At 49.9% G+C, this 71359-nt stretch overlaps 1 protein-coding gene across 1 annotated transcript; it reads left to right on the top strand.

Moving 5' to 3' along the window:
- Positions 1-11424: 11424 nt before the first annotated feature.
- On the top strand, positions 11425-58205 carry LOC147102008 (uncharacterized). Its single transcript, XM_085964140.1, has 4 exons — positions 11425-11540; positions 41494-41539; positions 53717-53802; positions 57344-58205. Exons 1-4 carry the CDS (start codon positions 11429-11431, stop codon positions 57538-57540), a joined length of 441 nt encoding a protein of 146 aa, XP_085820266.1. The 5' UTR covers positions 11425-11428; the 3' UTR covers positions 57541-58205.
- Positions 58206-71359: the final 13154 nt, after the last annotated feature.

Raw genomic sequence — 71359 nt, 5'->3', positions numbered from 1 at the left:
CATTCCTGCCATCCCAGGTATCAGCCTGGTGAATCTTCGCTGAACTCCTTCCATGGCAAGAACATCCTTCCTCAGATAAGGCGACCAAAACTGCACACAATACTCAAGGTGTGGTCTCACCAAGGCCCTGTACAACTGCAGCAAGACATCCTTGTTCCTGTACTCGAAACCTCTTGCTACGAAGGCCAACATATCATTTGCCTTCTTAACCGCCTGCTGCACCTGCATGCTTACCTTCAGCGACTGGTGCACAAGGACACCCAGGTCTTATAGCACTTCCCCTTCTCCCAATCTATTGCCATTCAGATAATAGTCTGTCTTCCTGTTTTTGCCACCAAAGTGGATAACCTCACCTTTATCCATGTTATATTGCATCTGCCATGCTTCTGCCCAATCACCCAACCTGTCCAAATCATCCTGTAGTTTCTCGGCATCCTCCTCACAGCACAAACGCCCACACAGTTTTGTGTCGTCTGCAAATTTGGAGATATTACATCTAGTTCCCTTGTCTAGATCATTAATATATATTGTGAATAGCTGGGGTCCAAGGACTGATCCCTGCGGTACCCCAACAATCACTGCCTGCCGCTCGGAAAAAGACCCATTTATTCCAACTCTTTCCTTTCTGTCTGCCAACCAGTTCCCTATCCAAATCAATACCTTGCCCCCAATCCCATGTGCCTTAACTTTACACGCTAATCTCTTATGCGGGACCTTATCGAAAGCCTTCTGAAAGTCCAAATACACCACATCCACTGGTTCTCCCTTATCTATTTTACCAGTTACATCCTCAAAAAATTCCAGTAGTTTAGTCAAGCACGATTTACCTTTTCTAAATCCATGTAGACTTTGTCCAATCCTCTCACTGTTTTCCAAGTGCTCTGCTATTACATCTTTTATAATGGACTCTAGCATTTTCCCCACTACCAATGTCAGGCTTACAGGTCTGTAATTCCCTATTTTCTCTCTACCACCTTTTTTGAATAGTGGAGTAACATTAGCTACCCTCCAATCCATGAAGATATATGAATGAAGAAATTCAGCTGAGGTGACAAATCCAACGTGTAAATAGTAGTAAATAGCCGAGAGAAGAGGGGCTAGATCTAAGTCTGTTATGATAGGCTACTTAATATTAATCCAGTATGGACCAGCTATCTATAGATGTTTAGAAGAAGCAACCCTGAGAACAGAGACTTCCCTTTTCCTTCTCTGTTAAATATGTAATGCTCAGTTGATTACTACTGAGGGAGTGTTGCACTGTCGGAGGGTCAATCCTGAGGAGCGCTGCGCTGTCGGAGGTTCAGTACTGAGGGAATGCTGCACTGTGGGAGGGGCAGACCTGAGGGAGCACTGCACTGTCGGAAGGTCAGCACTGAGGGAGCGTTGCACTGTCGGAGGGGCAGTACTGAGGGAGTGTCGGAGGGTCAGTACTGAGGGAGCGCTGCACTAAGGGAGTGTCAGTACTGAGGGAGCGCTGCACTGTTGGAGGGGCAGTACTGAGGGAGAGCTGCACTGTCGGAGGGACAGTGCTGAGGAAGCGCTGCACTGTCGGAGGGGCAGTACTGAGGAAGCGCCGCACTGTCGGAGGGGCAGTACTGATGGAGCGCTGCACTGTCGGAGGGTCAGTACTGAGGGAGCGCTGCACTGTCGGAGGGGCAGTACTGAGGGAGCGCTGCACTGTCGGAGGGTCAGCACTGAGGGAGCGCCGCACTGTCGGAGGGGCAGTACTGAGGGCGCGCTGCACTGTCGGAGGGTCAGTACTGAAGGAGTGCTGCACTGTCAGAGGATCATTACTGAGGGAGTGCTGCACTGTGGGAGGGTCAGTACTGAGAGAGCGTTGCACTGTCGGAGGGGCAGTACTGAGGAAGCGCCGCACTGTCGGAGGGGCAGTACTGAGGGAACGCCGCACTGTCGGAGGGGCAGTACTGAGGGAGCGCTGGACTGTAGGAGGGTCAGTGCTGAGGGAGTGTCGGAGGGTCAGTACTGAGGGAGCGCTGCACTGTTGGAGGGGCAGTACTGAGGGAGCGCCGCACTGTCAGAGGGGCAGTACTGAAGGAGCGCCGCACTGTCGGAGGATCATTACTGAGGGAGTGCTGCACTGTGGGAGGGTCAGTACTGAGAGAGCGTTGCACTGCCGGAGGGGCAGTACTGAGGGGGCGCCGAACTGTCAGAGGAGCAGTATGGAGGGAGCGCCGCACTGTCAGAGGGTCTGTACTGAGGGAGCGCTGCACTGTCGGAGGGGCAGTACTGAGGAAGCGCCGCACTGTCGGAGGGGCAGCAATGAGGGAGCGCTGCACTGTCGGAGGGGCAGTACTGAGGAAGCGCCGCACTGTCGGAGAGACAGTACTGAGGGGACGCCGCACTGTCGGAGGGGCAGTACTGAGGGAGCGCTGCACTGAGGGAGTGTCAGTACTGAGGGCGTGCTGCACTGTGGGAGGGTCAGTGCTGAGTGAGTGCTGGAGTGTCGAAGGGGCAATACTGAGGGAGCGCTGCACTGTGGGAGGGTCAGTACTGAGGAAGCGCCGCACTATCGGAGGGGCAGTACTGAGGGAGTGCCGCACTGTGAGAGGGGCGGTACTGAGGGAGCGCTGCACTGTGAGATGTGCCGTCATTTGGATGAGACATTAAATCAAGGCTCTGTCTGCTCTCTCGGGTGGATGTAAAAGATCCCATGGCTCTAATCAAAGATTAGTAGGGGAGTTAATTTATCCAGCAACCAACATCACCAACACAGATTTTCACATTTCTGTTTGTGGGAGCTTGCTGTGTGTAAATTGCCAGCCATGTTTCCCTACATTACAACAGTGATTACACTTCAAAGTCTTCTCTTTACCAGAGAAAAGCGATCCAGCTTTGAAAACTGTGACCGGTACAGCAATTGAACTGCGGCGACAAACAACAGTCATATTTATAGAGAAGTACTGCTTTGAGCACTCTATGCAAAATGTCCGGGTGCCAAATGGAGACTGTTCGGGCCAGATCTGTTGAATTCTATGAAAGCCCACCCTGCAGTCGGCTGACTGTGAACTTCCTGTTGTGGGTCATACTGCAATTAGAAAAGAGGAACCGTCTGTGATTACAGATGTGTGACATTGGGACTTTCCAAACACAATTCTCAGAGGGATGACTCAGGAAGCCCCCGCTGCGCTGTGCTGGCCTTTCCTCCCCCATCCACCACACGGCAACCAGGGCGGGGGAGGAAGACTGCGGCCCTGGATCCCTGGCATACTTCACTCCTGTCCACCCATCTTCCTGCTGCTTCCCGGGACCGCTATCGGAAAGGTAGTGGTAGTCCCAGGAAGTGGCATTAACTGCACTGAGCCCTGAGGTCTCCCTACTGGCAGGAGAATGCCCTGTCGCAGCCTGCTGTCTCTCCACGCTGGCTCCCAATGACCTTACTTGTAGACTTCGGCTTCTTCCGACCTCCTTTAACAGCCTGGTGCTGCTGCAGTGGTCCTACACCACAACAGCCAGGCAATGGCAGGCTCCCTCTTGGGAATCCACTGGGAGCCCACCATGCACATCAGATAACTCAGGGAATTGGGTTGAAGTTCCGGCAGTGTTGGGGCAGGGGAGGGCGGAAGTCCCATCCCACTGGAACATTGCCACTGGGAAGAGAATCCTTGCAATATATCATCAGTTAAATTGGCCAGCTATAGGATTGGCCCTCTAGTAATGATCCCACAGAGTGATCCCTGAATAATGTTGGCTAAGGGTATCAAGGCATATGGGGCTAAGGCAGTAAGTGGAGTGGAGGCACAGACCAGCTCTGAGTTACAGCCTCAAGGGGCTGAATGGCCTCCTCCTATTCCTTTGTTTCGATGTTCAACAGCCCCATTGTTTTCAGTGAAAAGCGGCCCAACCATGGCTAACAAAAGAAATTAAGGATAGTATTAGATCCAAAGAGGAGTCATATAAAGTTGCCAGAAAAAGTAGCAAGCCTGAGGATTGGGAGCAGTTTAGAGTTCAGCAAAAAAGGACCAAGAGATTGATTAAGAGGGGAAAAATAGAGTATGAGAGTAAATTTGCAAGGAACATAAAAGTGGATTGTAAAATCTTCTACAAGTATTTTATTAGTGAAGACAAATATAGGCCCCTTACAGTCAGAAACAGGAGAATTTATAATGGAGAACAAGAAATGGCAGAACAATTAAACAAATACTTTGGTTCTGTCTTCACGGAAGAGGACACAAATAATTTGCCACAAATGCTAGGGAACCAAGGGTCGAGTGAGAAGGAGGAATTAAAGGCAATTAGTATTAGTAAAAAAATAGCGCTGGAGAAATTAACGGGACTGAAAGCTGATAAATCCTCAGGGCCTGATAATCTGCATCCCAGATTACTAAAAGAGGTAGCCATGGAAATAGTGGATGCATTGGTTCTCATCTTCAAAAATTTTATAGATTATGGAACAGTTCCTGCAGATTGGATGGAGGGTGGCAAATGTAACCCCACTATTTAAAAAAGGAGGGAGAGAGAAAACAGGGAACTACAGATCAGTAGTAGGGAAAATGCTAGAGTCTGTTATAAAGGATGTGATAACAGGATTAGACAAAGTCAACATGGATTTATGAAAGGGAAATCACATTTGACAAACCTACTGGAGTTTTTGAGGATGTAACTGGTAGATTAGAGAAGGGAGAACCAGTTGATGTGGTGTATTTGGATTTTCAGAAGGCCTTAGATAAAGTCCCACATAAGAGTGCAAAATTAAAGCACATGGGATTGGGGGTAATATACTGGCATGGATTGAAAATTGGTTAACAGACAGGAACCAGAGAGTAGGAATAAATGGGTCTTTTTCGGGGTGGCAGGCGGTGACTAGTGGGGTACCGCAGGGGTCAGTGCTTGGGCCCCAGCTATTCACAATATATATCAATGATTTGGATGAGGGAACCAAATGTAATATTTCCAAGTTTGCTGATGACACGAAACTAGGTGGAATTGTGAGTTGTGAGGAGGATGCAAAGAGGCTTCAAGGCGATTTAGACAAGTTGGATGAGTGAGCAAATACATGGCAGATGGAGTATAACATGGATAAATGTGAAGTTATCCACTTCGGTAGGAAAAACAGAAAGGTAGAGTATTATTTAAATGGTTCTAGATTGGGAAATGTTGATGCACAGAGGGACCTGGGTGTCCTTGTACACCAGTCACTGAAAGCAAACATGCAGGTGCAGCAAGCAGTTAGGAAGGCAAATGGTATGTTGGCCTTCATTGCAAGAGGATTTGAATACAGGAGCAAGATGTCTTACTACAGTTATACAGGGCCTTGGTGAGACCACACCTGGAGTACTGTGTGCAGTTTTGGTCTCCTTACCTAAGAAAGGATATACTTGCCATAGAGGGAGTGCAGCGAAGGTTCACCAGACTGATTCCTGGGATGGCAGGACTGTCGTATGAGGAGAGATTGGGTTGACTAGGCCTGTATTCACTAGCGTTTAGAAGAATGAGAGGGGATCTCATTGAAATGTATAAAATTCTGACAGGGCTAGACAGACTGGATCCAGGGAGGATGTTTCCCCTGGCTGGGGGGGGTGTCTAGAACGAGGGGTCACAGTCTCAGGATACGGGGTAGGACATTTAGGACTGAGATGAAGAGAAATTTCTTCACTGAGGGTGGTGAACCTGTGGAATTCTCTACCACAGAAGGCTGTGGAGGCCAAGTCACTGAATATATTTAAGGAGATAAATAGATTTCTAGTCACAAAACGCATCAAGGGGTATGTGGAGAGAGCGGGAATATGGTATTGAGATAGAGGATCAGCCATGATGGTATTGAATGGCGGAGCAGGCTCAAAGGGCCGAATGGCCGACTCCTGCTCCTATTTTTCTATGTTTCTACCCCACCCCAAACTGGCCACAGCACCGAGTGGGGGGAGCAAAAAGAAAAGTGGTAGTGGTAGGGGACAGTATAGTTAGGGGGATAGACTCTGTCCTCTGCAGCCAAGAGCATGAGTCCCGAAGGCTGTGTTGCCAGGGTAAAGGACATCTCCTCTGGACTGGAGAAGAACTTAGAGTGGGAGGGGGAGGATCCAGTTGTCGTGGGCCATGTAGGTACCAACGACATAGGTAGGACAAAGAAAGAGGTTCTGTTGAGGGAGCATGAGCAGCTAGGGGCTAAATTAAAAAGCAGAACCACAAAGGTAATAATTTCTGGATTACTACCTGAGCCATGTGCAAATTAGCATAGGCTAAATAAGACCAGAGAGATGAATGAGTGGCTCAAAGATTGGTGTGGGAGAAATTGGTTTTGATTCTTGGGGCGCTGGCACCAGTACTGGGATAAGTGGGAGCTGTTCCATTGTGACGGGCTTCATTTGAACCATGCTGGGACCTGTGTCCTGGTGAATCGAATAACTAGGGCTATAGATAGAGCTTTAAACAAAATAGTGGGGGAGAGGGATACGCTGAGCGGAAATTAAAAAAGTCAAAGAAAAATGAGACGGCAAAAGTGCAGGGCAGCGATAGGGGTAATGATAACCAGAGTGTGACAGGAAGGGACAGAGCGTATACACACAAGAGTGCATCAGAAAGAGGGGTCAGAGTAGGGAAAAACGGTAAAAAGACAACATTAAAAGCTCTATATTTGAACGCACGCAGCATTCGTAACAAGATAGATGAGTTGACAGCACAAATAGAAATAAATGGGTGTGATCTGATAGCCATTACAGAGACGTGGTTGCAAGATGACCAAGGCTGGGAACTGAATATTCAGGGGTATTTGCCATTTCGTAAGGATAGGCAGAAAGAAAAAGGAGGTGGGGTAGCTCTGTGAATAAGGGACGAGATCAGTGCAGTAATGAGAAACGATATTGGCCTAGAAGATCAAGATGTAGAATCAGTTTGGGTGGAGATAAGAAATAATAGGGGTAAGAAGTCACTGGTGGGAGTGGTCTACAGGCCCCCAAATAGTAGCCACACTGTAGGACAGAGTATAAATCAAGAAATAATCGAGACTTGTAAGAAAGGTACGGCAATAATCATGGGAGATTTTAATCTTCATATTGATTGGACAAAGCAAATTGGCAAAGGTAGACTTGAGGAAGAGTTCTTAGAGTGTATACGAGATGGTTTCTTGGAACAATATGTTGTGGAACCAACCAGGGAGAAGACTATTTTAGATCTGGTAATGTGTAACGAGGCTGGATTAATTAATGATCTCGAAGTGAAGGATCCTCTTGGGAAGAGTGATCATAGCATGGTAGAATTTCAAATTCAGCTTGAGGGTGAGAAAGCTAGGTCTCAAACAAGTGTCCTGAACTTAAACAAAGGTAATTACAAAAGTATGAAGGCAGACTTGGTTAAAGTGGACTGGGAAAATATATTACAGGGTAAGACTGTAGAAAAGCAGTGGCAAACATTTAAGGAGATATTTCATAACTCTCAGCAAAGATATATTCCAGTGAGAAAGAAAGACTCTAAGAGAAGGATGAACCATCCGTGGTTAACTAAGGAAGTAAAGGATGGTATCAAATTGAAAACAAAAGCATATATGTTGCGAAGAATAGTGGAAGGCCAGAGGATTGGGAAGTTTTAAAAACCAGCAAAGGACGACTGAAAAAAGAGAGAAGATAGCTTATGAGAGTAAGCTAGCAAGAAATATAAAAACAAACAGTAAGAGCTTCTACAGGTATATAAAAAGGAAGAGAGTAGCTGAAGTAAACATTGGTCCCCTAGAGGATGAGTCTGTGGAACTAATAATGGGAAACAGGGAAATGGCGGAGACTTTGAACAAATATTTTGGATCGGTCTTCACGGTAGAAGACACTAAAAGCATCCCAATAATGGATAATCAAGGGGCTATTGGGGTGGGGGTTGGGGTGGGGGCTTAAAACAATCACTATCACTAGAGAGAAAGTACTAGGCAAACTAATGGGACTGAAGGTGGACAAGTCCCCTGGACCCGATGGCCTGCATCCTAGGGTCTGAAGAGGTGGCTGCAGAGATAGTGGCTGCATTGGTTGTAATCTTCCAAAATTCCCTGGATTCTGGAGAGATCCCAGCGGACTGGAAAACCGCACATGTAACGCCCCTATTTAAGAAAGGAGGGAGACAGAAAGCAGGCAACTATCGACCAGTTAGCCTAACATCTGTCATTGGGAAAATGCTGGAGTCCATCATTAAGGAAGTGGTAGCAGGACATTTAGAAAATCATAAGAGTCAGCATGGTTTTATGAAAGGAAAATCATGTTTGACTAATTTGCTGGAATTCTTTGAGGATGTAACGAGCAGGGTGGATAAAGGGGAACCAGTGGATGTGGTGTATTTGGATTTCCAGAAGGCATTCGATAAGGTGCCACGTAAAAGGTTACTACACAAGATAAGAGCTCACGGGGCTGGGGGTAATATATTAGCATGGATAGAGAATTGGCTAACTAACAGAAAACAGAGTCGGGATAAATGGGTTATTTTCAGGTTGGCAAACTGTAACTAGTGGGGTGCCACAGGGATCAGTGCTGAGGCCTCAACTATTTACAATCTACATTAATGACTTGGATGAAGGGACCGAGTGTATTGTAGCCAAATTTGCTGATGATACAAAGATAGGTGGGAAAGCAAGTTGTGTGGAGGATGCAAAGAATCTCCAAACGGATATAGATAGGCTCAGCGAGTGGGCAAAAATCTGGCAGATGGAGTATAATGTGGGAAAATGCGAGGTTATCCACTTTGGTAGGGAAAATAAAAAAGCAAATTATTATTTAAATGGGGAGAGATTACCAAATGCTGAGGTACAGAGTGATCTGGGGGTTCTTGTACATGAATCACAACAAGTTAGCATGCAGGTTTGGGCAACTAAATGCATACTTTGGGTCAGTCTTTACGAAGGAAGACACAAAAAACCTCCCTGGGATATCGGGAAAAATAGGGACATTGGCAAAGGAGGAACTGACGCAAATCAATATCTCTAAGGATATGGTGTTAAGGAAGCTAAAGGGATTGAAGGTGGACAAATCCCCAGGGCCTGATAACATGCATCCTAGGGTACTGAAGGAGGTGGCCCTAGAGATAGCGGATGCACTAAGGATGATTTTTCAGAATTCATTAGACTCGGGAACAGTGCCGATGGATTGGAGGGTAGCTAACGTTACCCCACTATTCAAAAAGGGGGGTAGGGAAAAAGCAGGTAATTACAGACCTGTAAGCCTTACATCAGTTGTGGGCAAAATGCTGGAGTCCATCATTAAGGATGAAATAGCGGAGCACTTAGCAAATGGGGACAGGATAGGACAGAGTCAACATGGATTTACAAAGGGTAAATCGTGCTTGACTAATCTATTGGAATTTTTTGAGGGAGTAACTGGTAGAATAGATGGGGGAGAGCCAGTAGATGTGGTGTACCTGGACTTCCAAAAGGCCTTCGATAAGGTCCCACATAAAAGATTAGCATGGAAAATTGAGGCTCATGGGATAAAGGGGAAAGTTTTGGCGTGGATAGGGAACTGGCTGTCAGATAGAAAACAGAGAGTTGGAATAAACGGCTCATTTTCTGAATGGCAGGCAGTAACAAGTGGGGTACCACAGGGATCTGTCCTGGGCCCCCAGCTGTTCACAATTTACATTAATGACCTGGATCAGGGAGTCGGATGCAGCATTTCCAAATTTGCAGACGACACTAAACTAGGAGGGGGGGTGGGCTCAGAGGAAGAGACCAGGAAGCTCCAGAGCGATTTGGACAGACTGGGCGATTGGGCGGATAAATGGCAGATGCACTATAATGTGGACAAGTGCGAAGTTATCCACCTTGGGTGCAGGAACGGGAGGGCAAATTATTATTTAAATGGCAATAGATTGGGAGAGGGGGAAGTACAGAGAGACCTGGGTGTTCTTGTACACCAGTCACTGAAGGCGAGCATGCAGGTGCAACAGGCGGTCAAGAAGGCAAACGGTATGCTGGCCTTCATAGCAAAAGGGTTAGAATACAGGAACAGGGATACCTTGCTGCAGCTGTACAGGGCACTGGTGAGACCACACCTCGAGTACTGTGTACAGTTTTGGTCGCCTCATCTGAGGAAGGATGTTCTTGCCATGGAGGGGGTGCAGCGGCGATTCACCAGGCTGATACCAGGAATGGCGGGAATGACCTATGAGGAGAGACTATGTAGTTTAGGGATGTACACACTGGAGTTTAGAAGATTGAGAGGGGACCTCATAGAAGTGTATAAAATTCTGACAGGTCTAGACAGACTGGATGCAGAAGGAATGTTTCCCTTGGCGGGTGAGAACAGAACTAGAGGACATAATTTAAGGATAAGGGCTAAACCATTTAGGACAGAGATGAGGGGGAATTTCTTCACTCAGAGAGTGGTGAACCTGTGGAACTCATTGCCACAGAGGGCAGTGTACGCCAGCTCATTAAATATATTTAAGAGGGAATTAGATATATTTCTACGGGCAAAAGGGGTTAAGGGTTACGGAGAGAAGGCGGGGACGGGATACTGAATTAAAGGATCAGCCATGATCTCATCGAATGGCGGAGCAGGCACGAAGGGCCGAATGGCCTACTCCTGCTCCTATCTTCTATGTATCTATGTATCTATGTAGGTACCGCAAGTAATTAGGATGGGAGTACTGCATACAGTTTTGGTCTCCGTATTTAAGGAAGGATATACTTGCATTGGAGGCAGTTCAGCGAAGGTTCACGAGGTTGATTCCGGAGATGAAGGGGTTGACATATGAAGAAAGGTTGAGCAGGTTGGGCCTATACTCATTGGAGTTTAGAAGAATGAGAGGGGATCTTATTGAAACATATAAGATTCTGAAGGGGCTTGACAGGGTAGATGCAGAGCGGATGTTTCCCCTCGTGGGGGAATCTAGAACTAGGGGGCACCATTTCAGAATAAGGGGGCACCCTTTTAAATCGGAAATGAGGACAAATTTCTTGTCTCAGAGGGTCGTGAATCTTTGGAATTCTCTTCCCCAGAGAGCTGTGGAGGCTGGGTCATTGAATATATTTAAGGTGCAGATAGACAGATTTTTGAACAATAAGGGAGTCGAGGGTTATGGGGAGCGGGCAGGGGAGTGGAGTTGAGGCCAAGATCAGATCAGCCATGATCTTATTGAATGGCGGAGCAGGCTCGAGGGGCCAAATGACCGACTCCTGCTCCTACGTCTTATGTTCTTATTTCTTATCCCCACCCCCACCCCTCCCCCACCCCACCCTATTCCAGTCCAGATTATCTGGACGTTATCACATTGCTGTTCATGGGAGCTTGCTGTGCGCAAATTAGCTGCTGCGTTTCCTACATTACAACAGTGACCACACTTCAAAAAGTACTTCATTGGCTGTAAAGCACTTTGAGACGTCCGGTGGTCATGAAAGGTGCTGTAGAAACGCAAGTCTTTCTTTCTTAAAGGAATTTCGATTCCATCAGGTAGTTCTGATTATTGACATGTCGTTCTGATTTGTTTCTTTCCAGATTCCACCATGGTTCCAATCCGTCGGTATTTCTGGCTGTTGCTGGGGATTGGGATATGCATTATAGATGCTGCTGTCGCCCTCATATTGTACCTGATCTGGAGGAGAATATTTAAAACAAGTACGTTTGCTTTTTAAAAATTATTTCAACATAAAAATCCGTTCCTCCTTCCCTCTGACATTCCTCTTTTCCCTTCATGTTACTGAGAGGGTGACCTGAATCAAATATAGTCACAAAATACTCTATTTTGCCACAGAGAATCTGAAAGCATTTCCAAGTTTTTAGTAAAATGTATCTGGTTTCAATTATTAACTTGCTGATGCCGAGATATGTGGCGATGTAAGCTGAACCTTTCATGAATCGCTTGATTCCAATGGTTTCATTGGCCCATACTTTTCTGTCAAAATAACGGCGAGGCTAGTGATGCTCGTTATTAATGCCCAAATGCTACAGCAACTTCAGGGGAGGGCAGATGCGTGGTTAAACGTGGAAACCCAAAAGTTGCTGTCCGAGGTGTGCCACTCCACCGTTAGCTTTGGGTAAAGGGCATCTCGCCGCCTGCCTCACCATTGACGTACGTTGAATGACGTGATGTCGCTGTATTTACACTGTCGACACAAACTAAACTCACCACAAAAAGTGAAGTCTTGGCCATTTCAGTCTAAGTACCCTTTTAACGACGTGATGAGTGTTAATTACTGCCAGTCAACCTCTCTGGCACTGAAAATGAACCATTACAAGTCTCTGGAGTGGAGTCCCATTTCTTCAAGTTTTAATTATTGTCGGAGATTTTAAAAGTAACATTTTAAATTTAAGTTTTTTTAAACTTTTCCTTTCTGTCTCTTTATTCTCTCTCTGAATCCATTCTTTCTTTCCCTCTTTATTTCTCTTTCTGTACCTGATTTGACCTTGAATTCACCCTCTCTGATTTGCCCTTCATCTCAGCCCTTGAACTGTTGATTTCACAATTAAGGAGATGCCCATGCAAAAAATTAAAAAACCTAAACATGCACGGGCAAGTCTAACTAAGGGCAGACGGCCAGAGGGGTGGTCCGCACCCCTGGGGTCTACCTGCCTTTTTCAGCCGCCACACTCCCAGCAAACCTGCGCACTTTACCAGCTTTCAACTGAAATGCTAACCCAACCTTCCCCTCCCACAGCAAATTATGGCCCAAGAATTCCTGAAGTTTCTCAACCTATTTTTATATTTATTTTAAGCCATGTGCCTTTATCAGCTGTGGCTCAGTGGGTAGCACCCTCAACTCTGAGTCAGAAGGTTGTGGGTTCAAGTCCCACTCTAGAGACTTGAGCACATAAATCTAGGCTGACACTCCAGTGCAGTACTGAGGGAGTGCGGCACTGTTGGGTGGGTAGTACTGAGGGAGTGCGGCACTGTCGGGGGGGTAGTACTGAGGGAGTGCGGCACTGTCGGGGGGGTAGTACTGAGGGAGTGCTGCACCGTTGGAGGGGCAGTACTGAGGGAGTGCGGCACTGTCGGGGGGGTAGTACTGAGGGAGTGCGGCACTGTCGGGGGGGTAGTACTGAGGGAGTGCTGCACCGTTGGAGGGGCAGTACTGAGGGAGTGCGGCACTGTTGGGGGGGTAGTACTGAGGGAGTGCGGCACTGTCGGGGGGGTAGTACTGAGGGAGTGCTGCACTGTCGGAGGGGCAGTACTGAGGGAGTGCGGCACTGTCGGAGGGGCAGTACTGAGGGAGTGCTGCACTGTCGGAGGGGCAGTACTGAGGGAGTGCGGCACTGTCGGAGGGGCAGTACTGAGGGAGTGCGGCACTGTCGGAGGGGCAGTACTGAGGGAGTGCGGCACTGTCGGAGGGGCAGTACTGAGGGAGTGCGGCACTGTCGGGGGGGCAGTACTGAGGGAGTGCTGCACTGTCGGGGGGGGTAGTACTGAGGGAGTGCTGCACTGTCGGAGGGGCAGTACTGAGGGAGTGCGGCACTGTCGGAGGGGCAGTACTGAGGGAGTGCGGCACTGTCGGAGGGGCAGTACTGAGGGAGTGCGGCACTGTCGGGGGGGCAGTACTGAGGGAGTGTTGCACTGTCGGGGGGGTAGTACTGAGGGAGTGCTGCACTGTTGTAGGGGCAGTACTGAGGGAGTGCGGCACTGTTGGAGGGGCAGTACTGAGGGAGTGCTGCACTGTTGGAGGGGCAGTACTGAGGGAGTGCTGCACTGTTGGAGGGGCAGTACTGAGGGAGTGCGGCACTGTTGGAGGGGCAGTACTGAGGGAGTGCTGCACTGTTGGAGGGGCAGTACTGAGAGAGTGCTGCACTGTTGGAGGGGCAGTACTGAGGGAGTGCTGCACTGTTGGAGGGGCAGTACTGAGGGAGTGCGGCACTGTTGGAGGGGCAGTACTGAGGGAGTGCTGCACTGTTGGAGGGGCAGTACTGAGGGAGTGCTGCACTGTTGGAGGGGCAGTACTGAGGGAGTGCGGCACTGTTGGAGGGGCAGTACTGAGGGAATGCGGCACTGTTGGAGGGGCAGTACTGAGGGAGTGCGGCACTGTCGGAGGGGCAGTACTGAGGGAGTGCGGCACTGTCGGAGGGGCAGTACTGAGGGACTGCGGCACTGTTGGAGGGGCAGTACTGAGGGAGTGCGGCACTGTTGGAGGGGCAGTACTGAGGGAGTGCGGCACTGTTGGAGGGGCAGTACTGAGGGAGTGCGGCACTGTTGGAGGGGCAGTACTGAGGGAGTGCGGCACTGTCGGGGGGGCAGTACTGAGGGAGTGCGGCACTGTTGGAGGGGCAGTACTGAGGGAGTGCGGCACTGTCAGAGGGGCAGTACTGAGGGAGTGCTGCACTGTTGGAGGGGCAGTACTGAGGGAGTGCGGCACTGTTGGAGGGGTAGTACTGAGGGAGTGCGGCACTGTTGGAGGGGGTAGTACTGAGGGAGTGCTGCACTGTCGGAGGGGCAGTACTGAGGGAGTGCGGCACTGTCGGAGGGGCAGTACTGAGGGAGTGCGGCACTGTTGGAGGGGCAGTACTGAGGGAGTGCGGCACTGTTGGGGGGGCAGTACTGAGGGAGTGCGGCACTGTTGGAGGGGCAGTACTGAGGGAGTGCTGCACTGTCGGAGGGGCAGTACTGAGGGAGTGCGGCACTGTCGGAGGGGCAGTACTGAGGGAGTGCGGCACTGTCGGAGGGGCAGTACTGAGGGAGTGCGGCACTGTCGGGGGGGCAGTACTGAGGGAGTGCGGCACTGTCGGAGGGGCAGTACTGAGGGAGTGCGGCACTGTTGGAGGGGCAGTACTGAGGGAGTGCGGCACTGTTGGAGGGGCAGTACTGAGGGAGTGCTGCACTGTTGGAGGGGCAGTACTGAGGGAGTGCTGCACTGTTGGAGGGGCAGTACTGAGGGAGTGCGGCACTGTTGGAGGGGCAGTACTGAGGGAGTGCGGCACTGTTGGAGGGGCAGTACTGAGGGAGTGCGGCACTGTTGGAGGGGCAGTACTGAGGGAGTGCGGCACTGTTGGAGCGGCAGCACTGAGGGAGAGCGGCACTGTTGGAGGGGCAGTACTGAGGGAGTGCAGCACTGTTGGAGGGGCAGTACTGAGGGAGTGCGGCACTGTCGGGGGGGCAGTACTGAGGGAGTGCGGCACTGTTGGAGGGGCAGTACTGAGGGAGTGCTGCACTGTCGGGGGGGGCAGTACTGAGGGAGTGCGGCACTGTCGGGGGGGCAGTACTGAGGGAGTGCTGCACTGTCGGGGGGGGCAGTACTGAGGGAGTGCGGCACTGTCGGGGGGGTAGTACTGAGGGAGTGCTGCACTGTTGGAGGGGCAGTACTGAGGGAGTGCGGCACTGTTGGAGGGGCAGTACTGAGGGAGTGCTGCACTGTTGGAGGGGCAGTACTGAGGGAGTGCTGCACTGTTGGAGGGGCAGTACTGAGGGAGTGCGGCACTGTTGGAGGGGCAGTACTGAGGGAGTGCTGCACTGTTGGAGGGGCAGTACTGAGGGAGTGCTGCACTGTTGGAGGGGCAGTACTGAGGGAGTGCTGCACTGTTGGAGGGGCAGTACTGAGGGAGTGCGGCACTGTTGGAGGGGCAGTACTGAGGGAGTGCTGCACTGTTGGAGGGGCAGTACTGAGGGAGTGCTGCACTGTTGGAGGGGCAGTACTGAGGGAGTGCGGCACTGTTGGAGGGGCAGTACTGAGGGAATGCGGCACTGTTGGAGGGGCAGTACTGAGGGAGTGCGGCACTGTCGGAGGGGCAGTACTGAGGGAGTGCGGCACTGTCGGAGGGGCAGTACTGAGGGAGTGCGGCACTGTTGGAGGGGCAGTACTGAGGGAGTGCGGCACTGTTGGAGGGGCAGTACTGAGGGAGTGCGGCACTGTTGGAGGGGCAGTACTGAGGGAGTGCGGCACTGTTGGAGGGGCAGTACTGAGGGAGTGCGGCACTGTCGGAGGGGCAGTACTGAGGGAGTGCGGCACTGTCCGGGGGGCAGTACTGAGGGAGTGCGGCACTGTTGGAGGGGCAGTACTGAGGGAGTGCGGCACTGTCAGAGGGGCAGTACTGAGGGAGTGCTGCACTGTTGGAGGGGCAGTACTGAGGGAGTGCGGCACTGTTGGAGGGGTAGTACTGAGGGAGTGCGGCACTGTTGAAGGGGGTAGTACTGAGGGAGTGCTGCACTGTCGGAGGGGCAGTACTGAGGGAGTGCGGCACTGTCGGAGGGGCAGTACTGAGGGAGTGCGGCACTGTTGGAGGGGCAGTACTGAGGGAGTGCGGCACTGTTGGGGGGGCAGTACTGAGGGAGTGCGGCACTGTTGGAGGGGCAGTACTGAGGGAGTGCTGCACTGTCGGAGGGGCAGTACTGAGGGAGTGCGGCACTGTCGGAGGGGCAGTACTGAGGGAGTGCGGCACTGTCGGAGGGCAGTACTGAGGGAGTGCGGCACTGTCGGGGGGGCAGTACTGAGGGAGTGCGGCACTGTTGGAGGGGCAGTACTGAGGGAGTGCGGCACTGTTGGAGGGGTAGTACTGAGGGAGTGCTGCACTGTTGGAGGGGCAGTACTGAGGGAGTGCGGCACTGTTGGAGGGGCAGTACTGAGGGAGTGCTGCACTGTTGGAGGGGCAGTACTGAGGGAGTGCTGCACTGTTGGAGGGGCAGTACTGAGGGAGTGCGGCACTGTTGGAGGGGCAGTACTGAGGGAGTGCGGCACTGTTGGAGGGGCAGTACTGAGGGAGTGCGGCACTGTTGGAGGGGCAGTACTGAGGGAGTGCGGCACTGTTGGAGGGGCAGCACTGAGGGAGAGCGGCACTGTTGGAGGGGCAGTACTGAGGGAGTGCAGCACTGTTGGAGGGGCAGTACTGAGGGAGTGCGGCACTGTCGGGGGGGGCAGTACTGAGGGAGCGCGGCACTGTTGGAGGGGCAGTACTGAGGGAGTGCTGCACTGTCGGGGGGGGCAGTACTGAGGGAGTGCGGCACTGTTGGAGGGGCAGTACTGAGGGAGTGCTGCACTGTTGGAGGGGCAGTACTGAGGGAGTGCTGCACTGTTGGAGGGGCAGTACTGAGGGAGTGCGGCACTGTTGGAGGGGCAGTACTGAGGGAGTGCGGCACTGTTGGAGGGGCAGTACTGAGGGAGTGCGGCACTGTTGGAGGGGCAGTACTGAGGGAGGACGGCACTATTGGAGGGGCAGTACTGAGGGAGTGCGGCACTGTTGGAGGGGCAGTACTGAGGGAGTGCGGCACTGTCGGGGGGACAGTACTGAGGGAGTGCGGCACTGTTGGAGGGGCAGTACTGAGGGAGTGCTGCACTGTCGGGGGGGGCAGTACTGAGGGAGTGCGGCACTGTTGGAGGGGCAGTACTGAGGGAGTGCTGCACTGTTGGAGGGGCAGTACTGAGGGAGTGCGGCACTGTTGGAGGGGCAGTACTGAGGGAGTGCGGCACTGTTGGAGGGGCAGTACTGAGGGAGTGCGGCACTGTCGGAGGGGCAGTACTGAGGGAGTGCGGCACTGTTGGAGGGGCAGTACTGAGGGAGTGCTGCACTGTCGGAGGGGCAGTACTGAGGGAGTGCGGCACTGTTGGAGGGGCAGTACTGAGGGAGTGCGGCACTGTTGGGGGGCAGTACTGAGGGAGTGCGGCACTGTTGGAGGGGCAGCACTGAGGGAGTGCTGCACTGTTGGAGGGGCAGTACTGAGGGAGTGCGGCACTGTTGTGGGGCAGTACTGAGGGAGTGCGGCACTGTTGGGGGGGCAGTACTGAGGGAGTGCTGCAGTGTAGGAGGGGCAGTACTGAGGGAGTGCGGCACTGTCGGAGGGGCAGTACTGAGGGAGTGCGGCACTGTTGGAGGGGCAGTACTGAGGGAGTGCTGCACTGTTGGAGGGGCAGTACTGAGGGAGTGCGGCACTGTCGGAGGGGCAGTACTGAGGGAGTGCTGCACTGTCGGGGGGGTAGTACTGAGGGAGTGCGGCACTGTCGAGGGGCAGTACTGAAGGAGTGCGGCACTGTCGGAGGGGTAGTACTGAGGGAGTGCTGCACTGTTGGAGGGGCAGTACTGAGGGAGTGCGGCACTATTGGAGGGGCAGTACTGAGGGAGTGCGGCACTGTTGGAGGGGCAGTACTGAGGGAGTGCGGCACTGTTGGAGGGGCAGTACTGAGGGAGTGCGGCACTGTCGAGGGGCCGCTCTGTCGGTGAGTAGTTTAACTGAGGCCCCTGTATTTATCCCATCATCAACACCTAAAAACAGATCACCTGATCATTTATTTCATTGCTGGTTGTGGGATCCTGCTGTGCACAAATTGGCTGCTGCATTTCCTACATTACAACAGTAACCACACTTCAAAAGTACTTCATTGGTTTTAAAGCACTTTGGGGCGCCCTGAGGTCCTGAAAGGTGCTATATAAATCCAGAGAGTCATGAGTCTTTGGAACTCTCTTCCTCAGAGGGCAGTAGAAGCAGAGTCTATAACATAAGAACATAAGAAATAGGGGCAGGAGGAGGCCACTCGGCCCTTCGAGCCTGCTCCGCCATTCAATGAGATCATGGCTGATCCTCTGCCTCAACTCCATTCACCAGCCCTATCGCCATATCCCTTGATGCCTTTACTAGTCAGAAATCTATCGAGTTCTGTTTTGAATATATCCAATGATTGAGCCTCCACAGCCCTCTGGGGTAGAGAATTCCAAAGATTCACCACCCTCTGTGTGAAGAAATTTCTTCTCATCTCAGTCCTGAATGGCCTGCCCTTTATCCTGAGGCTGTGGCCCCTGGTTCTAGATTCCCAGCCAAGGGAAACTTTCTCCCAGCATCCACCCTATCAAACCCTGTAATAATTTTGTATGCTTCAATGCTATCCCCTCTCATTCTTCTGAATTCAAGAGAATACAGGCCTAATTTACTCAATCTCTTCACGTACGACAGTCCCGCCATCCCAGGAATCAACCTCGTGAACCTTCGTTGCACTCCCTCTATGGCAAGTATATCCTTCCTTAGGTAAGGAGACCAAAATTGTACACAGTACTCCAGGTGTGGTCTCACCAAGTCCCTATATAATTGGAGTAAGACTTCTTTACTCCTGTACTCAAATCCTCTTGTAATGAAGGCCAGCATACCATTTGCCTTCCTAATGGCTTGCTGCACCTGCACATTCACTTTCAGTGACTCATGTACAAGGACACCCAGGTCCCTTTGAGCATTTGCATTCCCCAGTCTTTCACCATTTAGGAAATACTCTGCCTTTCTGTTTTTTCTACCAAAGTGGATAACTTCACATTTATCTACATTATATTCCATCTGCCATGTTCTCGCCAACTCACTAAGCCTGTCAAGATCCCCTTGAAACTTCTTCACATCCTCTTCACAACTGACACTGCCACCTAGCTTTGTATCATCAGCAGATTTGGAAATGTTACATTTAGTCCCCTCATCCAAATCATTGATATAGATTGTGAATAGCTGGGGCCCAAGCACCGATCCTTGCGGTACCCCACTTGTTGGATCCGTGGTTCAGTGGCTATGCTATTATTAAATAATCACACAGATGCTGTACATTAACAAATAACAGGTCTTTACTGGAGGAGGGTAGTCTCTAGACTGGGGGTACAGAGGCATGCGCAAAGCTTATATGCCGGTGTGGTCACTGCCAGTACTACAGTATACAGGAGCTGTAAAAGTAGTTCTGACTTAAAGGCACATACACTACAATTCCTCCCCTTTTAGATTAGTAATACCCCTAATATTCAAATAACAATTAACATTTCAACATGTACATTAAACAACAAAAGTCCATTTATAGATTCAGTCGTTGGGGCAGCTTCCTGACCCTTTCGGGATAGCGCCTTTCCAGAGGTTCTTGTTCTTGGTGCAGAGGCGATTCTGACCCCTTTTCATCAGGTTCCACTGCTACTGGGCCTGAAGTAGATGCTACCGGTATGTCGGGTTCATCCCCAGGTACTCGAGACATGGGGTTGACGTGTTCCTGTGACGCTAAGATCTGATCGACGTGGCATCTCACAATGTTCTCCCCGACATCCACTGTGTACATTAATGGCCCCTGCCTTGTACATATCGTTACGGGTTGCCACTTCTCTGTTCGATAGTCACGGGCCAAGACTGGTTGCCCTACATTGAAGCTCCTTGTCGGCTTCTCATTGATGTGCTGGAATTGTTTGTCCTCAACATTTCTTCGCACATTTGGTCTGAGCAAGTCCAGACGAGATCTCAACCTTCGGTTAAAGAACATCATGGCTGGGGTCTGGTTGGTAACTGCATGTGTCGCGTTTCGGTAGGCTAATAAGAAATTGTCCATCTTATGCTGTAGTGGAATTTCATCATCGCACATGGCCTTTATCGCCTTCTTAAAGGTTTGTACGAACCTCTCAGCCAATCCATTTGTGGCTGGATGATACGGGGCGGAGGTTCCTTTTCATGAATTTTTGGAACTCGTCGGACACAAACTGTGGTCCATTATCAGAGCAAATCTGCTCTGGCAAACGGTTTCTGGCAAATATGGTCCGTAGGACTGCAATCGTTTTCTCTGTAGTGGTTGAAGACATTTTTATCACCTCAGGCCACTTTGAATGAGCATCCACTGCTATTAAGAACATTGAGTCCATGAATGGACCAGCGAAATCAATATGCAGCCGTTGCCATGGAGAGGAGGGCCACTCCCATGGGTGTAGAGGGGCATGTGGTGGTGCATTTTGGACCTTCTGGCATCCTAAGCAGCTCTTAGTTAGGTCTTACAGAAACATGGCTGCAGGGTGACAATGCCTGGGAATTAAACATACCAGGTTATTTAACGATCAGGAAGGACAGGCAGGAAGGAAGGGGAGGTGGGGTGGCTATGTTAATAAAGGAAGGAATCACTGTAATACAGAGAAATGATATTGGGTCAAAAGATCAGGATAATGAAACAGTTTGGGTGGAGGTAAGGACTAATAAGGGGAAAAAAACACGAGTGGGCGTAGTCTATAGGCCTCCGAACAGTTGCAACTATGTTGGACGGAGTATCAATCAGGAAATAGTTGAGGCTTGTAATAAGGAAACATCTATAATTATGGGGGATTTTAACTATCATATTAATTGGACAAATCAAATTGGGCAGGGCTGCCTTGAGGATGTGTTCATTGAGTGTATTAGGGATGGGTTTCTTGAGCAGTATGTAACTGAACCGACCAGGGGGCAAGCAACCTTAGATCTGGTCCTGTGTAACGAGACAGGATTAATTAAAAATGTCCTAGTAAAGGACCCCCTTGGAATGAGTGACCATAACATGGTTGAATTCCATATTCAATTAGAGGGTGAGAAGGTTGGATCTCAAACAAGCATGCTAAGCTTGAATAAAGGAGACTATGAAGGTATGAGAGCGGAATTGAGTAGAGTGGATTGGGAAAATAGATTAAAGGGTAAGACGATACATGATCAGTGGTGTACATTTAAGGAGTTATTTTACAACTTCCAAAAAAATATATATTCCACTGAGAAGAAAAGGGTGTAAAAGAAAAGACAGCCATCCGTGGCTAAGTAAAGAAATTAAGGATAGTATTCAACTAAAAACAAGGGCATATAAGGTAGCCAAATCTAGTGGGAGGATAGAGGATTGGGAAAACTTTAAAAGACAGCAAAAAATAACAAAAAGATTGATTAAGAAAGGGAAGATAGATTATGAAAGTAAATTAGCAAAAAATATAAAAACAGATAGTAAGAGTTTTTATAGTTATATAAAAAGAAAAAGGGTGGCTAAAGTAAATGTTGGTCCCTTAGAGGATGAGACCGGGAAATTAATGGTGGGAAATATGGAGATGGCAAAAACACTGAATGAATATTTTGTATCAGTCTTTACAGTAGAAGACACTAAGAATATCCCAACACTGGACAAACAGGGGGCTATAGGGGGGGGAGGAGCTAAACACGATCAAAATCACTAAGGAAGTGGTACTCGGTATAATAATGGGACTCAAGGCGGATAAATCACCTGGACCTGATGGCTTACATCCTAGGGTCTTGAGGGAAGTGACGGTAGGGATTGTGGATGCATTGGTAATAATTTTCCAAAACTCCCTGTACTCAGCAAAGGTCCCAGCAGACTGGAAAACTGCTAATGTAACACCCTTATTTGAAAAGGGCAGTAGACAGAAGGCTGGAAACTATAGACCGGTTAGTCTAACATCTGTGGTAGGTAAAATTTTGGAGTCCATTATTAAGGAGACAGTAACAGGACATTTGGATAATCATCATTTAATAGGGCAAAGTCAGCATGGTTTTATGAAGGGGAAGTCATGTTTGACAAATTTGCTGGAGTTCTTTGAGGAAGTGACATATAGGGTGGATAAAGGGGAACCAGTGGACGTAGTGTATTTAGACTTCCAAAAGGCATTTGACAAGGTGCCACACAAAAGATTATTGCTTAAGATAAAAAATCACAGGATTGGGGGTAATATTCTGGCATGGATAGAGGATTGGCTATCTAACAGAAGGCAGAGAGTTGGGATAAATGGTTCATTCTCAGAATGGCAATCAGTAACTAGTGGTGTTCCGCAGGGGTCGGTGCTGGGTCCCCAACTCTTTACAATCTATATAAACGATTTGGAGGAGGGGACCGAGTGTAACATATCAAAGTTTGCAGATGATACTAAGATGGGAGGGAAAGTAGTGAGTGAGGAGGACACAAAAAACCTGCAAGGGGACATAGACAGGCTAAGTAAGTGGGCAGAGATTTGGCAGATGGAATACAATACTGGAAAGTGTGAGGTTATGCACTTTGGCAGGAAAAATCGTAGAGCAAATTATTATCTTAATGGCAAGAAACTGGAAAGTACTGAAGTACAAAGGGATCTGGGGGTCCTGGTGCACGAAACTCAAAAGGTTAGTATGCAGGTGCAGCAAGTGATTAAGAAGGCCAATGGAATGTTGGCTTTCATTGCTAGGGGGATAGAATATAAAAATAGGGAGGTATTGCTTCAGTTGTACAAGGTATTGGTGAGACCGCACCTGGAATACTGCATACAGTTTTGGTGTCCATACTTAAGAAAAGACATACTTGCTCTCGAGCCAGTACAAAGAAGGTTCACTCGGTTAATCCCGGGGATGAGGGGATGGACATATGAGGAGAGGTTGAGTAGATTGGGACTCTACTCATTGGAGTTCAGAAGAATGAGAGGCGATCTTATTGAAACATATAAGATTGTGAAGGGGTTGGATCGGGTGGATGCGGGGAGGATGTTCCCGATGATGGGTGAAACTAGAACTAGGGGGCATAGTCTTAGAATAAGGGGCTGCTCTTTCAAAACTGAGATGAGGAGGAACTACTTCACTCAGAGGGTGGTAGGTCCATGGAATATGCTGCCCCAAAAAGCTGTAGAAGCTACATCATTACATAAATTTAAAACAGAAATAGACAGTTTCCTTGAAGTAAAGGGAATTAAGGGTTACGGGGAGCAGGCAGGAATTTGGACATGAGTCTAGGTTCGGATCGGCCATGGCCCTGTGGGTAGCGGAGCGGGCCCAGGGGCGGTGTAGCCTGATCCTGCTCCTATTTCGTGTGTCTAATTCTGTTAGATTCAGGGGATGGTTCTGTGATAGTAGATTGGCGGTTAGGATCAGCTCAGCCATGATCTTATTAAATGGCGGAGCAGGCTCGAGGGGCCGATTGGCCTACTCCTGCTCCTATTTCTTATTTTCTTATGTTCTTATGTCTTCGATTTGTTGATCGATTCCCGGCCACCACACATAAGCCCTAGCAAGGCTTTTCATTTTCACTCCCCACAGATGACCTTCATGTAGCTCCTTTAGCACTCTCTCCCTTAACTTGGGTGGAATCACCACTCTGGATCCACAGATCACTGTCCCCTGGCATACTGACAGCTGTTCTCTTCTGGATGAGAATGCTGGCAACAGTGAGTCGCCATGTGTTGGCCATCCCCTCACCGTCAATTCATATACCCGTGACAGCGTCGGATCATTGCGGGTCTCCTTCTCTATATCCGCGTTTGTTACTGGCAATCGTTCAATTATTGACGAATAAAATATCTCGATAGGGTCCACTGCTGGTGCTTCCTCCACAGTAGGCAGTGGCAGGCGCGATAGCCCATCAGCGTTCCCATGCTGTTTCGTGCCTTTATATTCTATTTCATATGATTGATTCGCCCCTAGAAACAGGGACCATCTTTGTAACCGCTGTGCAGTCATCACTGGAACGCCCTTCTTAGGATTAAAGATGGAGACAAGTGGTTGGTGGTCAGTCAGCAAGGTGAACTTCTGCCCATGCAGATAGTGGTTGAATTTTTCTACTCCCCATACTAGGCTGAGGGCCTCCCTGTCAATCTGAGCGTAGTTGCGCTCGGCTGAGGTTAGTGACCGAGACGCAAAGGCTACTGGCCTCTCCAACCCGTCTGGGAATTTGTGCGACAGCACCGCTCCAATACCGTAGGGTGATGCATCACATGCCAAACGAATTGGTAGTGCTGGGTTGAAATGGGCCAACACCTCTTTTGATGTGATCAATTCTTTACACTTCTGGAAAGCTCGTCTACGTTCGTCATCCCACTTCCATGGTACCCCTGTTTGCAGTAGGGTGTTCAGCGGGTGTAATACCGTAGACAAATTTGGTAAGAACTTGTGGTAGTAGTTTACCAGCCCGAGGAACGACCTCAGTTGTGACACATTTTCCGGTGCTGGAGCCTTGACTACTGCCTCAATTTTGTCAGGGGACTTATGTAACCCCTCTTCATCGATGACGTGGCCACAATACGAGATCTGTTTCTGGGAAAACTCGCACTTGTGGCGATTAGCTCGTAGCCCATACTCCTTTAACCTGGTGAGCACCTTCTCCAAGTTGGCGAGGTGATCACCGTCATTTTCGCCCGTGACCAAGATGTCGTCCAAATAACACTGGGTCCCTGGAATCCCTTGCAGGACCTGATCCATAGCCCTTTGCCAGATAGCCGGAGCCGAGGCTACTCCAAACACCAGCTGGTTGTATTGATAGAGACCTTTATGAGTGTTGATCGTAAGGTAATGTTTCGAAGCTTCTTCTACCTTCATTTGCAAGTACGCCTGGGCTAGATCAATTTTGGTGAAGCGTTTACCTCCAGCTAGCGAGGCGAAAATATCCTCAATTCGTGGAAGCGGACATTGCACCGTGTGAGGGACTGGGTTCACTGTCACCTTAAAATCCCCACAGATGCGGACCTTCTTTGGTTCCCCAGGCGTATTACTCAACGACCTCTTCATTACAGGAATGATGGGTGTAGCCCACTCGCTCCAGTCCACTTTGGACAGTACTCCTGAACATTCCAACCCTTCCAGCTCTGCTTCAACAGCTGGTCTGATCGCATAAGGCACTGGTCTGGCCTTCAGAAACTTTGGGCTTGCATTTTCCTCTATTTTAATCGTTGTTGTTATTCCTTTTAGTGTTCCTAGTCCCTCCTGGAACACTTCTTTTGCGTCAGTTAGCATTTTTGACAGTCGTCCAGGTGTGACGTCGTCATCCTTTTTGGCCTCAACCTTCAGTGCCTGTATGGAATGCCAATCTAATTGTATCTTCCAGATCCATTCACGTCCTAGCAGTGGTGGTCCACCATTTGGCAATACATATATATCCATTTTAGGTATTTCCTGGCCTTTAATATGTCACTTTCACCCTTATTTTTCCTTTGGGGTAGACTTTTTGCCCCGTATACGTCTTCAAGACAATCTCTGTAGCTTTCAAGGGTATGTGTGAAGATAGCCGCTTGTAGTCTCTTTGATTTATGATTGTTAGAGCTGACCCTGTGTCCAATTCCATTTCCACTTGGACTCCGTCTATCTTGAGTGTAACCCAGATAGTCTGGTGATCCTCCATTTCGGTTACCTTATGTAGTTTCAGACAACCCAGCTCCTTGCTTCCGGAGTCTGTGTCACTTTTCTGTTCGTCTGAACCACTGTCCATCACCTGGTGTACCTTTTTGTACTTCTCCTGTGGAGATTTCTTACTGTTGGTTTTCTTCCCAGACCTGCAGACTCTTGCTACGTGTTCTGCTTTCCCACACTGTCTGCACACTTGGTCCTTGAACCAACAATCTTTCTGGTCATGTGTTGTTCTGCCGCAGCGATAGCATTTCCCTGTTCCATAGGACATTTCATTGGTGCCATATTCTTGCGGTCTCCGTTGTATCTCTGCAGCGCCCCTTGCGGCTGCTTCGTGTGATACTGCCATACTGAAAGTTTTGTCCAGCGTAAGGTCCTTTTCTGATAGAAGCCATTTCTGGGTTCCTTCACTTTGTAGCCCACACACAAACTTGTCCCTTAACGTGTCTGCTAGTCCCGCTCCAAACTGGCAGTGTTTCGATAGCTTGCGCAGTTCCGTTAGGTACTCAGCATTGCTTTCATCTTTGTGTTGGTTCCTTTTATGGAACTTAAATCGTTCTGCTATCAGCAGCGGTGTCGGGTTTAAGTGATCCTGTAGGATTTCTACTATGCTTTCAAAATTCTTGTTTACCGGCTTCTCTGGGGTTATTAGATTTCGCAGTAACCCATAAGTTTTTGCACCCATGGAATTTAACAGAACCAGTGCTTTATTAGCATCTGGCACTTCATTTGCCCTGCAGTACACCTCAATACGTTCCACATATGTCGCCCAATCTTCGACTTCATTGTCGAATGTAGAGATACTGCCACTGTTTGGCATCCTTGTGTGTGCGTTAACTATCACAAATGGCGCCTCCTGCACTTCCCCTTTTTCTCCACTGGCACAAAATGGCGTCTCCCGCGCTTTCCTTCCTTCCCGCGCTCGCCCTTCTTCTCCGCTGCGGCTTCTAAAAATGGCGTCTCCCGCGCTCTTCCTTCTCCGCGGCTCAATGGCGTCTTCCGCGCTCTTCCTTCTCTGCGGCTCAATGGCGCCTCCCGCGCTCTTCCTTCTTCTCCGCGGCTCAATGGCGTCTCCCCTTTCTTCGCCCCGTGGACCCTGTTCAGCCTGTGAGCACTGGCTGTGCTCTGCGTGTTCTTCTTTTTATATTTTTCGACGCTGCTCAGTCTAGAACCCGGCTGTTTCTTTCCCTCTCTCTCTCCGGTTTGTTTTATTTTCCTCGACGCCGCTCGGTGTTCAACCCCCGGCTGCGCCCTGCGCTCTTCACCCTCTGTCTTACCTCGTCGACGCTGCTCGGCTCTCTCTCCGCCGTCGATCGGCTCCAGCCGCCGCTGCTCGGGAAGGGTCTGCACTGGACCTGTCGTTGGTCTCTTACTGCTCGTTGTGGCTGGGGAACCAAGCCCGGCTCTCCACAGCCTCCCCTGCGAAGTTGGATCTCTGCCTGACTGCTGGGCGGTTGCTCGTGGTCGACGCCCGTGATCCTGGCCTCGACTATATATATATATTTTTTTATGTTGCAGGTAGATTCGAATCGACACTCGTCGCCACTGTTGGATCCGTGGTTCAGTGGATATGCTATTATTAAATAATTACACGGATGCTGTACATTAACAAATAACAGGTCTTTACTGGAGGAGGGTAGTCTCTAGACTGGGGGTACAGAGGCATGCGCAAAGCTTATATACCGGTGTGGTCACTGCCGGTACTACAGTATACAGGAGCTGTAAAAGTACACCACTAGTCACAGCCTGCCATCCTGAAAAAGACCCATTTATCCCTACTCTTTGTTTTCTGTCTGTTAACCAATTCTCAATCCATGCTAGTGTAGGAATGTTTAGTTCCTATCCAAAGACTGAGGTCCACTCAGGCGATCAAACAAAACGAAGTTTAATGGAAACTAACAGGTTTAAACAAGTAACTACAGGAGAACATCGAGTGTAGGTCTGCTCAGTTCGGAGGTTCCACGAGGACTGCTCGGGCGGTCCTGTGGTTGACGTCATGACGTCATCACGTTCTTCCCGCCAGTGGGGGATCACGTGATGAACGGCGTGACATCATCGCATTTACCCGCGCTGTTAAAGTAATCACGCTCTGTACAAGTAAACAGTATAAATAAAGATACAGACTCAGGCTGTAGCTAACATGTTGTTAAAGGGAATTATATACAAATGATCTGAGTCGTTTAGTGGCTCCGCCACATGCGCCCCCCCAGAATTGTCTTTAACAGCAAAAGTGAGATGGCGAGGAGGCCTGACAAGCCTGTCCGAGCGACTTCTGTAACCCTGGAGTGGAAGCTGGTGGTCGAGCTGGCGGGCGGTTGTGGTGGATCTGGCACGGCGACTGTGGGCGGTCGGCCATGTTTTGGCGGTTGGGCGATCTCGACTGGGCGGTCCAGGTCTAAGTGTGCCGGCTTCAACTGGTCAACCAAAATGTGGTCCGGTTTACTTCCGATATTGACCGAAAAGGATTTGTCTCCCGGCTCTATGATGCAGAAGGGACCAGTGTAAGGAGGCTTGAGCGGGTCTCGGTGAGCGTCGTGGTGGATAAACACGTACTCGGCGCTTTTCAGCTCAGTTGGGACGTGGGAGCTCTGTAAGCCGTGATGCGATGTAGGCACTGGAGCGAAACATCTGGCCACTTCCTGGTGGCTGACAAGTTGCTGGGATGCGGACCATGGCTCTGTTGGAGACGGGAGGAAATCCCCTGGTACTCGTAGTGGCTGGCCATATACGAGTTCCGCCAAGGACGATTGTAAATCTTCTTTGGGTGCCGTGCGAAGACCCAAAAGGACCCAGGGAAGTCTGTCCACCCATCCCGTGCCTTGAAGACTGGCCCGCGGAGCGGCTTTGAGCGACCAGTGGAATCGCTTGCACAGGCCGTTCGCCTGTGGATGATAGGCGGTGGTGCGATGTAGTTTGGTGCCGAGCCCCTGAGCCACAGCGTTCCAGAGCTCAGAGGAAAACTGCGGTCCACGATCGGAAGAGATGTCCGCCGGTACCCCGAAACGAGCAACCCAAGAGGAGATGAAAGCTCTGGCTACGTTTGCCGAAGTGGTGGAAACCAAAGGAACTGCCTCTGTCCATCTAGTGGTGCGGTCTACCATTGTGAGGATGTGTGTAAAACCTTGAGAAGGTGGAAGCGGCCCCACGAGGTCCACATTCACGTGGTCGAATCGACGCTCCGGAACAGCGAAAGTGGCCAATGGAGCTTTACCTTGGCCTTTTGGCAGACCACGCAGGTGTTGGCCCAGTCGTGGACATCCATGTGCATACCCCGCCAGACGAATTTTGACGACATCAGCCTTTGCGAGTGTAAAGTCTGTGTGTTATATGGCGAATTAATACACAGACTACAAGAGTAACTTTAACAGGACTTTACTATTCGAAGGTCAGGGCGAATCTGCCCAATAAATCCTTACAGAGCACTTATATACCGGTGTGGTCACCACCGGTATTACAGTATACAGTAGCCAAGATAAAGTAGTGCAACCCTTAAAATAGTTCTCTTAAAGGTGGAACGTTACATACACTACAATCCTCCCTTTTTAGGTTAACAGTATTCCCATTAATATAACATCATAACATATATACAACTTTATGTAAAACAGTTCACAGATTCAGTCTCTCTGGAGGCTTCCTGACTCTGTCCGGATAACGCCTCGGTGGTGTAGTAGTTTTCGGTGGTGTAGTAGGTTCTTCTGGCAAGGTCGATTCTGCTTGAAGGACAGTGTCAGGTTCATCTGATTCCAGTATTACCGGATCGGAGGTAGATGCTCTGGGTATCTCTGCTTCAACATTAGGTGTATAGAGTTGTGGAGTAGGTTGGCCCTTTGTGGATGACTCTATGATCTGGTCAACATGGCGCCTTATTATGCTTTCACCAATGTCCACGGTATACATCAGCGGTCCTAGCCTTTTTCCAATAGTTCCAGGCTGCCATTTCTCGGTACGGTAGTCCCGGGCCAAAACTTGTTGACCTATCTGGAAGGTTCTAGTTGGCCTTTCATTCATGCCTTGAAATTGCCGGTTCTCTACGTCCCTTCTGACGTTTGGCTTAATCAAATCCAGCCGGCATCTTAGTCTTCTATTGAAAAACATCATGGCGGGAGTTTGGTTTGTGACCGCATGTGTTGCATTCCTGTACGCCAACAAGAAGTTATCTACCTTATGTTGTAGATTTATGTCTTCATTACCCATGGCCTTTATGGCCTTCTTGAAGGTCTGGACAAACCTTTCAGCTAAGCCATTGGTGGTGGGGTGGTATGGGGCGGACGTGTAGTGCTTAACCCCATTGCTTTTTAAGAACTTCCTGAATTCTTCGGACACAAATTGCGGTCCATTATCAGAACAGATCTGTTCCGGCAGCCCATTCCTGGCAAATATGGTCCTTAATACTGTGATGGTTTTTTCCATGGTGGTGGAGGACATCTTTATTACCTCCGGCCACTTGGAGTGTGCATCCACCGCGATTAAAAACATTGAGTCCATAAATGGACCAGCAAAGTCGATATGTACCCTTTGCCATGGAGATGAGGGCCACTCCCATGGATGCAGAGGAGCTTGTGGTGGGGCGTTTTGGACCTTCTGGCATCCTAGACAGCTCTTGGTTATTTCTCCGATGTCTCCATCAATACCTGGCCACCACACAAACGCTCTGGCTAGGTTCTTCATTTTCACTCCACCCAGATGCCCCTCGTGAAGCTCCTTTAGCACTTTATGCTGGAGTTTGGGTGGAATCACCACTCTAGATCCACACATCAAGGTTCCTCGGCACACTGACAGCTGTTCTCTTCTTTGCGAAAATGCTGGCAACATTGGTTCGCCATGTGCTGGCCATCCCTCCACCGTTAAATCGTAGACTCGTGAGAGAGTCGGGTCATTTCTTGTTTCCTTTTCGATCATAGAATTTGTTACTGGTAGACATTCCACTATGGTTGAGTGGAACATCTCCACTGGGTCCACTGTAGTCGCCTCTTCTACCACTGGCAACGGTAGGCGCGATAACCCATCAGCATTTCCATGCTGTTTGGACCTTTTGATTAAGAAAGGGAAGATAGATTATGAAAGTAAATTAGCAAAAAATATAAAAACAGACAGTAAAAGTTTCTATAGTTATATAAAAAGAAAAAGGGTGGCTAAAGTAAATGTTGGTCCCTTAGAGGATGAGACCGGGAAATTAATGGTGGGAAACATGGAGATGGCAAAAACACTGAACAATTATTTTGTATCAGTCTTTACAGTAGAGGACACTAAGAATATCCCAACACTGGACAAACAGGGGGCTCTAGGGGGGGAGGAACTAAATACAATTAAAATCACTAAGGAAGTGGTACTTGGTAAAATAATGGGACTCAAGGCGGATAAATCCCCTGGACCTGATGGCTTGCATCCCAGGGTCTTGAGGGAAGTAGCGGTAGGGATTGTGGATGCATTGGTAATAATTTTCCAAAACTCACTGGACTCAGCAAAGGTCCCGGCAGATTGGAAAACTGCTAATGTAACACCATTATTTAAAAAGGGTAGTAGGCAGAAGGCTGGAAACTATAGACCTGTTAGCCTAACATCTGTGGTTGGTAAAATGTTAGAGTCCATTATTAAGGAGACAGTAACGGGACATTTGGATAAACACAATTTAATAGGGCAAACTCAGCATGGTTTCATGAAGGGGAAGTCATGTTTAACAAATTTGCTTGAGTTTTTTGAGGAAGTAACATACAGGGTGGATAAAGGGGAACCAGTGGACGTAGTGTATTTAGACTTCCAAAAGGCATTTGACAAGGTGCCACACAAAAGATTATTGCTCAAGATAAAAAATCACGGGATTGGGGGTAATATTCTGGCATGGGTGGAGGATTGGCTCTCTAACAGAAAGCAGAGAGTTGGGATAAATGGTTCGTTCTCAGATTGGCAACCAGTAACTAGTGGTGTTCCGCAGGGGTCAGTGCTGGGTCCCCAACTCTTTACAATCTATATTAACGATTTGGAGGAGGGGACCGAGTGTAACATATCAAAGTTTGCAGATGATACAAAGATGGGACGGAAAGTAATGAGTGAGGAGGACATAAAAAACCTGCAAAGGGACATAGACAGGCTAAGTAAGTGGGCAGAGATTTGGCAGATGGAATACAATACTGGAAAGTGTGAAGTTATGCACTTTGGCAGGAAAAATCATAGAGCAAGTTATTATCTTAATGGCAAGAAACTGGAAAGTACTGTAGTACAAAGGGATCTGGGGGTCCTGGTGCACGAAACTCAAAAAGTTAGTATGCAGGTGCAGCAAGTGATCAAGAAGGCCAATGGAATGTTGGCTTTTATTGCTAGGGGGTTGGAATATAAAAACAGGGAGGTATTGCTGCAGTTGTACAAGGTATTGGTGAGGCCGCACCTGGAATACTGCATACAGTTTTGGTGTCCATACTTAAGAAAAGACATACTTGCTCTCGAGTCAGTACAAAGAAGGTTCACTCGGTTAATCCCGGGGATGAGGGGGTGGTCATATGAGGAGAGGTTGAGTAGATTGGGACTCTACTCATTGGAGTTCAGAAGAATGAGAGGCGATCTTATTGAAACATATAAGATTGTGAAGGGGCTTGATCGGGTGGATGCGGTGAGGATGTTCCCAATGATGGGTGAAACTAGAACTAGGGGGCATAATCTTAAAATAAGGGGCTGCTCATTCAAAACTGAGATGAGGAGAAACTTCTTCACTCAGAGGGTGGTAGGTTTGTGGAATTTGCTGCCCCAGAAAGCTGTGGAAGCTATATCATTAAATAAATTTAAAACAGAAATAGATAGTTTCCTAGAAGTAAAGGGAATAAAGGGTTACGGGGAACGGGCAGGAAATTGGACATGAGTCTGGGTTCGGAATGGTCATGGCCCTGTGGGTAGTGGAGCGGGCCCAGGGGCCGTGTAGCCTTGTTCTGCTCCTACTGTGTTCTAATTCTGTTAGATTTCAGGAGATGGTTTTATTCCTGTTCCTGGCTGGGGTGGAGATCGCTTTTACAGAAGGGAAGTACTGTAGAAAATATAGGGACAGAGTGATCTCCTGGAAGAATTTCGATCGCCCAGATGGGTCGGAGAGGAATTTCCCAGATTTTTTTCTCCCAAATTGGCCATTGGGTCTTTATCTGGTTTTTCGCCTCTCCCGGGAGATCACATGGGTTCGGGTGGATGCAGAGTGATAGAAGATTTGAGGTTAGGATCAGATCAGCCATGATCTTATTGAATGGTGGAGCAGGCTCGAGGGGCCGATTGGCCTACTCCTGCTCCTATTTCTTATGTTCTTATTCGATGTCATATTGGTGTGCCCCTAGTAAAACGGACCACCTCTGTAGCCTTTGCGCTGTCATAGTGGAAACGGCCTTGTTAGGGTTGAATATGGATACCAACGGCTGGTGGTCTGTCAGCAATGTAAACTTCTTGCCCTGCAGGTAATGATTGAATTTCTTTACTCCCCACACAAGGCTGAGAGCCTCCCTATCTATCTGAGCATAATTGCGCTCAGCGGAGGTCAATGATCGGGATGCAAATGCGACTGGCCTTTCCGAGCCATTTGGCAACTTGTGCGAGAGTACTGCTCCAATACCATAAGGGGAAGCATCACAAGCTAGACGAAGAGGTAGCGTTGGATTGAAGTGAGCCAACACTTCCTCAGAGGTGATCAATGCCTTGCTTTTGCGAAAGGCCTTCTTACAGTCCTCGCTCCACTTCCATGGTACTTCTTTCCGCAACAGAGCATTCAGCGGGTGCAGCACCATGGATAGATTTGGCAGAAACTTATGGTAATAGTTAATCAACCCCAGAAACGACCTCAACTGTGATACATTTTCCGGAGCGGGGGCCTTCACGACAGCTTCGATCTTTTCAGGTGACTTGTGCAGCCCCTCTTGGTCAATGACATGACCACAGTACGAGATCCGTTTCTGGAAGAACTCACATTTCTGGCGGTTAGCTCGAAGGCCATATTCCTTCAACCTGGTGAGCACCAGTTTCAAATTTGTGAGGTGTTCCTCCTTGTCCTCTCCCGTAATCAGGATATCGTCCAAGTAACACTGAGTGCTTGGAATACCCTGTAAGGCCTGCTCCATGGCCCTCTGCCAAATTGCTGGAGCCGAAGCCACTCCAAAAACCAGTCTATTATATCGATACAAGCCTCTGTGCGTGTTGATTGTGAGATACTGGCGCGACTCTTCCTCAACTTCCATCTGTAAGTATGCTTGCGCCAGGTCTATCTTGGTGAAGTGTTTCCCACCAGACAATGAAGCAAAGATATCCTCAATCCGCGGAAGCGGGTATTGTACCGTGTGAAGCACCGGATTAACTGTGATCTTGAAGTCTCCGCAGATGCGGACCTTTCCTGGTCCCCCTGGCTTGTTACTCGACGAAGGCTTCATGACGGGAACAATGGGCGTGGCCCACTCACTCCAGTCCACCTTAGACAGTACCCCTGAACGTTCAAGCTCTTCCAGTTCTGCCTCCACAGCAGGTCGTATCGCGTAAGGTACCGATCTGGCTTTGAAAAATTTTGGGCTTGCATGTTCTGCAATCTTGATTTTTGCCTTAATTCCTCTCAGTATTCCCAGTCCCTGCTGGAATACCTCTTTAGCCTCGTCCAATATTCTGGACAGTCGTTCAGGTTTGACATCTTTCTTTCCGGAATCTACCGTCATTGTGTTTAGGGAGTGCCAGTCTATCTCTATTTTCCTGATCCACTCCCGCCCCAGAAGTGGTGGACCTCCCTCGGGTAGTACATATATGTCCATTCCTTGGTGTTCTTTGCCATTGTGTCTCACCTTGACTTTTATCTTTCCGATGGGGTATACTTTATGCCCCGTGTATGTCTGCAATACTATCTCCGTATCCCGTAGGGGAATATGTTTGAATAACTTTTTGTAATCTTGCTTATTCATGACCGTCAACGCCGATCCGGTGTCCACTTCCATCTTCACTTGGACTTTTGCAATCTGTAGTGTGACCCAGATAGTTTGTTGGTCAGTTTCCTTACTCACATTGTGAATCCTCAGACTACCCAGTTCCTTGCTGTTGGAGTCTGAATCCGAATTCTGTTCATCTGAACTCTTCACAGTCACCTTATGTACCTTTCTGTACTTCTTCTGCGGTGACTTATTGTTGCTGGTCTTCTTTCCTGACCGGCATACTTTAGCTATGTGACCCAGCTTGCCACATTTTCTACATTCCTGGTTTTTAAACCAGCATTGGTTCTGGTCGTGTGTTGTCTTCCCACAACGATAACATTTCGTTGTACCCGAAGTCATTTGATCCACGCTGAGTGCCTCTGTCTTCAGCTGCATTTCCGCCGTGCCTCTCGCTGCGGCTTCGTGCGATGCTGCAATAAGGACAGCCTTATCAAGTGTAAGATCGTTCTCTTCGAGCAGTCGCTTTTGTGTTTCTTCCTTCAACATCCCACACACGAACTTGTCTCTCAGTGCCTCTGTCAGATTTTCCCCAAACTGACAGTATTTTGCTAGCCTACGCAGTTCAACCAAGTACTCCGCGTTGCTTTCCTCTTTTAGTTGCGTTCTCATGTAAAATTTAGATCGTTCCGCTAACATCAGCGGTGTGGGGTTCAAATGATCCTTCAGGACAGCAACAATATTAGCGAAAGACTGATCCGCCGGTTTAGCTGGTGATAGAAGATGCTTCAATAGCCCGTATGTCTTCGCACCCATTGAGTTTAGTAAGGTTAGAGCTTTATCATAATTTGCTATCTTATTGACCTTACAATATATCTCGATGCGTTCTACATACGTGGCCCAATCTTCCACATCGGAATCGAAATCGTTGATGTTACCATGCTTAGGCATCTTCACAATCTTTCTGAGAACAACAACGAAATTTTTCTTTACTTTTTAACTTTTTTTTTCAAAAATGGCGGTTTCCCGCGCTTATCTTCTTCCCCGCCTCCGAGGATGGCGGTTTCCCGCGCTTGTCTTCCTCTGGCGGGGGGTAAGCTTTGCCCTCGGGCGACGACCGCTGGCTTTCGGGTTTCGCAGCCTGCGCGCCGGCTTCAGTTTATTCTGAAGCTCTCCCGCTCGCTCGGGCTCTGTCTCTCCCTCAGCGGCTTTCAATCGCGCCTCCCCAGCCCTCTCGCAGTCCGGTCCTTTCCTCCCCCGGCTGCGGCTGAGTTCTCCGTGGTTTTATTATTTTTTTTTTCCCGCGCCTTACGATCCCGGTCGCAGCGCCTCGCGGCCTCGGTAGCTGCCCGGCCTTTTTTGCCGGTCGTGGTCGAGCTGTCTCCCGACGCTGTTGCGTCTCCCAGCTCACTTGTAGCCCGGTCTCTCACACCGGCTGCGTTCCCGCTCGTAGCCCGGTCTCTCACACCGGCTGCGTTCCCGCTTGTACCGCGGCTTCCATGCCCTATGCTGCCCCAGTCTCAGCATCTCTGGCCCCGACTTCTGTCCGGCTCCTTTCCCCCGACCGTGGTCGAGTTCACCGCCCTTATCCTCCGTTTCTTTTTATTTCCCCCCTACTCACAGTCAACGTGGCCGACTTGCTTCTCGTGGCTGATCGGCTCACTCACCACCGTGACAGAAGGGACGATCACTGCCTGTTGCTGATGGAAGGCTTCGTGTCTGAATTATTTCTTCTTCCTTGCTCTGCAGACTCGAGTCTTCTCTCAGCAGAACGACGAGGGCGGATGCCTCTTCTCGCCGCTCGTTAACTGCTTCGGATGTATCGCTGCCGCAGGGTAAGATCGAACTCGTCGCCACTGTAAAGTCTGTGTGTTATATGGCGAATTAATACACAGACTACAAGAGTAACTTTAACAGGACTTTACTATTCGAAGGTCAGGGCGAATCTGCCCAATAAATCCTTACACAGCACTTATATACCGGTGTGGTCACCACCGGTATTACAGTATACAGTAGCCAAGATAAAGTAGTGCAACCCTTAAAATAGTTCTCTTAAAGGTGGAACGTTACATACACTACAGCGAGGCCTTCATGCCAGGGTGTGACAACCCGTGTATGGCGTCGAACACTTTTCGGCACCAGGCGACTGGTACGATAGGGCGGGGAGCTCCCATGGAGACGTCGCAAAGTAACGTGATGCCTGCGGCATGGAATTTGACATCGGCCGCTTTGGAAGCTAGAGGGGCTGGTCCTGTATGCTTGGGTCTCCGGGTCCGAGGCTTGATCCGCAGCCATGAGGGCAAAGTCGATTCCGAGTTGGACTGCGTGAACAGTCGCGCGGGAGAGGCAATCCGCCACCAGGATGTCTTTGCCGGACACATGCTGAATGTCCGTGGTGAATTCTGAAATGAACGTCAGGTGACATTGTTGCCAAGCTGACTACGGTTCGGCGGTCTTGGCCATAGCGTACGTTAGTGGCTTGTGGTCTACAAAAGCCGTGAATGGACGTCCCTCTAGTAAGAACCGGAAATGGCGGATGGCTAGAAAAAGGGCCAGCAACTCCCGGTCGAAAGTGCTGTACTTTCTTTCGTTTCGCCGTAGTTGACGGCTGAAAAACGCCAGCGGTTGCCACGTCCCATTCACCCATTGTTCCTGCACTGCGCCGATTGCGTAGTGCGATGCGTCAGTGGTAAGGGCAATGGTGGCACCTGGAAGCAGGTACGCCAGCATGGTTGCATTGGCCAAGGCGCCTTTGGTGTCGACGAACGCCCGGTCCATCTCGGCCTTCCAGTTGATCGGACCCTTACCGGACTTGGCCTTGAGGGCCTCGTACAAGGGCTGCATAAGCAGAGCCGCCTTAGGGATAAACCGGTGATAAAAATTGACCATCCCGAGGAACTCCTGTAGGGCCTTGATGGACTGCGGGCGCGGGAAAGATGTAACCACCTCGACCTTCGTCTGTAAGGGAATTGCGCCGTCTGATGTGATGCGATGGCCCAAGAAATCAATCCGCTGCAGGCTGAACTGGCATTTGGCCGGGTTGATAATCAAACCGTGTTGACTGAGGCGTGTAAAGAGGGTGCGCAAATGGCAGAGGAGCTCCTCTTTGCTAGAGCTGGCGATGAGGATGTCGTCAAGGTAGACGAAGATGAATTTTAGGTCCCGAAGCACGGAGTCTATCAAGCGCTGGAAAGCCTGTACAGCGTTCTTCAAGCCAAACGGCATCCGTAGAAATTCAAACAGGCCGAATGGGGTGATGACTGCGGTCTTCGGGATGTCCTGCAGGTGCACGAGGACCTGGTGGTAACCACGGACGAGGTCGACTTTTGAAAAAAAGGTATTTCCCGCCAAATGGGCCGAGAAATCTTGAATATGCGGGATCGGGTACCGATCAGGAGTAGTGGCGGCGTTCAGGCGTCGGTAGTCACCGCATGGCCGCCGTCCGCCACCGGGTTTCAGAACAATGTGGAGAGGCGAAGACCAAGGACTATTCGACCGGCGAATAATCCCCAGCCGCTCCATCGTGTCGAACTCTGCTTTCGCAGCCGCGAGCTTGCCGGGTTCGAGTCGTCGGGCCCGTGCGTAAACCGGGGAGCCGGTAGTGGTGATGTGATGTTCTACACCATGTTTAGTGGCCGAGGAGGAGAAAGTGGGCCTGGTCAGATCTGGGAACTCTCCGAGGAGGCGAGTGAAGTCATCTGGAGGTGGGAACGCACAGGAGACAGTGAGCGGCACGGCGTTACCGCGGTGTCACGGGATGGAGTGGACGTGGCCGCATTGATCAACCGGCGGTGCCTGACATCGACCAGGAGGCCGTTGGCACACAAAAAATCCGCCCCGAGGATGGCCTGCGAGACTTTGGCCGTGATGAATTCCCAGTGGAAGCGCTGGCCGCCGAAACACACCTGGACCCGCCGCTGTCCGAAGGTCCGAATGGCCGCACCATTAGCCGCTTCGAGGGAGGGGCCGTGGCCCCCAGCTTGTATATCGAGATGTGACGCAGGTAGGATGCTACACTGTGCCACGGTGTCGCAAAGGAAACGTCGACCAGTTAGGGAGTCGGTGATGAAGAGAAGCTTTCCCGAATTTCCGATTGCCATCGCAGCCGCGGGGCGCTCGTCAGACCCAGTCCTCTTTCACCAGGGTTGCTGTAGATGTTTTTTTTGAGCGAAAAACTGCTGGGAGGGTGGCAGCATCTTGCTTTCGCGCCAAAACGGGCGTGGTAGAAGCACAACCCCGCTGATTGAGGAGCTGGAGCAGCGTCTGTGGGGGATGGGTGCCTCGTGGCAGCGCTGTACTGCTGTGTCACCGCGAAGATCTTGTCCGCTTCGGCAGCCAGCTCTGCGCAGTCTGTGACTTCGGACCTGGCTAGGGCAGCCTGAACTTGCTCCGGTAGTAGGCTGAGGAATAGCTCCCTGAAGAGGAAGCATTCCGGTTCGGAACCGAGGAGCGTGAGCATTTGGCTCATGAGCTCGGACGGCTTGGGGTCCCCGAGGCCGGGCATAGTGAGCAGCCGGCGGGCGCGCTCTGACTTCGTGAGCCCGAAGACCTGTAGCAACCGCACCTTTAACGTGTCATACTTGCGATCAGTAGGCGGACTACCAAGTAGGCTGACGATCCGCGAGGCTGTGGCGCTGTTGAGGGCGGAGACCACATAATAATAACATGTCTGATCCGCAATGATGTCCCTGATGGCGAACTGGGCTTCAGCCTGGATGAACCACACGGCTGGTTGTTGCTCCCAGAACTGTGGTAGCTTCAAGGTAGCGGCGTTCGTTTCCATGTTGAGTATCTTCTGCGAAAACCATTCGCAAAAGTCGGGGTCACCAATGTAGGAATGTCTAGTTCCTATCCAAAGACTGAGGTCCACTCAGGCGATCAAACAAAACGAAGTTTAATGGAAACTAACAGGTTTAAACAAGTAACTACAGGAGAACATCGAGTGTAGGTCTGCTCAGTTCGGAGGCTCCATGAGGACTGCTAGGGTGGTCCCGTGGTTGACGTCATCACGTCATCACGTTCTTCCCGCTAGTGGGGGATCACGTGATGAACGGCGTGACGTCATCGCGTTTACCCGCGCTGTTAAAGTAATCACGCTCTGTACAAGTAAACAGTATAAATAAAGATACAGACTCAGGCTGTAGCTAACATGTTGTTAAAGGGAATTATATACAAATGATCTGAGTCCTTTAGTGGCTCCGCCACACTAGTATATTACTCCCAATTCCATGTGCCCTAATTTTGTTCACCAACCTCTTGTGTGGGATCTTATCAAAGGCCTTCTGAAAATCCAAATACACCACATCTACCAGTTCCCCTTTGTCTACTCCACCAGTTACATCCTCAAAGAACTCCAATAGATTTGTTAAACAGGATTTCCCTTTCATAAATCCATGTTGACTCTGCCAAATCTTACTATTAGTTTCTAAGTTCCCAGTTATTGCATCCTTTATAATAGATTCCAGCATTTTCCCAACTGATTAGGATGATTGGCTATGATAAATTGACCCTTAGTGTTAGGGGGATTAAATATGTGGGGTTACGGGGATCGGGTGGGATGTGTGTCGGTGCAGGCTCGATGGGCCGAAATGGCCTCTATCTGCACTGTGGGGTTTCTGTGATTCTGTGACCTGTGATGTGAGGCTTGATAAGCAAGGGGGTGAAAGGTTATCGGGGTAGGTGGGAATGTGGAGTAATCAGATCAGCCATGATCTTATTGAATGGCAGAGCAGACTCGAGTGGTCGAGTGGCGGAGCAGGCTCGAGGGGTCGAGTGGTGGAGCAGGCTCGAGGGGCCGAGTGGCGGAGCAGGCTCGAGGGGCCGAGGGGCGGAGCAGGCTCGAGGGGCCGAGTGGCGGAGCAGGCTCGAGGGGACGAGTGGCGGAGCAGGCTCGAGGGGTCGAGTGGCGGAGCAGGCTCGAGGGGCCGAGTGGCGGAGCAGGCTCGAGGGGCCGAGGGGCGGAGCAGGCTCGAGGGGCCGAGTGGCGGAGCAGGCTCGAGGGGACGAGTGGCGGAGCAGGCTCGAGGGGCCGAGGGGCGGAGCAGGCTCGAGGAGCCGAGGGGCGGAGCAGGCTCGAGGGGACGAGTGGCGGAGCAGGCTCGAGGGGACGAGTGGCGGAGCAGGCTCGAGGGGACGAGTGGCGGAGCAGGCTCGAGGAGCCGAGGGGCGGAGCAGGCTCGAGGGGCCGACTGCTGTTCCTAATTTGTATGTTTGTAAGTCTTTCTTTCTTTCTTTTCTTTCTTTGCTGGGTGACCCTTTTTAAATATGTTGTTTTGCTCCCATACAGTGTCATCAACTGTTCTAGGTCAAAGTGACAAGTACTGGTCTAGCTCAATGTGGTTCCACACAGTCTACATAAATACACACTGCCCCAGATCACTGTGATCGCAGTGTAAATACTGTAGAGTAATGTGGCCCAGTATCGTGTAACGTACCGTTCTAGACTAATTTGATCCCACTCAGTGTAATAAAGTAATATTACCCAGTGAAGTGCATTGCTCTGGAGCATTGTGACACCTGCAAAATATAATCCATGTTGTTTTAGGACAATTTAATACTATTATAGAGCCACATAACATCTGGCAGTTTAATGTTGTTCTACATCAATATATCACCACTAAACAATATCTTTTGAGAGCAATGATTCAGTGCAACATGGCCCATAGATCAATGTGATAGTCTGCGGGTCAGTTACTGTTCTAGATCAATGAAATGCAAAGAATGTTGTGACATAAGTCAATGAGCGAGTGAGGGGACGTAAATTGTAGAAATTAATTTATACAATAAAATCTAGCTGATGAAAATGATCATGCTTTTAAAATGTAGAAGATAAAATACAATCTGCAGTACAGTTCCTACTGGCACCACCTCTCAATGAGACAGAGAATAAGGTGCAACTTTGCTTCTATTACAGGCCAGCATGACGGTGAAATCAGGAATAAAGAATTCTTCACTCCAAGGTAAATGCAATGATGGATAATCAGCACCTTGCTCGTGTGTTTTGGTTTTAACACCATTCTTATTTTTTCTTTCAAACTTTTTGGTTCATCAAGGAGTGAGATGAAATTCTTTCTCATTTCTTTAAGTTAAGATGCATCGGGAAGTGAAGCTCTTCCTCTGAAAGAACAACAGACTTGCATTTCTATAGCGCCTTTCACTACCACCGGCGACCCAAAGCACTTTACAGCCACTGAAGCACTTTTTTGAAGTGTAGTCGCTGTTCACAGAATCACAGAAACCCCACAGTGCAGATAGAGGCCATTTCGGCCCATCGAGCCTGCACCGACACATATCCCACCCGATCCCCGTAACCCCTACACCAACACATATCCCACCCTATCCCCGTAACCCCACGTATTTAATCCCCCTAACACTAAGGGTCAATTTATCATAGCCAATCAACCTAACCCGCACATCTTTGGACTGTGGGAGGAAACCGGAGCACCCGGAGGAAACCCACGCAAACACGGGGAGAATGTGCAAACTCCACACAGACAGTCACCCGAGGCCGGATTCGAACCCGGGTCCCTGGCGCTGTGAGGCAACAGTGCTAACCACTATGCCACCGTGCTGCGTGTAATGTGTAATGTGGGATGCTCTACAATGATGCACCATAACTCCAATCTTGGGCTGATTCCTACCCTATTGTTATCATCTATTATCCCACAGCAACCATTCTTATAAGACCAGATATATCTCCCTGGGCCCCCACTGGTGACCAGTGGGAGCAACACCCGGGGGTTTGTTGCCGCTGTGAGGAAGGACATCCTTTATTTTGCCTGGCCCGGCCCACTAGCACAGCTCGAGTGCACCCCTGCCCTAGGCCTGGCCCTGACTGAGCTGGTCGAGTGTTGTGCAGAAGCAGGCTAGGCCGGGGACTGGTCCTGTACACAACTGCAGCCAGCCTAGAACACTCAACAACATGACTGAGAAGCAGCTCGTTGCCCTCTCAACCCAAGCCACTGGCAGCTGTGTCAATAATCAACATAACTAGGAGTCGCTTCAACTAAAAACAACCAACGGTAGCAATCTTTAACGGAAATTATAAAATCACAACCAGCTCAGCAGCAGCTAAAAAATACACAGGTGGAGGCCGGAGTTCTGATCCATTAACTGAAGCTCTGGACCGGAGATAGGTTGGTAGTTTACTGTGGATTCACGTACTGGCATGTTCTGACTAACATTTAAATGCATGTTCTTCCTCTGGCAGCCTTAGCCAGACCACCTGGGGAAAGGAGAGGAAATGGCCAGGCGGGGGTCTCCCTGTTGTGAGGTCCAAGCAACTGTTTCACTGAAACCTGAGGAGGTGTTGTGCCCTGGAAAGTCTCACCCCTTCTGTTATGTATTGTGTGTTCTATTGAGTGTTCTCCTCCCACCTGTGGTGGCGCTGTCACAGGAGATAAATGGTTGGGTATTCTCTCGGTTAAGTTTAGCTCTCTTTGTTTGGAACTTGCCAGAACTTCCTTTCCTTCCAATAAAGCACTTCATGTTTGAATCTCTGAGTTCTGAGTCCTAAATTGTGTCTAGGTAGAAAGGTACCGACACAACAAGTGGCAACGAGGCGTGGATGAATCTGCGTACGTTACGGGTGCAGTGAGTAAACAGAAAATTTAATTTGAAACGTGAGATGGCTACTATATTAGGAAACATCAGTGATTTTGATGAAAATGTGGAGCAATGGAGCGCATATACGGAACGTTTTGACTATTTTGTATTGGCGAATGCGGTGGCAAATGAAAAGGTCGTGCCTACCTTTTTGAGTGTAATCGGGCCGAAGACTTTCAATTTACTTCGCAGCCTCGTGCAGCCAGATAAGCCAGGAACTAAAACATATAAGCAACTAGTGGAAATTCTTGGAGCACATTTTTCACCAAAACCTCTGGTTATTGCTGAGAGATTTAGATTTCACAAACGGAATCAAGAGGAGGGGGAATCAGTGACGATGTTTATTGCTGCTTTAAAAAGGTTGTCGGAACACTGCCAGTTCAAGGAGGTGCTGAATGACACCATTAGAGACAGACTTGTGTGTGGTCTGCAAAATGCAGCCACACTGAAGCGCCTTCTTACTGAGGACAACCTTACTCTTGAAAAGGCCATTGAAGTTAGTGTCTCCATGGGGATGGCGGAAAAGGAGGCTCACCAGTTGAGTTCAACAGGGAGAGTTCACAAGGTGTCATCTGAGCCTAAAGGTGCGCGGAACGGCACATGTTACCGTTGTGGGAAAACGGGCCATCACGCTAATGACTGCTGGTGTATGGAGCTGGAATGCCGAAATTGTGGCAAAAAGGGTCACATTGAACGCGCCTGTAGAGGTAAAAAAAGAACAGGCAGAGCTGGGAAGCATGGAAGCACAATGTCTGTATTTGGACAAGAGAGGAAAAAGAGTGTTCATTCAGTGCAGTATGATGGAACAAGCAAAACAGAGGGGAGCGACACCTCTGAGGAGGAAGAGGTGCACATACTGACGGTTGCAGGCAGTTCAAATGGCTACTGGGTGTCACCACTGGTGGAGGGACAATCAGTGCGGATGGAGGTGGACACAGGCGTGGCTGTGTCCCTTGTTTCAGACACTGTCTACAACAAAATGCTAAAGCATCTTACCCTTCAGCCAACAAACATTGTGCTAAAGACGTATACCAGCGAACCTGTGGCCATGAGAGGCGTCATTGAGGTGACAGTTAAATTGAACGGACAGACTGCAAAACTGCCACTATATGTGGTAAAGGGAAATTATCCATCGCTACTGGGACGTGCGTGGCTAGAGAAAATCACGCTGGACTGGCCTGCAGTCCGCATGATGTCAAAAGGGGAGTCAGGTCTGACTGCAGTGTTAAACAAACATGCAGAACTCTTCAATGGGGAACTTGGGAGCATGAAAAAGATCAGCGTGAGACTGGACATTAAACCTGACAGCAAGCCGAAGTTTCACAAAGCCCGACCTGTACCCTATGCAATTAGGCCAAAAGTTGAGGCTAACTTGGAGGCCTTAGTCGAGAATGGAGTCCTGGAGCCTGTGAGCGTGAGCAAATGGGCCACACCCATTGTTCCTGTCCTGAAAAAGGATGGATCTGTTCGAATCTGCGGGGATTTTATAGTGACTATTAACCCGGTGCTGTCTGCGGAACAGTACCCTCTTCCCCTCATTGATGATCTTTTTACGGGCCTGGCCGGAGGGCAAAAGTTCAGCAAAATAGACTTATGCCAGGCTTATCTACAAATGCATGTCGATGACAAATCAAAGGAGCTGCTGACAATTGTGACACACAAGGGGCTATACACGTACTGCCGCCTTCCGTTTGGAATTACGTCGGCCCCTGCTCTATTCCAAAGGGCAATGGATCAGATTTTGAGTGGACTGCCAGGAGTCCAGTGCTACCTGGACGACATCCTTGTCACTGGGACAAATGAGGAGGATCATCTTCTGAACTTGGATGCGACACTACAACGACTGAAAGAGTACGGACTCAGAGTTCGTAAAGACAAATGTGAATTCTTTCAGTCTTCAGTTGAGTACCTGGGGCATGTGATTGACGCTACTGGCCTGCATAAGGCGCCGCCAAAGGTCAAGGCGATCGTGGAGGCCCCAGCACCCCAGAATGTGAGCCAGTTACGTTCATTTCTGGGGCTACTTAACTACTATGGGAAGTTTATTCCAGACTTAGCAACATTGCTGAAGCCTTTACATCAGTTGCTATGTCAAGGCAAAACATGGAAATGGACTGAACTGTGCAACGAAGCTTTCGCCCAAGCAAAGAAAGCATTGCTGAATTCGGAGGCCCTGACACACTTCGACCCAAAGCTACCCATGCAGCTAGCATGTGATGCATCACCATATGGTGTGGGAGCAGTCATATCCCACATCATGCCTTCGGGTGAAGAGAAACCTATCGCCTTCGCATCACGCACCTTGAACAAGGCCGAGAGTAACTATGCGCAGATCGAGCGCGAGGCCTTGGGAATCGTTTTTGGAATTCAAAAATTTCATCAGTACCTGTTTGGGAGAAGGTTCACACTCCTGACAGACCACCGTCCATTGACTTCAATCTTCGGGCCCCACACCGGAATTCCGTCTCTCGCTGCAAGCAGGATGCAAAGGTGGGCTTTACTGTTGTCAGGACACACATACAACATCAAATATCGCAAATCAGACTTGCACGGCAACGCAGACGGTCTCTCGAGGCTACCCTTGCCTGTTACTCCCCCAGAGCCTCGTCAGATAGACATCTTCTACTTTAGACAAGTGGAGGGAGCACCTGTCACTGCAGTTCAGGTGCGAGGGTACACCCGCAACGATCCAGTCCTGTCTGAGGTAATGGACGATGTCATTCGAGGGAGAGCGATAGGAGATTCTCCTAGTTTGAAACCTTACGTTTCAAAAAGAAATGAGCTCTCCGTCCAGGCAGGTTGTCTTCTTTGGGGACGCTGTGTCATCATTCCGCCACCTCTGAGGGAACCTATACTGCAACAACTTCATACAGGCTACAGTGGGATGGTTCGGATGAAGGAAATGGCAAGAAGCTACTTCTGGTGGCCAGGTCTCGATGGGAATATTGAGGAGAAAGCCAAAACATGTTCCCCATGTCAAAGGGTCCGGAATGTTCCACAGCTGGCAACCCTACACCCCTGGGATTGGCCTGCAGAGTGTGGCAGCGAGTACATGTGGACTTCGCCGGTCCTTTCGAAGGGAAGATGTTTATGGTGGTTGTGGACGCTCGTAGCAAGTGGCCGGAGGTTGCTGTGATGAGGTCTACCACGGCAGAGAAAACAATTGAGAAACTTGGTGAGATGTTCAGCCGTTATGGCTCACCAGAACAACTCGTAAGTGACAATGGTCCACAATTTGTATCACAGGAGTTTGCAACCTTCCTGCATGTGAATGGTGTCCAACACATCAGGTCTGCGCCCTATCATCCCTCTACTAATGGCCAGGCAGAAAGGTTCGTGCAAACTTTGAAGCACGCCTTGAAGGCATCGCAAGGTATGGGCTCAATCCACCAACGTCTGAACAGCTTCCTGTTGTCCTACAGGAACGAGCCGCATGCCACAACCAAAACTTCCCCCGCTTCGCTCATGATGAAGAGGCAGTTGCGGACAAGTTTTGACTTACTCAAACCTCCAAGGGCAGAACAGGTTGTCCATTGTCAACAACAAGCTCAAGTTGAAAAGAGAGAGAAAAGAGCCAAGAAGAGACGGTTTCATCTGGGAGAGCACGTCCTAGCTCGAAACTACAACACTGGACCGAAATGGGTTCCTGCTACGGTGATCACGCAGATGGGCCCTGTGTCTTACACGGTTGAGACTGCTGAGGACGTCGTCTGGAGAAGACACACAGATCAACTGTTGCTAGGAGCAGAGACAGCCACAGAGGCTCCAACGGCTGGTTGGCCTGAACTGTTTCCGAATGATACCGCAAACCAGCATCCTTTGCCACAGTGCTCTTCTCCAACACAGGAAGTCAAAGAGACTGTTCCACCTGTGCAAACTCCTGACTTTCAACTGACACAGGCACCTTCTCCATCCAGGCCTGTGTCAATGCCTACTGCTGTGGAAGCCAGCGATGACCACCGGTATCCTGTCAGAGAGCGGCGGCCTCCAAGACGCTTGGATCTGTAGGCTTAGTGACTTACCCACAAGACTGGGGCAGAATAAACCCCAGGGTAAAGTCAGGGTTTGAGGCAGTCTACCTCTACCCTAGGTTAGTTGAGTGTATTGAAAGTAACTTACCTATTGAGGAATACTGTGGACCTTCCATTTAAGAGGGGAGGAAATGTTATGTATTGTGTGTTCTATTGTGTGTTCTCCTCCCACCTGTGGTGGCGCTGTCACAGGAGATAAATGGTTGGGTATTCTCTCGGTTAAGTTTAGCTCTCTTTGTTCGGAACTTGCCAGAACTTCCTTTCCTTCCAATAAAGCACTTCACGTTTGAATCTCTGAGTTCTGAGTCCTAAATTGTGTCTAGGTAGAAAGGTACCGACACAACACCTTCAACTGAGGAAAACACCAGTTTAAACAAAAATAAAACCCAGGGAAACAGAATCAGCCGTCACGAGGAAGTTACAATGGCCCTTGCTGTTTAATCTCTTCATTGGCCCGTTGTTTTATGAATGAGAAACTATGGGGAATTCTGCTGTGTTGAACAGTCAAATGTTTCCTCACACACCGTCCACTCTCCAGAACTCTGGAAATGACAGATGTAACGGAGAGGCACGGGGCTGGATTCCCCTCCGGTTAGCAGTGAGCTGGGATTTCCACAGTGCTAGACCACTGCGTTTTCCTCCAAGGACATTCATTATTTACGTGGAGTGTGTTCGGAGCCGCACTACCATGCCTCATTGGTGTATTGCTGCTGGGAAAGTGAATCAGAGAGTGTTATATACTCTTAATGTTCTGCAGCTAATTACAGGGGGCGTGTGTTATTGGAGAGAAGAAGCCACATGGAGCAGAGTGTTTGAAGGAGCTGCAGCTTCGGGGGAGGATAGCCAAGAAGAGGCCCCAGATTCCCAGATACATCCGTGGATGTTTTACTGGCTGAAGTAAGGGGCTGAAAGGGATGGACTCTTGGACTCTAAGACAGGAGGCTCCATAACAGGGTGATTCAGGCCTGGTGGAGGGAAGTGCTGAAGTAATCAGTGCAACCTCCGGCACTGGTTCCTCACAAGGGTGGCCAGTGTAAGTCAAGGCACTATTCTCAGCGCACACCCTGTAACAATGATAGAGGCTTCACTCACCTCCTTACCTCTCCTAGGAAAGGAAAGGAATGAACCTGCATTGATATGCTGGAGAGGGAAGTTATGGACAGGATAATAATAGATAGAGAAGATGTACTAAAAAGATTAGTGTTGCTGAAAGTTGGCAAGTCACCTGGTCCGGATGAAATGCATCCTGGGTTGCTGAAAGAAGCAAAGGTAGAAATAACAGGCATTGGTCACAATCTTTCAATCCTCATTGGATACAGGAGTAGTCCCGCAGGACTGGAGGGTTGCTAATGTTATACTACTATTCAAGAAAGGGGAGAGAGATAAACCAGGAAACTACAGGCCAGTCAGCCTAACATCTGTGGTGGGAAGTTATTGGAAACTATTATCAGGGACAAAATAAACTTTCATTTGGAAAGGCATGGGTTAATCAAGGAGAGCCAGCATGGAATTGTTAAAGGCAAACTGTGTCTGACTAACTTGATTGAATTCTTTGATGAGGTAACAGAGAAGGTTGATCAAGGTAGTGCAGTAGATGTTGTATATATGGACTTTTGGAAGGCATTGGACAAAGTGCCACACAGGAGGCTTATTAAGAAGATGGAAGTCCATGGAATTAAGGGAAAAGTGGGAGTATGGATACGGAATTGGCTCAGTGACAGGAAGCAGAAGGTGGTGGATGGATGTTTTTCTGACTGGGAGGTGGTTTGCAGTGGCGTTCCACAAAGGTCAGTTTTGCGTCCATTACACTTTGCAATTTTTAATAAATGACACAGACTCGGGTGTAGGGAGCAGCATTATAAAGTTTGCAGATGATACAAAACTTGGCAAAGTAATAGATCATGATGAGGATGGTTATAGGCTTCAGGATGACATAGGATGGTGAAATGGGCAGAAACATGGCAGGTGGAGTTCAATGCGGAGAAGTTTGAAATGATGCACTTTGGGAGGACTAATACGGAAAGAGAGTTCACTATAAATGGCACGATTTTGAAAAGTGTAGATGAGCAGAGAGGCCTTGGTGACCATATACACAAATCCTTAAAGGTGGCGGGGCAAGTTGATCAGGGGGTTAAAAATACACATGGGTTACTTGGGTTTAGAAATAGAGGAAGAGAATCTAAAAGCAAAGAGATCGTGCTGGAACTTTATAAATCACTGGTTAGGCCTCAGCTGGAGTGTTGTGGACAATTCTGGGCCCCACACTTAAGGAAAGGTGTAAAGGCCTTAGAAAGGGGACAGAGGAGGTTTACCAGGATGTTACCGGGGATGAGGGGCTTCAGTTATGAGGAGAGGTTGGGAAAGTTCGGACTGTTCTCCTTGGAACAGAGAAGGTGAAGAGGTGACCTAATCGAGGTTTACAAGATGATGAGAGGTTTTGATCGAGTAGAGAGAGAAAAACTATTCCCTCTGGCGAGTGGGTCAGAACGGAGAGGTCATAGTTCAAAATCATTGGAAAAAGGTCCAGAGGGGAGAGGAGGAGAAATGTTTCCACTCAGAGAGTTGTCGTGATCTGGAACGCTCGACCTGAAAATGTGATGGAAGATGATTCCATCAATAATGTTAAAGGGAGTCGGACGGGTACTGGAGGATGAGGAACTCACAGGGTTACGGACAAAAGGCGAGGGGGTGGGACTGAGCACGACGGCTCTTTCAAAGAGCCAGCACGGGCCCGATGGGCCGAATGGCCTCTTTCTGTGCTGTACGTTTCTATGATTCTATATATCAGGACATCCCAATGCTCTTTACAGGCAATGAAGTACTTTTTAAGTGTTGCAATGTAGGAATTTAGAAGCCAATTTGCGCACAATAAGCAATGAGAAAATGACCAAATCTGTTTTAGTGATGTTGGTTGAGGGATAAATATTGGGCTGGACCCCGGGGAGAACTCTCCTGCTCTTCTTATAATAGTGCAATGGGATCTTTTGCATCCACCTGAGAGGGCAGATGGGGCCTCGGTTTAACGTCTCATCCAAAAGATGGCACCTCCGACAGTGCAGCACTCCCTTAGTATGCACTGGAGTGTCAGCCTAGATTATGTGCTCAAGTCTCTGGAGTGGGACCTGAGTCTATGACCTTCTGGCTCAGAGGTGAGAATTCTACCACTGAGCCAAGACTGACACTGTACTCTTTCTTTCTATATCATCACCTGGGTGTCAAGGAAACTCACTTATGCAGAGGGGGAACCTCTGGAAACAGTGAAGCACTGTCTTAACTCACAATCACTTATTACTTGCCACAAGAGGTTCTGCTGGTCTTGAAGGACAGTTCATTTGAAAGACCAGGAACCTGCAGGTCCCACCGTCATGTGATGCATGTGGTCCTATGGGGGAGTAGAGTCCAAGACACCCACATTCCTTTAACATTGTGTTCTCACCCTGCAAAGGAAAAGGCTACACATAACCAACACCAAAGAAATTCAGCAGGGCACCAACACTAAAAACCCGGATTCCACAGAAAGGAAGTTCTCCTGGAACTAGGCAGGCAGGTGGGAAAGGCAATGGGAGATGGCAAGGTTGGAGGTGAGGTGGCAGCTGAATGTTGGTAAAGACAGGGCAAGGCTCTTCATACACAGGCCAGGAAAATCCTTGGAGCTGCTCCCGTTCCATCAGTGATACTTGGTGGAAATCACATTTACAGAATTTTCTGACTTTCGATTTCTGAGCCCATCCCTCACAACATTTGGGAGTAGGACAATGGCAGGGAACCTTTGAACATCTGTCTTATGAAAGAAATTGGCAGATGCCTAATGGTGTGTGGGAGCCTGTGAGGGAGTGGGATGAGCAGGCAGTGCCATTGTGTAGTATGCTAACCCATATTCATTGACATCACTGGGCTGTAAGTAATGCCCTCCTTTAACCAGCTGCTAACTGTCCTGGTCCACCTCCTCCCTTCCTGTGCCACCTCCCGTTCTCATCATCATCCTCTTCAGCTTCAGGAAGCAGCATTGTGATATCATGTGGTGCCCAGCAAGTTACAATATTCCCAGAGCCACTGGCTGGGCTGTAGTGCGAGGCTCCACCAGATTTATCCAACTGCCAAAAACAAGTCTTGAGAATGCCTACAGTCCACTCAGTGACACTTCTTGTAGTTGCAGGGGCCTTTGTATATCTGTTGTTCCCCTCTGTCTGCAGAAGCTTTACTGGAGTCATTAGCTGATCACCAATCAATCAACTACTATATTATGCTATATATTAAACGTAGGAACAGGGGTAGACCATTCAGCCCCTTGAGCCTGCTCCGCCATTCAATTAGATCACAGAATCACAGAAACCCCACAGTGCAGATAGAGGCCATTTCGGCCCATCGAGCCTGCACCGACACATATCCCACCCAATCCCCGTAACCCCTACACCAACACCAACACATATCCCACCCTATTCCTGTAACCCCATGATCATGGCTCATTGGTTAGATTTATTCAACTGAAACTGACCTGGAAATACCCTGCATCCATTTAAATTACAAGTCAGACAGCTAACAACTTGTGTAAAACATCGCACCATAGATCATACCATGGCAGCCTGATACTAGGCTCCGAGTCATAAAGGCTAGTATAGTAGATTGTCACATGGAGAATGCATCAAGACAGCTGGGTAACCGGCATTGCTGATAAGGTGATTGGCATTACACACTAGCTGCACGTTAATTAAACGGAAACCGTTCCTGTTAATAGGGAATTCTCATGAGGCTTTGGGTTCGACCTGTGTCCATCTATTGCTCCTTGCACCTGTGGGAACCTTACTAGTCTGTAGTATTGGATAGCTTTCTCTCTCTCTTTCTCTGGTTTTATTGGGAAGGATATGAATTATGAAGCTTTCCCGAACTGAGTATCAGTGCCCTTTCTGTAATGAAGGCCCGCTACCTGACTAATGTGACAAACAAAAACAACAACTTGTATTTCTATCGCACCTTTAACGTCGTAAAACGTCCCGAGGCACTTCACAGACAAAAATTGACACTGAGCCACATAAGGAGATATTAGGACAGGCGAGGTAGGCTTTAAACAGCGTCTTAAAGGAGGAGAGAGAGGCAGAGAGGTGGAGGGGCGGAGAGAGAGTGAGGGGGAGGGGCGGAGGGGGGAGGGGGAGAGAGGGCGTGAGGGGGAGGGGTGGAGGGGGAGAGAGAGGGAGTGAGGGGGAGGGGCGGAGGGGGGAGGGGGAGAGAGAGGGAGTGAGGGGGAGGGGTGGAGGGGGAGGGGGAGAGAGAGGGAGTGAGGGAGGGGGTAGGGGCAGAGGGGGGAGAGGGAGTGAGGGAGGGGGGTAGGGGTAGAGGGGGGAGAGGGAGTGAGGCAGAGGGGGAGGGGTGGAGGGGGGAAGGCGGGGGGCAGGGCGGGGGGGAGGGCGGAGAGGGAATGGGGCGGAGGGGGAGAGGGAGTGAGGGGGGAGGGGGAGTGGTAGTGAGGTGGAGGCGGGGAGAGGGGCGGAGGTGGGCGGGCGGGGGGGAGGGCGGAGAGGTGGAGGGTGGAGGGGCGGGGAAGTGGAGGGTGGAGGGGCGGGAGGGTGGAGAGGTGGAGAGGGTGGAGTGGCGGGGAGGTGGAGAGGGTGGAGGGGCGGGGAGGTGGAGAGGGTGGAGGGGCGGGGTGGTGGAGGGTGGAGGGGCGTGGAGCTGGAGAGGGTGGAGCAGCGGAGAGGTGGAGAGGGTGGAGGGGCGGGGAGGTGGAGAGGGTGGAGGGGCGGGGTGGTGGAGAGGGTGGAGGGGCGGGGAGGTGGAGGGTGGAGGCGAGGGGAGGTGGAGAGGGTGGAGGGGCCGGGAGGTGGAGGGTGGAGGGGCGGGGAGGTGGAGGGTGGAGTGGCGGGGAGGTGGAGAGGGTGGAGGGGCGGGGAGGTGGAGAGGGTGGAGGGGCGGGGAGGTGGAGAGGGTGGAGGGGCGGGGAGGTGGAGAGGGTGGAGGGGCGGGGAGGTGGAGGGTGGAGGGGCGAGGAGGTTCTGGCAGGGAATCCCAGAGCAGATCATCGTTCAGGCGAAGTGACGCCAAACTTCAGGTGCAGCAAACAAAATGGCCTCCTCCGAGGAGCGCCCGCCTCGGAAAGCTCACCGTGCCGCTGCTTCAGTTGCCACGAGGCTTAACCCCGCCTCCTGGACCCTATTTAAATATGGGATCCTCTGGACCTTAAAGGCCGTTGTTTTGGACGATGATTCCAATGCAGTGTCAGACTGGGGTTTGTTGACTCGCCTCTGACCCATTTTACTCTCTTCACAGCCCCACAATGGGTGATAATTCCGAGTACAATCCCGCCCATGTTGTGGTTGGTGAATGGCTCCATTGACGGTCGACTCGGGGTTGGGGAATGTAACTGACGCATAGCTTCTGCTTGATACAATAGTGAGAAGGAAACGGTCATGTTTACTTTAAGACCAGCATCAAAGCTAACAGAATGTTCTAGAATGTCCAGATGGTGCGATTAACATCCATTTTCCATTTTTCCTTCTTCTAATGCAGTTGCCGCGCAAATACTTCATTGAACGAAACTCCCCAAGACCATGCAAATGATAACGCCTGTCAGCTGGACCATGGACACGATTATGGCACGTTCTGTTTTGTTATCTTGCTTCTCAATAAGATACGCTATAGTAACAGCACTTGGGATGGGGGGGGGGGGATTCAACTTCCCCCCTAAAGTGTGGGTGAAGTTGGCGGAGAGGCCTCTCGCTCGCAGGTGGCGACAGGAGGCCTGAACTATTTGTGGGTTCGGGCCTGAGTTAAACGCCTGCTGGCGAGCGACGGGCAGGGGATGGATGCTGCACTGCGGCTCGCCAGCTGTGGGAGGGCGAGAATCTGTCTGGCCCCTGTCCCGAGTGGGCTGGCAGGTTGGACCTGGGAACTGACGCGAGAGGAGGGGCCAAGCACAGACGGGCAGTATTCGTACCGTGCCAGGAGGCGCCGCTCCAGCCGCTGTTCAACAAAGGTCCCAACCCACAAATAGTTCAGGCCTCCCAACGGCAGCATGGAGCAGGAGGCCCCCCAGCCCCTTCAACTTGACCCATCATTTGGGGCGCTAGTCGAATTCTCCCCCAGCCCCTGCCTCACCCTCCCAAGTGCGGTCACCATCTGGAGGAGCTCCCTCTTCTGTAGCGACTCCCAGTGGCTCCTTCCAGGGCTGCTGGTCAGGTCCACTCGCTAAAATGGACAGAACGCGCAGGCTCTGCCCTTTCAGGGCTGCTGGTCAGGTCCACTCGCTAAAATGGACAGAACGCGCAGGCTCTGCCCTTTCAGGGCTGCTGGTCAGGTCCACTCGCTAAAATGGACAGAACGCGCAGGCTCTGCCCTTTCAGGGCTGCTGGTCAGGTCCACTCGCTAAAATGGACAGAACGCGCAGGCTCTGCCCTTTCAGGGCTGCTGGTCAGGTCCACTCGCTAAAATGGACAGAACGCGCAGGCTCTGCCCTTTCAGGGCTGCTGGTCAGGTCCACTCGCTAAAATGGACAGAACGCGCAGGCTCTGCCCTTTCAGGGCTGCTGGTCAGGTCCACTCGCTAAAATGGACAGAACGCGTAGGCTCTGCCCTTTCAGGGCTGCTGGTCAGGTCCACTCGCTAAAATGGACAGAACGCGCAGGCTCTGCCCTTTCAGGGCTGCTGGTCAGGTCCACTCGCTAAAATGGACAGAACGCGCAGGCTCTGCCCTTTCAGGGCTGCTGGTCAGGTCCACTCGCTAAAATGGACAGAACGCGTAGGCTCTGCCCTTTCAGGGCTGCTGGTCAGGTCCACTCGCTAAAATGGACAGAACGCGCAGGCTCTGCCCTTTCAGGGCTGCTGGTCAGGTCCACTCGCTAAAATGGACAGAACGCGCAGGCTCTGCCCTTTCAGGGCTGCTGGTCAGGTCCACTCGCTAAAATGGACAGAACGCGCAGGCTCTGCCCTTTCAGGGCTGCTGGTCAGGTCCACTCACTATAATGGACAGAACGCGCAGGCTCTGCCCTTTCAGGGCTGAAAAGTGCAGTCGGATCCTGATTTGCATATTTAAACAGCCTTACACCCAAAACAGGTGGGCCTGCTGCTCGCCCGATTACAATCTTGCCACAAAGTGACGTCAGGTGGCTGAGGCCCCCCCTCCCCCTCCCTCCCCCTCCCCCCTCCCCCTCCTCCTCCCTCCCCCTCCCCCTCCCCTCCCCCTTCCCTCCCCCTCCCCCTCCCCCTCCCCTCCCCCTCCCCCTCCCCTCCCCCCCTCCCTCACAGAGCGGGAAGAGGTTCAGTGACCTCACAGAGCAGGAAGAGGTTCAGTGACCTCGCAGAGCAGGAAGAGGTTCAGTGACCTCACAGAGCAGGAAGAGGTTCAGTGACCTCACAGAGCAGGAAGAGGTTCAGTGACCTCACAGGGCAGGAAGAGGTTCAGTGACCTCACAGAGCAGGAAGAGGTTCAGTGACCTCGCAGAGCAGGAAGAGGTTCAGTGACCTCACAGAGCAGGAAGAGGTTCAGTGACCTCACAGAGTAGGAAGAGGTTCAGTGACCTCACAGAGCAGGAAGAGGTTCAGAGACCTCACAGAGCAGGAAGAGGTTCAGTGACCACAGAGCAGGAAGAGGTTCAGTGACCTCACAGAGCAGGAAGAGGTTCAGTGACCTCGCAGAGCAGGAAGAGGTTCAGTGACCTCGCAGAGCAGGAAGAGGTTCAGTGACCTCACAGAGCAGGAAGAGGTTCAGTGACCTCACAGAGCAGGAAGAGGTTCAGTGACCTCACAGAGCAGGAAGAGGTTCAGAGACCTCACAGAGCAGGAAGAGGTTCAGAGACCTCACAGAGCAGGAAGAGGTTCAGTGACCTCACAGAGCAGGAAGAGGTTCAGTGACCTCACAAGGGTAGTCACTGTAAGTCCCAGCGCTCACCCTGTACCAATGATCGAGACCTCCCTCACCTCTCATAGGAAAAGAAAGACTTGTATTTCTATAGCACCTTTCACGACCACTGGACATCTCAAAGCGCTTTACAGCCAATGAAGTACTTTTGAAGTGTAGTCACTATTGTAATGTAGGAAACACAGCAGCCAATTATGCACAGCAAGCTCCCACAAACGGCAATGTGACAATGACCAGATAATCTGTTTTAGCGATGTTGATTGAGGGATAAATATTGGCCAGGACACCAGAGATAACTCCCCTGCTCTTCTTCAATTAGCACTGTGGGATCTTTTATGTCCACCTGAGTGAGCAGACGGGACCTCGGTTTAATGTCTCATTCTAAAGACACCAGCTCCGATAGTGCAGCACTCCCTCAGCATTGCACTGGAGTGTCAGCCTAGATTTTTGTGCTCAAGTCTGGATGTGGGACTATGAACCCACAACCTTCTGACTTAGAGGCGAGGGTGCTACCCACTGAGCCATGGTTGACACCTAGATGTACCCTTCCTGTTCTCAAATGCTGTGCTATTATAAGTGTATATTGGAAGCTGGATTCTCCTCCGCGATCTCGCCCAAGGTGGGGTGAGATAGCAACAGGGAATGAGGCAAAATCTGGTGGTGAGGCCTACTACACCTCGCCACCCCAACCCAGATTTCCCTCTCCCCACCCCTGTCCAGACCACTGCTGGCCACCACTTCCCATGCAAATGGTGGTGTGGGCTTGAGCCCAGGCGCCCAGCAGATTTTACTGGCATCTGCCTCTGCCCCAGTTAATGCCACCTCACAGGACAGCCATGTGGAAGGTGGTGGTAGGCCCCAGGAAACCATGGTAAAGGGCCTGAGGTTCAGCCACTGGAGAGAGAGAGGGCCTTGGAGCAGCCTCCTCTCCCTCCAAACTGGCCCCCTGTGTAAGCCTCGGGCTCTGCCGTACTCGCGATCCTCAGCACTCTCCTGTTCCTCCAAGTGATCAGATCCCTCATCTGGGGCTGCAGCACTAGCGGATTTGCGGCCAGGCACCTTTTGGCAGCAGGAATCCCATCAGGAGAGTGACATACATCTTCAATAACCTCCCCCCCCCACAACACAAGGAAATGGGTTGGTTTTGGTGGGCGGGGGGGTGCCAGAGTTGGAGTGGAGTTCCACACTGCCGAGGGGAATCCAACCCTAGATATCTAAACTTTCACAAACCACTAAACAGAAGCCCATTGAAAATCTGACAAAGTTCTTTCTGTCTTACAGACAATACAGTGAACAAGTTCTCCAACAAGGAAAATATATCACATGTATATGAAATTCCACCAGATTATGAAAATCCACCAGATTATGAGCAGAATGCAGCTAGTGGATACGTTGATGTTATGCCAGAGGATGACGGAAATTATGATGATGTAATTGCCCCAGGATGGGTTAGTGAAGACTATGATGATATCAGTTAGACTGCACAGAAGGAGCCCATTCGGCCCATCCTGCCTGTGCTGGCTCTTTGAACGAGCTCTCCAATTAGTCCCACTCCCCCGCTCTTTCCCCCGAGCCCTGAAACTTTTTCCTTTTCAAGTATTTATCCAATTCCCTTTTGAAAGTTACTATTGAATCTGCTTCCACCGCCCTTTCAGGCAGCGCATTCCAGATCACAACAACTCGCTGCGTAAAAAAATTCTCCTCATCTCCCCTCTGGTTCTTTTGCCGATTACCTTAAACCTGTGCCCTCTGGTTACCGACCCTCCTGCCACTGGAAACAATATCTCCCTCTCTACTCTATCAAAACCCTTCATGATTTTGAACACCTCCATTAAATCTCCCCATAACCTTCTCTGCTCTAAGGAGAACAACCCCAGCTTCTCCAGTCCCTCCACATAACTGAAGTCCCCCCTCCCTGGTACCACCGGGCAGCACGGTGGCATAGTGGTTAGCACTGTTGCCTCACAGCGCCAGGGACCCGGGTTTGAATCTGGCCTCGGGTGACTGTGTGGAGTTTGCACATTCTCCCCGTGTTTGCGTAGGTTTCCTCCGGGTGCTCCGGTTTCCTCCCACAGTCCAAAGATGTGCGGGTTAGGTTGATTGGCTATGATAAATTGACCCTTAGTGTTAGGGGGATTAAATACGTGGGGTTACGGGGATAGGGTGGGATATGTGTTGTAGGGGTTACGGGGATCGGGTGGGATATGTGTCGGTGCAGGCTCGATGGGCCGAAATGGCCTCTATCTGCACCGTGGGGGTTTCTGTGATTCTGTTTCTGTGATTCTGGTGAATTTCCTCTGCACCCTCTCCAAGGCCTTGACATCCTTCCTAAAGTGCGGTGCCCAGAATTGGACAATACTCCAGCTGGGGCCTAACCGGTGATGTATAAATGTTTACCATAACTTCTTTGTTTTTGTACTCTGCCTCTATTTATAAAGCCAAGGATCCCATGTGCTTTTTTAACCGCTTTCTCAACTTGTCCTGCCACCTTCACAGAGTTTGAACCCTAACTATAAGGCAAACATGCCGACAGTTGCTAATGTTCTTCATTGTTCACACTGCAACTCATGATAAGTTAAGTGTAAATATTGTCTGAGTATCTGTAATTTTGGCCTCTTTTCATTGATTGCTTGAACAAAGGAGCAGTGATGTTTAGGGAGAGTTACAGGAATTAGAACGTATTCTCCACAGAGCTGCCTGGTGCTGCTGTTGTTACAAAGCCTTAACACTCAGCATGCTGGATGGGAAGGCACAGGTTTAATCCCGAGGGCTCTGCTGATCTGAGGTGCACCAGCAGGAAGATGGTGAGCAGGGAACAGATGCCTCCCTGCATCAGTAGAGCAAGAACTGGCGGAGGAGTTTCACCAAGGGTCTCCCCGATTGCTCCTGAAGAGTTGCATTGGCATCGCTCTGGCAGTAGATCACTTGCACTGGTGGCAAAGGCAGGAACAGCAATGGAGATCAAATGGAGTATACATTTGAATCTCAGTATCCATTGGATAAAAATCCCTCTCACTCCCCCTCTGGCCAATGGAATGAAAGTTGCCTCACTCTGCTGGGTGTAATGGTTCGAAGCAACATGAGTTTGGGGCAGTTTCAATTCCAATCCTAGTCAGCATGTCTCTCGAACATGGAATTACCTGTAATTCTACATAAACTGTTAGTCAGTCTCAGATCACCAGTCGGAATGGCTGGTATAAGGACGGGAGTAGGTTACTGTTATATCCAAGTAGTAAGGTCCAATTAATTGATATAAGTGAGACTTCAGGAACTCAAAACTTTACTTTTAATTTACACAGAATAAGGAGAGAACAGAGCTCTTACAAGCTACAGGCATGCACTTCTAATTCTACTGCACAATGCACCCAAGATGGATGATCCTATGAGTCATTCCCACAATGCAACATTACCTTAAAACACTGGTAAATGAACCCTTAACATTTGTCTCTCTCTGGTGGATAACTTAAGCGTTACATCTGAGATTACTATAGTTACTGAGGCAGGAAATGGTGCTTTTATTGGGCTGATGTTAAAGCAGGGAATGGGGTAATATGGAGGGAGCTTGATTCTACACCTAAGGAAGGAGTGCTGTGCCCGTGGAAGAGTTTGGCTGCAGATCCTCCTCCTCCTCTTCAAAATCAAGGGGATTCCCATAGATTCCCCACCGTGGTACTGCTGCAGCTGTTGGAGAATAGAAGGCTGCACCATAACAAGTGGTACAAAGGTGCCTGAGTATAAGAGTAAAGACGTCTTACTGCAATTATACAGGGCCCTGGTGAGACCACACCTGGAGTATTGTGTACAGTTTTGGTCTCCTTACCAAAGGAAGGGTATACTTGCCATAGAGGGAGTGCAACAAAGGTTCACCAGACTGGTTCCTGGGATGGGGGGATTGTCCTATGAGGAGAGATTGAGTAGACTGGGCCTATATTCTCTGGAGTTTAGAAGAATGAGAGGTGATCTCATTGAAACATACAAAATTCTTACAGGGCTTGACAGGGTCGATGCAGGGAGGATGTTTCCCCTGGCTGGGGAGTCTAGAACCAGGGGTCAGTCTCAGAATAAGGGGTCGGCCATTTAGGACTGAGATGAGGAGAAATTTCTTCACTCAGAGGGTGGTGAATCTTTGGAATTCTCTCCAGAGGGCTGTGGAGGCTCAGTCGTTGAGTATATTCAAGACAGAGATTGATAGATTTTGAATATTAAGGGAATCAAGGAATGTGGGGATATTGCAGGAAAGTGGAGTTGAGGTAGAAGATCAGCCAAGGTCTTATTGAATGGTGGAGCAGGCTCGAGGGGCCGTGTGGCGGAGCAGGCTCGAGGGGCCGTGTGGCGGAGCAGGCTCGAGGGGCCGTGTGGCGGAGCAGGCTCGAGGGGCCGTGTGGCGGAGCAGGCTCGAGGGGCCGTGTGGCGGAGCAGGCTCGAGGTGCCGTGTGGCGGAGCAGGCTCGAGGGGCCGTGTGGCGGAGCAGGCTCGAGGGGCCGTGTGGCGGAGCAGGCTCGAGGGGCCGTGTGGCGGAGCAGGCTCGAGGTGCCGTGTGGCGGAGCAGGCTCGAGGGGCCGTGTGGCGGAGCAGGCTCGAGGGGCCGTGTGGCGGAGCAGGCTCGAGGGGCCGTGTGGCGGAGCAGGCTCGAGGGGCCGTGTGGCGGAGCAGGCTCGAGGGGCCGTGTGGCGGAGCAGGCTCGAGGGGCTGACTCCTCCTATTTCTAATGTTCTTGTGTTCACAAAAAATATCCCCCAGAAAAATGGTTGGGAAAGAGGCTAAGAATTTGACAAACATTCTTCTTACTGGGTTCTTTAAATGCACTCTGCTTCCAGCTCCCCCCGGCAACAAGTAAGCAGCTGATTCAGTGTTAGTGATGTACCAAGGTTGGGTTATTGTCTAGGCGGGCACTCCCTGCGCTCATCAACCTCTGCCCCTCCCTGCCTCAGAAACATTTAATGAGACAAATGGGCAGAGATCCAGCACGATGGGTCTACAGGCCGCTGTCCACTCAGTGCCACCCAGTGTACACCTGACAGTCACCAAGTTCCAGCCAAGCCTAACGTGTGCACCACCCGGCGGAGGAACGGCACCCAGCAGGAACAGCTCCGGGGGCATTCCCGGCCATTGTCTCAGCAGCTGCGTCAATGCACACCTCTACTGGGAAATAAAAACCTGCTGATAGTCAAGGAATATAGGCCCGGGGGGAGGCCATTCAACCCCTTAAGCCCATTCTACCATTCAATTAGATCATGGCTGATTTCTACCTCAAATCCATCGAACTGCCTTTGCTCCCTAGCCCTTGATACCGTTTGCTAGCAGAACTCTATCAATCTCAGTCTTGAAAATGTCTATTGAACTCCATCATCCACAGCCTTTTGAGGGAGAGACTTATAGATTTCAACCACCCTTTGCATGAAAAAATGCTTCCTGATTTTGCTGCTGAACGGCCTGGCTCTAAGTTTAAGATTGTGCTCCCTTGTTCTAGATTCCCCACCAGAGGGAATAGTTTCGCTGTATCGAACTTACTGAATCTCTTAATTGTTTTAAAAGCCTCGATCAAATCACCCCTCAATCTATTAAACTCAAGGGACTATGGGCTAGAAATTCAGTGGCCTGCGCCACCAGTTTGCGCCCAAAGAGGGCTTTTGCGCCACTGTGCAAACCTACCGCCATATTTAGCGGGGCGCTAATGGCGGCGTTAGCCAGTAGCGCTGCGCCGCCACTGATGATGTCATCGGTGTGCGCAGCGCCCCGCTATCGCCCCGCTGGCCATATTTAGTTGCTGCCGCCTCCCCCGCGCCGGCCGCAAACAGCGACCGGTATACGGGGCCTACCTGTGCCGGTAGTGGGGCGAGTTAAGGTGGAGGTGCGGCCGGCCGCTTTTTCGGCGGCCGCCTGCCCGCACCTCCTTCCCCGGCCTCCTACACCCCCCCCACGCGGCATTGCCGGCTGTTTCCAGAGAGCCTGGCACTTCTCCTTGGTGCCGGGCTCATTTGCCGGCACTCGCGAGCGGGGATCGCGCTGTTGCAGGCACCTCCCCCTTAAGAATGAGAGGAAGGCCTGCAGTACCGCAGGCTGCCGTGCCGCAGCGGGTGGCGCTGCGGCACTTTGCACGCCGATATTCAGTTTCAGCGCCCCAAGCGGGGCGCCGAAACCCTTGTTTAGCGGCCGGCTTCCACTTGGCTCCGCGCGCAGCGGTAATTCCAGCGCCCAGGCGAGCTGGGCGCCCCTAACTGAATTTCTAGGCCTATAAGCCTAGTCTGGGCAGCACGGTGGCATAGTGGTTAGCACTGTTGCCTCACAGCGCCAGGGACCCGGGTTCAAATCCAGCCTCGGGCGACTGTCTGTGTGGAGTTTGCACATTCTCCCCGTGTTTGCGTGGGTTTACTCCGGGTGCTCCGGTTTCCTCCCACAGTCCAAAGATGTGCGGGTTAGGTTGATTGGCTATGATAAATTGACCCTTAGTATTAGGGGGATTAAATACATGGGGTTACGGGGATAGGGTGGGATATGTGTTGGTGTAGGGGTTACGGGGATCGGGTGGGATATGTGTCGGTGCAGGCTCGATGGGCCGAAATGGCCTCTATCTGCACTGTGTGGTTTCTGTGATTCTATGCAACCTGTCCTCATAATTTAACCACATTAGCCCCAGTATCATTCTGTTGAATCTGTGCTGCACCTCCTCCAAGGCCAATGTATCCTTCCTGAGATCCGGTGCCCAGAACTGAACACCGTACTTGAGGTGGGCTCTAACCAGAGCTCTGTGTACAACTAAAGCTTCACTTCCTCACTTTTGTATTCCAGCCCTCTTGAGGATGACAGTGGCTTGCTAACGGCCATACTTGCCAATTGCACTAATATATTAACAAACCGATATTAAAATCTCAATGGCAGCCATCACTTTGTAAGCATGAATGGAACGATGAGATAGCGTCATTTCCTGCACAAGGTATCACAGTGAGAGGCACCTGATGACACTCTGTGAAGAAGTCTCTCTGACCGCTGCTCCATTCAGCGGGTCTCACATGCAAGTAGAAAACCACATCTGCTCAAAGCTGTCTGCATTAGATTTGTGCTTGTTGGATTTTAACTCTGATTTTATGTACATATAACTCCGTATTCTAATAACACTTTTAATATTAAAGGTTTGAACGTGTTGTATTTCAAAACAGGTTATTGTTAAATAAAGTTAGTTTTGGCTGTCAAAATCTCAATAGCTGTGACTGGATTGAGTTCAAGGGTCAGCTTAAAGGGTCAGGTGATATGTTTCCCGTGTCGCCAGTGTCCAGTGTGTAATGTTTCCCGTGTCACCAGTGATTGGTGTGTAATGTTTCCCGTGTCACCAGTGTTCAGTGTGTAATGCATCCCGTGTCACCAGTGTTCGGTGTGTAATGTGTCCCGTGTCTCCAGTGTCCAATGTGTAATGTCTCCCGTGTCACCAGTGTTAAATGTGTAATGTTTCCCGTGTCACCAGTGTTTGGTGTGTAATGTTTCCCGTGTCACCAGTGTTTGGTGTGTAATGTTTCCCGTGTTGCCAGTGTTCGGTGTGTAATGCGTCTCGTGTCACCAGTGTCCAGTGTGTAATGTTTCCCGTGTTGCCAGTGTTCGGTGTGTAATGCGTCTCGTGTCACCAGTGTTCGGTGTGTAATGTTTCCCGTGTCACCATTGTTCGGTGTGTAATGCGTCCCGTGTCACCAGTGTTCGGTGTGTAATGTTTCCCGTGTCACCATTGTTCGGTGTGTAATGTGTCCCGTGTCGCCAGTGTCCAGTGTGTAATGTTTCCCGTGTCACCAGTATCCACTGTGTAATGTTTCCCGTGTCGCCAGTGTCCAGTGTGTAATATTTCCTCTGTCACCAGTGTCCAGTGTGTAATGTTTCCCGTGTCGCCAGTGTTCAGTGTATAATATTTCCCATGTCACCAGTGTCCGGTGTGTAATGTTTCGGGTGACGCCAGTGCTCGGTGTGTAATATTTCCCATGTCGCCAGTGTCCAATGTATAATGTTTCCCATGTCACCAGTGTCCAGTGTTTCCCGTGTCACCAGTGTTCGGTGTGTAATGTTTCCCGTGTTGCCAGTGTCCAGTGTGAAATGTTTCCCGTGTCGCCAGTGTTCAGTGTGTAATGTTTCCGGTGTTGCCAATGTCCAGTGTGTAATGTTTCCTGTGTTGCCAGTGTTCAGTGTGTAATGTTTCCCGTGTTGCCAGTGTTCAGTGTGTAATGTTTCCGGTGTTGCCAATGTCCAGTGTGTAATGTTTCCTGTGTTGCCAGTGTTCAGTGTGTAATGTTTCCCATGTCGCCAGTGTTCGGTGTGTAATGTCTCCCGTGTCACCAGTGTCCAGTGTGTAATGATTCCCGTTTTGCCAGTGTACAGTGTGTAATGTTTCCCGAGTAGCCAGTGTCCAGCGTGTAATAGAAACATAGAAACATAGAAGATAGGAGCAGGAGTAGGCCATTCGGCCCCTCGAGCCACCTCCGCCATTCAATGCGATCATGTCTGATCATCCAAATTCAGTACCCGGTCCTTGCTTTCTCCCCATACCCCTTGATCCCTTTAGCCTTAAGAAATATATCCAACTCCTTCTTGAATATATTTAATGTATTGGCCTCTACTGCCTTCTGTGGTAGAGAATTCCACAGGTTCACCACTCTCTGGGTGAAGAAATTCCTCCTCATTTCTGTCCTAAATAGCTTACCCCTTATCCTTAGACTGTGACCCCTGGTTCTGGACTCCCCGACCATCGGGAACATCCTTCCTGCATCTAGTCTGTCCAGTCCTGTCAGAATTTTATATGTTTCAATGCGATCCCCTCTCATTCTTCTAAACTCCAGCAAGTACAAGCCCAATCGACCCAATCTCTCCTCATAAGTCATTCCTGCCATCCCAGGTATCAGCCTGGTGAATCTTCGCTGAACTCCTTCCATGGCAAGAACATCCTTCCTCAGATAAGGCGACCAAAACTGCACACAATACTCAAGATGTGGTCTCACCAAGGCCCTGTACAACTGCAGCAAGACATCCTTGTTCCTGTACTCAAACCCTCTAGCTATGAAGGCCAACATACCATTTGCCTTCTTAACCGCCTGCTGCACCTGCATGCTTACCTTCAGCGACTGGTGCACAAGGACACCCAGGTCTCTTTGCACTTCCCCTTCTCCCAATCGATTGCCATTCAGATAATAATCTGCCTTCCTGTTTTTGCCGCCAAAGTGGATAACCTCACATTTATCCACATTATATTGCATCTGCCATGCTTCTGCCCAATCACCCAACCTGTCCAAATCATCCTGTACTTTCTCGGCATCCTCCTCACAGCACACACGCCCACCCAGCTTTGTGTCGTCTGCAAATTTGGAGATATTACATCAAGTTCCCTCGTCTAGATCATTAATATATATTGTGAATAGCTGGGGTCCAAGGACCGATCCCTGCGGTACCCCACTAGTTACTGCCTGCCACTCAGAAAAAGACCTGTTTATTCCAACTCTTTGCTTCCTGTCTGCCAACCAGTTCTCTATCCAAGTCAATACCTTGCCCCCAATCCCATGTGCCTTAACTTTACACGCTTATCTCTTATGCGGGACCTTATCGAAAGCCTTCTGAAAGTCCAAATGCACCACATCCACTGATTCTCCCTTATCTATTTTACCAGTTACATCCTCAAAATATTCCAGTAGATTAGTCAAGCACGATTTACCTTTTGTAAATCCTTGTTGACTTTGTCCGATCCTGTCACTGTGTTTTCCAAGTGCTCTGCTATTACATCTTTTATAATGGACTCTAGCATTTTCCCCACTATCGATGTCAGGCTTACCGGTTTGCAATTGCCCGTTTTCTCTCTACCACCTTTTTTGAATAGTGGGGTAATATTAGCTACCCTCCAATCCATGGGTACTGTTCCAGAATGCATCTACTATTTCTAGGGCCACTTCCTTAAGTACCCTAGGACTAATGATTCCCCTGTCGCCAGTGTTCGGTGTGTAATGTTTCCCATGTCGCCAGTGTTCGGTGTGTAATGTTTCCCGTGACGCCAGTGTTCGGTGTGTAATGTTTCCCATGTCGCCAGTGTTCGGTGTGTAATGTTTCCTGTGTCGCCAGGGTTCAGTGTGTAATTTTTCCCTTATTGCCAGTGTTCAGTGTGTAATGTGTCCTGTGTCGCCAGTGTCCAGTGTGTAATGTTTCCCATGTCGCCAGTGTACAATGTATAATGTTTCCCGTGTCACCAGTGTCCAGTGTGTAATGTTTCTCGTGAAGCCGGTGTCCAATGTGTATTGTTTCCCCTGTCACCAGTGTTCGGTGTTTAATGTCTCCTGTGTTGCCAGTGTCCAGTGTGTAATATTTCCCATGTCGCCAGTGTCCAGTGTGTAATGTTTCCCATGTCGCCAGTGTCCAGTGTGTAATATTTCCCGTGTCGCCAGTGTCCAATGTGTAATGTCTCCCGTGTCACCAGTGTTCAGTGTGTAATGTTTCCCGTGTCACCAGTGTTTGGTGTGTAATGTTGCCCGTGTTGCCAGTGTTCGATGTGTAATGTTTCCCGTGTTGCCAGTGTTCAGTGTGTAATGCGTCCCGTGTCACCAGTGTTCGGTGTGTAATGTTTCCCGTGTCACCAGTGTCCAGTGTGTAATGTTTCCCGTGTTGCCAGTGTTCAGTGTGTAATGCGTCCCGTGTCACCAGTGTTCGGTGTGTAATGTTTCCCGTGTCACCAGTGTTCGGTGTGTAATGTGTCCCGTGTCGCCAGTGTCCAATGTGTAATGTCTCCCGTGTCACCAGTGTTCAATGTGTAATGTTTCCCGTGTCACCAGTGTTTGGTGTGTAATGTTTCCCGTGTCACCAGTGTTTGGTGTGTAATGTTTCCCGTGTTGCCAGTGTTCGGTGTGTAATGCGTCTCGTGTCACCAGTGTTCGGTGTGTAATGTTTCCCGTGTCACCAGTGTTCGGTGTGTAATGTTTCCCGTGTCGCCAGTGTCCAGTGTGTAATGTTTCCCGTGTCACCAGTGTTCGGTGTGTAATGTTTCCCGTGTCGCCAGTGTCCAGTGTGTAATGTTTCCCGTGTTGCCAGTGTTCGGTGTGTAATGCGTCCCGTGTCACCAGTGTTTGGTGTGTAATGTTTCCCGTGTCACCAGTGTTCGGTGTGTAATGTGTCCCGTGTCGCCAGTGTCCAGTGTATAATGTTTCCCGTGTCACCAGTATCCACTGTGTAATGTTTCCCGTGTCACCAGTGTTCAGTATGTAATATTTCCCATGTCACCAGTGTCCGGTGTGTAATGTTTCAGGTGACGCCAGCGTTCGGTGTGTAATATTTCCCATGTCGCCAGTGTCCAATGTATAATGTTTCCCATGTCACCAGTGTCCAGTGTTTCCCGTGTCGCCAGTGTTCGGTGTGTAATGTTTCCCATGTTGCCAGTGTCCAGTGTGTAATGTTTCCCGTGTCGCTAGTGTTCGGCGTGTAATGTTTCCGGTATTGCCAATGTCCAGTGTGTAATGTTTCCCGTGTTGCCAGTGTTCGGTGTGTAATGTTTCCGGTGTTGCCAATGTCCAGTGTGTAATGTTTCCCGTGTTGCCAGTGTTCAGTGTGTAATGTTTCCCATGTCGCCAGTGTTCGGTGTGTAATGTCTCCCGTGTCGCCAGTGTCCAGTGTGTAATGATTCCCGTTTTGCCAGTGTACAGTGTGTAATAGAAACATAGAAACATAGAAGATAGGAGCAGGAGTAGGCCATTCGGCCCCTCGAGCCACCTCCGCCATTCAATGCGATCATGGCTGATCATCCAAATTCAGTACCCGGTCCTTGCTTTCTCCCCATACCCCTTGATCCCTTTATTCTTAAGAAATATATCGAACTCCTTCTTGAATATATTTAATGCATTGGCCTCTACTGCCTTCTGTGGTAGAGAATTCCACAGGTTCACCACTCTCTGGGTGAAGAAATTCTTCCTCATTTCTGTCCTAAATGGCTTACCCCTTATCCTTAGACTGTGACCCCTGGTTCTGGACTCCCCGACCATCGGGAACATCCTTCCTGCATCTAGTCTGTCCAGTCCTGTCAGAATTTTATATGTTTCAATGAGATCCCCTCTCATTCTTCTAAACTCCAGCGAGTACAAGCCCAATCGACCCAATCTCTCGTCATAAGTCATTCCTGCCATCCCAGGTATCAGCCTGGTGAATCTTCGCTGAACTCCTTCCATGGCAAGGACATCCTTCCTCAGATAAGGCGACCAAAACTGCACACAATACTCAAGAAGTGGTCTCACCAAGGCCCTGTACAACAGCAGCAAGACATCCTTGTTCCTGTACTCAAACCCTCTCACTACGAAGGCCAACATACCATTTGCCTTCTTAACCGCCTGCTGCACCTGCATGCTTACCTTCAGCGACTGGTGCACAAGGACACCCAGGTCTCTTTGCACTTCCCCTTCTCCCAATCTATTGCCATTCAGATAATAATCTGCCTTCCTGTTTTTGCCACCAAAGTGGATAACCTCACATTTATCCACGTTATATTGCATCTGCCATGCTTCTGCCCAATCACCCAACCTGTCCAAATCATCCTGGAGTTTCTCGGCATCCTCCTCACAGCACACACGCCCACGCAGCTTTGTGTCATCTGCAAATTTGGAGATATTACATCTAGTTCCCTCGTCTAGATCATTAATATATATTGTGAATAGCTGGGGTCCAAGGACCGATCCCTGTGGTACCCCACTAGTTACTGCCTGCCACTCAGAGAAAGACCTGTTTATTCCAACTCTTTTCTTTCTGTCTGCCAACCAGTTCTCTATCCAAGTCAATACCTTGCCCCCAATCCCATGTGCCTTAACTTTACACGCTAATCTCTTATGCGGGACCTTATCGAAAGCCTTCTGAAAGTCCAAATGCACCACATCCACTGGTTCTCCCTTATCTATTTTACCAGTTACATCCTCAAAAAATTCCAGTAGATTAGTCAAGCACGATTTACCTTTTGTAAATCCATGTTGACTTTGTCCGATCCTGTCACTGTTTTCCAAGTGCTCTGCTATTACATCTTTTATAATGGACTCTCGCATTTTCCCCACTATCGATGTCAGGCTTACCGGTCTGCAATTCCCCGTTTTCTCTCTACCACCTTTTTTGAATAGTGGGGTAACCCTCCAATCCATGGGTACTGTTCCAGATTCCATCGAATGTTGGAAGATGATCAGCAATGCATCTTCTATTTCTAGGGCCACTTCCTTAAGTACCCTAGGACTAATGTTTCCCGTGTCGCCAGTGTTTGGTGTGAAATGTTTCCCATGTCGCCAGTGTTCGGTGTGTAATGTTTCCCGTGACGCCAGTGTTCGGTGTGTAATGTGTCCTGTGTCGCCAGTGTTCAGTGTGTAATGTTTCCCATGTTGCCAGTGTTCGGTGTGTAATGTTTCCCATGTCACCAGTGCACAATGTATAATGTTTACCGTGTCACCAGTGTCCAGTGTGTAATGTTTCTTGTGAAGCCGGTGTCCAATGTGTAATGTTTCCACTGTCACCAGTGTTCGGTGTGTAATGCCTCCTGTGTCACCAGTGTCCAGTGTGTAATGTTTCCTGTGTCGCCAGTGTCCAGTGTGTAATGTTTCCCATGTCACCAGTGTCCAGTGTGTAATGTTTCCCGTGTTCAGTGTGTAATGTTTCCCATGTCGCCAGTGTCCAGTGTGTAATATTTCCCATGTCGCCAGTGTCCAGTGTGTAATGTTTCCCTTGTTCGGTGTGTAATGTTTCTCGTGACGCCAGTGTTTGGTGTGTAATGTTTCCCTTGTCACCAGTGTTCAGTGTGTAATGTTTCCCGTGTCAACAGTGTTCAGTGTGTAATGTTTCAGGTGTCGCCAGTGTTCAGTGTGTAATGTTTCCCGTGTCGCCAGCGTTCAGTGTGTAATGTTTCCCGTGTCGCCAGTGTTCGGTGTGTAATGTCTCCCGTGTCGCCAGTGTTCAGTGTGTAATGTTTCCCATGTCGCCAGTGTTCGGTGTGTAATGTTTCCCGTGTCAACAGTGTTCAGTGTGTAATGTCTCCCGTCTCGCCAGTGTTCAGTGTGTAATGTTTCCTGTGCTGCCAGTGTTTGGTGTGTATTGCTTCCCTTGTCGCCAATGTCCATGGTGTAATGTTTCCCATCTCGCCAGTGCTCGGTGTGTAATGTTTCCCGTGTCACCAGTGTTCGGTGTGTATTGCTTCCTGTGTCGCCAGTGTCCAGCGTGTAATGTTTCCCGTGTCACCAGTGTCAAGTGTGAAATGTTTCCTGTGTCGCCAGTGTTCGGTGTGTAATGTTTCCCCTGTCACCAGTGTTTGATGTATAATGTTTCCCATGTCACCAGTGTTCGGGATGTAATTTTTCCCGTGTCACCAGTTTTGATGTGTAACTTGTCCCGTGTCACCAGTGTCCGGTGTGTAATGTTTCCTGCGTCAACAGTGTCAAGCGTATAATGTTTCCCGTGTCGCCAGTGTCCAGTGTGTAATGTTTCCTGCGTCAACAGTGTCAAGCGTATAATGTTTCCCGTGTCGCCATTGTCCAGTGTGTAATGTTTCCCATGTTGCCAGTGTTCGGTGTCTAATATTTCCCATGTCGCCAGTGTCCATTGTGTAATGTTTCCCGTGTCGCCAGTGTTCAGTGTGTAATGCTTCTCGTGTCGCCAGTGTTGGGTGTGTAATGTTTGCTGTGTCACCAGTGTTCGGTGTGTAACGTGAAATGTGTCGCCAGTGTCCAGTGTGTAATGTTTCCCGTGTCGCCAGTGTCCCGTCTGTAATGTTTCCCGTGTCGCCAGTGTACAGTTTGTAATGTTTCCCATGTCGTCAGTGTCCAGTGTGTAATATTTCCCATGTTGCCAGTGTTCGGTGTCTAATATTTCCCATGTCGCCAGTGTCCATTGTGTAATGTTTCCCGTGTCGCCAGTGTTCAGTGTGTAATGCGTCTCATGTCGCCAGTGTTGGGCGTGTAATGTTTGCCGTGTCACCAGTGTTTGGTGTGAAACGTGAAATGTGTCATCAGTGTCCAGTGTGTAATGTTTCCCGTGTCACCAGTGTCCAGTGTGTAATGTTTCCCGTGTTGCCAGTGTTCGGTGTGTAATGTCTCCTGTGTCGCCAGTGTTCGGTGTGTAATGTTTCCCGTGTCGCCAGTGTTCGGTGTGTAATGTCTCTTGTGTTGCCAGTGTTCGGTGAGTAATGTTTCCCGTGTCGCCAGCGTCCAGTGTGTAATGTGTCCCGTGTCACCAGTGTTCATAGAAACATAGAAGATAGGAGCAGGAGTAGCCCATTCGGCCCCTTGAGCCTGCTCCGCCATTCAATGAGATCATGGCTGCTCATCCAAATTCAAT

Source organism: Somniosus microcephalus, chromosome 22, assembly GCF_052327205.1.
Source record: "Somniosus microcephalus isolate GS21.2 chromosome 22, FLI_Smic_1.0, whole genome shotgun sequence".
NCBI classification, from domain to species: Eukaryota; Metazoa; Chordata; class Chondrichthyes; order Squaliformes; family Somniosidae; genus Somniosus; species Somniosus microcephalus.
The sequence above is the reverse complement of the archived record's forward strand: the minus strand, read 5'-3'. Positions and strand labels throughout refer to the sequence as shown.

Coding starts and splice junctions, on each gene's coding strand:
- LOC147102008 (XM_085964140.1), top strand. CDS start 11,429: ATGGTTCCAATCCGTCGGTATTTCTGGCTGTTGCTGGGGATTGGGATA. Junction 41,540..53,716: donor AAAGAATTCTTCACTCCAAG/GTAAATGCAATG, acceptor CTTCTAATGCAG/TTGCCGCGCAAATACTTCAT. Junction 53,803..57,343: donor GGACCATGGACACGATTATG/GCACGTTCTGTT, acceptor TCTGTCTTACAG/ACAATACAGTGAACAAGTTC.